This window comes from Triturus cristatus, chromosome 6, assembly GCF_964204655.1.
Source record: "Triturus cristatus chromosome 6, aTriCri1.1, whole genome shotgun sequence".
NCBI classification, from domain to species: Eukaryota; Metazoa; Chordata; class Amphibia; order Caudata; family Salamandridae; genus Triturus; species Triturus cristatus.
Window position 1 is genome coordinate 1,610,899,562 of NC_140589.1, and position 72,089 is coordinate 1,610,971,650.

Genomic DNA, 72,089 nt, shown 5'->3' on the forward strand with positions numbered 1-72,089 from the left:
TTTACACCGTGTTTGCACTGACTTAAGAGGTAGTCGACTTCAGCTGTTTTCTTTGTGTGGCCTGGAGTCAGAAATAGCCTCATGTTTACACAGCTGCTTGACACGAAAAGACGTCGAATTCACATGCCTTTCAAGCCAGCCTTGCAAGCCAGCACAAATCTGTTGTTCTGTAATGTGTATTTAGTTCAGCAACAACCAACTCACTCAGATAATGTGAATGCCTTTTAATACCTAATACAGAAGGATAAATGCTGTGACATTTTGTATCTTAATTTATTTATTGCAAAACACACAATTTCTTTTTTTGAAGCTTTTTTTTTTTACTCCTATTCAATGTGGATTCTAATTTTATCTTTAACATCGTGGCAATTTGCACACATGTATAGTGTCTTACTCTGTCAATTTAATGATAGCGTGCAGCTATTTAGTATATATTATATAATTCATTGCTGGATTATTTTAAAACATATTTTATTTTAATGAAATTTTGCATAACAGAATGATGACGAAAACATTGAGCTCATTCCAGACATTTTCAAAACGGTGTCATACACATAATACAGGGCACTTAAGGCTAGCCATTCTTGTACCAAGAGTGCAATCGCTCTTTACTCACACAAGTACCACTAATTACAAACCACAGACATTTAAACAAACATTTAACCCACAGATCAACACTTAGGACAGAAACAAAAGACAGCCCACAGACTGTACTTAAACCAAACCATTTGTAAATACTAGTTGTAAGTCATATTCACTAGATTTGGCTGGCAGAACACCAAGAAAAAATGCTCGGCATATCACCACTTATAAATGTTACTAAGTGCACAGACCAGGATCCTTTCTAAGTACATATTTAGTTCCTCGGGGTCCTAGTCACCAAGGAAGAAATACGTTTTTATACCTTAACCTAGTTAAGTATCCCCTCTAGGGGAGCCGGCTAATGCTATACAAGTTCCAGAATGGTACCTCCAAGAAAGCAACACATTCTACGATGTGTGCTAAGAACAGGCATGCCAAGAATATTGCAGCATATACAATATTATACACAAAGTAGCACTTAACTCAAAGTGTGCCGTTCAACTTTACAAAAGTTTCTCATTACCTGCCTACATAAATGGCATTTTATGCATTTCCAAATTCCAAATATTGGCCAATTTCCATACAAATCCAAAAAGCGTCGCAACAGACGACCTTACCAAGCATAGGTCTCCAGATTCTAACTGCCAAGTTCTGAGTGACCAAACGGTCTTTTTTAGAATACTCACGCCAAAAATGTTCTCAGTCAGGAGTGGTAAGCAGTTGGAGTAGTCAAATCAGGAAGACCAGAAATATACTGGGCTGCAGAGACATAATCTCAGTTTTAGGGTACCTTTTTACTAGAATCCTGTTCTGTCCTCCTCAGTAGATTCCTGTCTCCCATCAAGATCACTCCCTTGGATAGCCACTTCTCGGATGAGCCTCACAGAGGGCACCAATTGTAGAAATCAAAAGCTTCTCTGGGGCTTCACTGATACACCTGGTCCTTTTAAACCAGCAAAGAAGAGATTGGCACAGAAGCTGTAATATAAAAGACATCTTTTTATTTAACCTCAGAAGAGGGAAAAATGCGTCATACAGTATTCTCAAATCACTGTAGGAGACATTTCTAAGGAGTACAGAGAACAGTGGCCTTATATACCCAGACAGGGGCTGAAAAGAAGGCGGTACAAGTACACATTAGAAGAGTTATACACATAGATGGTCATACAGAAACTGCACAGTGGACAAGTAGGAGGAGTAATAAGTTGCTGACATCAGTTAGAACAGCCTGACAGTTCTATACTAGGAACAGGTGCAATCTACTAGCTAGGCACTTCTGAGTATGTGCAGTACTCTGGGAGAGGGAAACAGCAAGTGGCCAGCACATAGCTAACTAAAATGGCTGCCAAGTACAAAATGGCTTTCAGCTCATGCTAAGAGATTAATGCAATCTTTAACAGTGTGGAGTAGGTGTGTGTAGTGGAATTATGTGGTATGGTGTTCTGTGGAATTGTGTGGATAGCAAATATGTGCTATTGATTGTATTGTAATTATGTGGAGTGGGATTGTGTATCATGGAGTGTAAATATGTGGAATGGTATTTTGTGTTGTGTCGTGTTATGTAGTGGAGGTTAATTCTGTTGTTTGCTGTTGCATTTTGAGGTATGATGTTGAATTATATGATGTGGATAGAATGTATGTGATGTAATTGTGTTGTTGAGTACAATTATGTGGTTTGTAGTTGAATTATGTCTACACAAAAAAACAAGGTTTGTTTGGGTATGTTATCTCTTACGGAGTGATGATCAGAAAAAACCTGTGTTATGGTCTCCTCATGCAGGATTTATTATACCTGTAAGCACTCCGGATTGTTCCAACACAATACACTGGACTAGAACATTTATGTGACCACTTGAACTCTTGATCACTGTCACTGTTGAAGTAGAAGGTGTCTGAATGCAGGATTTTCTATTCTGGAAGTATACCGGGGAGTTCCAACACTACATACCGAAACAGAACCCCCGCATCGGCTATTTGAGCTGTAGAACTCTATTTTGAATTGTCATAAAAGCCCTGATGAAGTTCCCTGTGATGGAATGAAACGCGTTGGCTGAGCCTTTCCTATTTCTGATCTGATTTGTGAATTTGAAATAAAGAACTTTCTTGAAACTACTAGCTGACTATTGGACTTCATTACCTGGCGCACCCACATTACGTTGAAAACAACCTTTGATCTGGAGCACAGAGGCATAACGCAATGGCTGGTGACGGGGTTGATTGCGCAGGAACATTACATACTGGAACTAGCATGAGGTGCGGAACCAGGGGCCCACCGTTGTTATTCTTGACATTGGCCTCTTGCTGTTTTTTTAAGCATGCTGAGCTGGTAAACAGCTTGTGACAGCATACGCAGGTGTAAATATTGTACATGTTTTCTAATATATTAAAATACTGTGAGATGTGATCGGATGAGAAACCAAGTCTCATGCTGTGCCAACCAACAGAACAGCCGATTTTTGTGTTCCAGCTTTGATGAGGCATCATTTAAGCGCTATACAGAGGCATATGTCACAACACACATTCATTCTTACTTTTCGCATTTATTAAATAAACGTCCAAACTACTCATAAATATAGAAATTGAATACAAAAGAGCTACTTCAGCATTCATCCCCAAAAGCACAGAGCTCTTAGCTAGGCAGACCTCATGGAAGCACTTGAACACACAGTTTCATACCTGCCTACCCTGTATAATGAGCAGAAAGCGACTCATTTAGTTTGTTCTACACATATTTAGAGAGCATGAGGTGTGAAATAGAGGTAGTCTAGTACCTATAAGCTTCTTTACATGTGTCATCTTGCCCCTAAAAAAGAACTGACACACTCATTGAGGTCTCTAGAAAGATTCTGACACTCAGAAGAGTGGCATAAAATGAGTCAGCCGTTCATTTTGGCTCGGGACTGGCATTGTGAGCTCTGCCTCTCGAATGAAACTGATACAGAAATATGAGGTGTAGAACATGTTGCCAGATGTATTAACCTCTAACCGAGTCCATATAAGTCTCTGCAAAGGTACACTGCAAGAAGGCTGTAGATAGTGAGGTGTGTACTTTAAACTGCAAGCGTACTCTCTCAAGTTGAATGATTTATTGCTACCATAAAGCAAGTGGCCTGATTAGGGTCAACCGGGTCACTCACAACCACCTCTCAGCCTTCCATACTAAATGAAGAGTCGGTCAGACAGTAAAGAATACATACCAGCATCTGTTTATTCAGAGTACACTCAGAGCAGAGCCCTGTCTGCCCAGTCTCTAAGGAGTGCTTAAGAGGGACTTAAGTCCACAAGCATAGAGATAAATTTAGTACATTTCATAACTCGGCTAGAACAAACCCATAGTGGAATTTTCCAGGCAGGTGCTGTAAAGCAATGCAAATGAGAGAAAAAAACAATCTCAGTGCTCATATCTTACAAAGTTGCAGAGTCCAAGGCCACTGCAGGCGGGCCCGTCTTCAGACAAGTGGGAGAAGCCCTGTATCTAGTGGGAAAGGTATGCCCTAATAAGAACAGTGTATTCATTAGGGAAGCAAAACTCGGCCTCGGAGAAACATAACCTAATAGAGGCCTATTCTGGTAAAAAGCGAAGTATGAGTTTCGATTATAACACAAAATGGCGCCGACATAGAAAATGGCACCTTCAATGCTAACATACATAGAAGAATGAGCAAGCATGAATTTTTCTATTCTAACAGACCCTCCTTTTAGCATGAGCTAAACATTTTCTACTAAAACAGCAAAGAACCTACAAATCAATACAATCATAAGTGACATTTTTAAGAACACTCCATACTTTCAGCATCAGGAAGAGAGACTATAAGAAGGGAAGAAGTCTCAAAGATGTCCTCATCTATCTGCATGAGGTCATCAATTTCCTTCTGGACCATAATTGCAGCATTTGTGTCATGAATCGATATTTGTCTTTTAGGAGTAAGAAGGCTGGTACAAAAAGTACGACATACAGGCAGGTACTAAACAAGGACACAACAAAACACCAATATAGCCATAAGGTAAATCACTTTCTCAAGGATCCAGCCCAAGCCACCATGAAAAGACTAATTCCAATTTCCGCTTTCCATCTCCTTGACATTTTCTAGAATATCTAAAATATGCTTGGTAATGTTATTTTCCATATTTGTTATCCCGACCACGCACTGGTCGCCAACTACTGCGCACATACCACCATTCTTAGCCAAAATAAAATCCACAGCATATCTAGTATGCTCGGAATAAATCTGCATGCATTCTAACTGAGTGGTGACTGCAGGAAAGTAGGATCTGCTTATTATGGTTACCCCCACTTTTTGCTTGATGTTACACGGTTTTTGAGTAGTCTGAATGGGATCCTGCTAATCAGGACAAAAGGAAGTGACCCAATTAGGACCACCGGGTCACTCTCGACCTCCACTAGACCTCCACTGATGAAGAGTCAATGACACAGTAGAGAATACAAGCAAACTAGTTTATTCACAAAATACACCGCAGTGGAGTCCAATCTGACCAGCCTCCTATGATGGCTGACGAGAGACTGGCTCTAGTAAGCATAAAGTTACATTATGTATGTTGCGGAGCCCACAAAGACCCGCCTACAAAGGAAAAACACTGGTAGCTGTCGTAATACAAAGGAGGGTAGAGAACAGAAGTTTCCATTCCGCAGCCTGGCCCAATTATCTACTATCCAAGGTCGTCTGGCCTATCCTCTCCTCTAGACAGAAGGGAGAAGGCCTCTATGTAACAGAAAATGCATGCGTTAATGAGCAAGATTCAGCATTGGAGAAACAAAACTTACCGAGGTACATTTCTCATAAATGAGCAAGTAACAGTTTCGATTATAATACAAAATGGCGTCCATGAAAACTAAAATGGTTGCACAGTTGTCAACCTAACAAATGCAACATCTGCATTTACTAATTGCGTAGACACACAGTATGCATATAGAATGATTTAGCTATATATATAATGCTAACATAATATTGGGTAAAATACGAGTAGTATGGCAATTTTATGTTTCAATTCCAACAGGACCCCTGTCGATCTGCTTTCTCCCTAAAATGTTATGACATGTTTTTAGGAACACTCTAGATTGGATACTGGGGTAACCTTGTCAGTCCCTTGTATATGGTACACATGTACCCAGGGAATAGGTACCGCAGAGGCCTCTCATGGGCTGAAGCATGGATTATGCCACCCATGAGAGGCCAGGCAAAGTGGAACTACAGGCCTGCCATTGCAGCCTGTGTAAGATGGTTCATGCACTACTTACTTTAGATATAGGTTTACTATATCTATAGGTCACTGCACTTAAAACCTATAAGTCACCCCTCTAGCAGACCTTGACAATCCTGAAGGCAGGATACTGGGTTTTACATGAGCACAATAGGCATCCTGACCACCTCCCGGACAGGATTCAGTGTATTGGGGCTGGCTAGGTGTACTTTGAAAGTGCCTGAAAGTCTGGACGGTGGGCAAATTTGGTGTCGCTGTGCATAGTCCAGTTCAAACCAGTCCTGAGAGCTGTTGGCTCCTACTCTGGTGTGAAACTGGACAAAGGACATGGAAGTAACCTCCACACTGTTCTGACCCTCCCCTGGGAGGGTCCCCTGAATCTGTCCAACCCTCTCCCGTGGGTACAAAAGGGGCTTACCTAGCTGTAAGACCCTAGATTTGATGTGGACAAGATTCTGATGAAGAAACCACTGACCTTCGACCGTCTGAACACTCTGGACTTCGCTTGACTTTGACTGGAACCGACTTTGACTACCTCTCCGTCCAAAGCATTATCTGTGCCCATGCACCATACAGGCTCCGTGCAGTACCTATGGAGCATCAAGGACAACTGAAGTTATCTCCCTTGGGGTGAAGGAGTCACTCCCCTGCATTCACAGGCACCATAATGCAGCTGGCCAGTGTAGGGGAGTAGGATCTGCTTCACATGTTTACCCCCACTTTTTGCTGGTGTTTCACTGTTTTTCGACTTTAGTCTGGCTGGGACCCTGCTAATCAGGGCCCCAGCCTAGCTACTTCCTCTGTAAAATGATTCCATGTACTTTAGGTACAATACAGATTGGATCTGAGGTGCCCTTGTAAGCCCCTACTATATGGTAGTATGTACCCAGGGTATAGGTACCCCAGAAGCCTGCCAGGGGCCGAAGCATGTATTATGGCACCCCTGGAAAGCCATCCAAAATAGCACAACAGTTCTGCTACTGCAGCCTGGGTAAGGTGGTGCATGCACCCCTTACAGAGATATAGGTTCACTATATCTCACCATATACACACATATAAACCTATAAGTCACTCCTATGGCAGGCCTTAGCAATCCTGAAGGCAGAGTGCTTGGTTCTTATGTGAGAGGGTGCCCTTGCATGAGCAGAGCCCCTCTGCAGCGTTCAGAGACCCTTCTCTGATGCTGTTTGGAGTGCAGCCTGGCCATATACTCTTAAGTGCATTATAACCAACTGGTAAAGGCTAACTTTGGACTGGCTGCACGGAAACATGTCGTGTTTGGTGTCAAACACCTTGGAATCATACCCCCACACCAGTAACTGGTGTGGGAGTATGACCCCACCCGTCTAGAGGGAGAGACATGACAGCACTGGTATACCTGGCAGAAACTTAAGAGAGCCCTGGCATCACAAAATGGATGCTGCAGCCACAGACACGGGTCTGACCTCCTGCTGATGACCGAAGCTCCGGCAGGGGAGGCCTGGACAATAGGTTTCCTGTCACAGGGAGGTGTAACCACCTCCCAGACAGGCTTATGTTTATTGGGGCTGGATGGGAGCACTCTCTGAGTGCTTTGAAGTCCTGCACTTCCAGCCCCTGCTCTGGCACGAATCTGGACAAAGGAAATGGGTGTAGCCACCCCTCTTTCCAAACCATCCCATAGGTGGGTCCCCAGAGTATGTCCAACCCCCTACATTACTATAAGTATGGGACCCCTGTCCTTAGGACTTTAGATTACCCTGGATGAAACTCTGATGCTGAATCCTGGACCTTCGACGCTATGCTCAAGACCAGAGGACTGAAGAAATCTCCCTTGGGGTGAAGGAGTGACTCACCTGCTTGGCAGGCACCAACGAAGCAATTTGCTGGTCTGCATCCTCGAAGCTTCCGCTGGACTCTGAAGTATTTGCAGCCCAGGAAGAGGATTTCCAGACATCTCAGAGGCTGACCCGAGTCCCCAGCAAAGCTGAGACTCGCAGCCCTCATGAGTAGCGTGGAACCGGATCTCCTGGTCACAGTGCATTTCTGCAAGTGCATTGACTTCTCGATGTCTCTTGAAGTCGTGCTTGGGCTGACTTGTAGCCCCTATCTCGAGCACTGAATCCACCAAAGATTGTTGGCCTGGTCATTCCGAGTGACCCGTGTGCCACCATTTTGTGTTTCGTCTTGAGGTCCCTTTGCGATCCCTGGTCCGTTGACTGGTGGGTCCCTGACGGGGTAACTTTCATTTCCTTGAGCTTTCCTGGTTGCTCCCGGCATGCCCTGACTCTCATCCAAGTGGTGAGTCCCACAGACCTTGCTGGTCTGCACTGAAGCATCTTTCTTGTTTCTGCGTGGGTTGCTGTTGCCAAGGCTTGTTGTATCTAATCCGGGAACCAACGCTGCAGCACTTGACATCTTTTGTGGGACAACTCGAATCCAGCTCCTGGTCATCCTTGACATCTCCTGGACCTCGTGGCTGAAGAGTCAAGCTTCACTTCCTTCACCTGAAATCACCCGACATCGGTGGGCATCTGCTCATCGCCTTCCTGGTCACTGGCAAGTGACCCAGACTCTGTCCCCTCTGCTTTCAGGTTCTTCTCATCTTCAATCCAAGCTTGGATCTCTTCGGACACTTCGCATCTTCACGGCAGCAGCACTTCTTCGCTAGCTCCCATTGAAATCGACGACTCAACCCAACACCAGAAGACACCTATGCACCCGGCTTCCCTGGATGAGGTAACACGAGTACTCCGGTGCTCCCATGGGTGCTAGCCCTAGAACTTCCTAAGTCCAAAAGGGTTTGGTCCTGATTCATTTCTAAGTGTACCTAATCTTTAAAAAGCTAACCGTGACTTTCCCCATAGAAGCTAACGGGAGCTCGCGGCTGTGTTCACACACTGCACACGGCCCCCGTGGGCCCCCTATGTCACTACCTTGGATGGTTCCTTGGGTCCCAGCAATTCTACAGGCTCTAGGCCTTGTGTCTAGTTAAGTCATGGTTCTTATACCACTATTTTAGTATATGGTTTGGCTCGCCCCTAGGGCCTGACGTGTATTTGTGCTATTTTACTGTGATTAATGAAGTGTAACTTATGTGTTTTGACCTCTAGTCTCATAAAGAGACTAGGAGGGTGGGTTTAGTAATAAATACATATATTTTATATATATACCCGGTGTGGATATCTTTCATTTAGTGACTCGAGAGATTATAGACTGGTAAAACAAGCTGCTTTACATTCCTTCAAGACTTAGCCTGAAGGCTGCTCTCCATAGCTACCACTAGGATAGCTTTCAATAAAGGTTGTCTTTAACCTATAACCAATAAGGGGTTGTTTGGACTGATACAAGGTGCCCACTGGAACTAGTGGACAGCATATATCAGGCCAACTTCTCACAACCAGTCTGCTGATCCTGATCTCCTGCAGACCCTAAAGGCTTCAGCAACACAGGAGGTGGGTTCCTATGTTGCATTTGGTTGATCTGCCCTCTTGCCAAGTCTGAGGCCAGTTTCCCTTGTGGGGACCGCAAAACCTGAACCCCTGTGCACAGCATACTTTTGCAAGTGCATATGCTTGTTAGCATTCCCCGACTAAGTGCATTGGCCAATCAATAGCCCCAATCTCTGCGCACATTTGTACATAGGACTTTGGCCTCCTCGCACTCTGAGCCCTGCAAGCTGTGACTTTATGAAACTGCTAGAGGTCCCCTCACTTCTCCTGTGCCTTCAGCCTGTGGGTCCATTTGAGGACAACACTGCTTTTCTTGGGCTCCCCTGGTTGCTCCAGGCCTGTACTGAATCCCCTTGTTGTGGTGAGTCCCCTGGTCCTTTCTGGGCCAAACTGTAACCTTCCTTGACCTTTTTTGTGGGTTGCCGCTGCCAAGGATTGTTGGTTCTCCTACCAGACATGACCACTCAGCACTCGACATCCTTTGTGGGACAGCTCATATCTGGTTTCTGGTTGTCCTCAACGTCTCCTGGTCCCTGCAGCTGTAGAGTCAAGGTCTCTATCTTCACACCTGAAGCACCCGACATCGGTGGGCATCCGTCTACCGAGCCCCTGGTCACTCCTGAGTGACCTAGACTCTGTCCCCTCTGCTTTCAGGTATTCTTCAACCCAAATCCACCTTTGGATTCCGATGGTCACTTTTCTTCTTTCCGGCAGTGGCATTTCCTTGAAGTCCTCAATTGAGATCGTGGGCGTTTTCAGACACCACTTCAGCCCTATGCACCCGGCTTCCCTGGGGTGGATTACTCTGGTACTACGGTATCCACAGGTGGCATGGCTCGTGAACCTCCTATGATCCAAAGGGTTTCTTCGTAATCCACTGGGAAGGGTCCTTAAACTGTAATACTGCAACCGCGACTCTCCCATTAAATTGTACGCAGCATACAGTTGTGTACTCACAATACACCCGTCCTCCGTGGGGTCCCTCCTTACTCACCTTGGGTGGTTTCTTGGGGTCCCAGCGATTCTACAACCTTTAGATACTGTCTTGACTCGAGTCATGGTTCTTATACCACTATTTTAGTATGTATGGTTTGGTCTCCCCCTGGAGCCCACTGTGTATTAGTGCTACTTACGATTGTTTCTGTGCTACAGTATTGTGTGCTTTGTGTTTATCTGCGTGTAGCCGATACTGTGAGGTATTTAAGGTGCTTAATAATAATAAATACATTATTTTGATAACCACTGTGTGGTTCTCCTTTCATTTAACCAATGCAATAAGGTTGCATTCTGGTAAAACGAGCTGCTTAACATTCCTTCAAGACTAAGCCTGAAGGATGCTCTCCACAGCTACCACTTGGATAGCATTCAAAGGTTATCTTTGGCCTCTTAAATCACCATAAGGGTTGTTTAGACTGGTGCAAGGTGCCCACTTTAACTAGTGGACATCATATACCAGGACAAATTCTCACAGTGATGTCACACAGAGCTGCCACAGTCGTATTGGATAATACTTGCAACTTACACTCAAAATACTCTCAAGCCTTTTCACCTCTTGCCATGGCAGTTCCACCCAGTGTAAAAATAAAAGACATAATACATCCGAAGTTAATACCATTACTATAATTGTTTATCTCAATGTCTGTTACTCCCTCACAAAACTCCTTCGTCAGTGTTCTTTTCACCCATTTCACCTTAGATCTTGCGCGTTTATAGGGTACATCCAGAGGCAACACCATCCCCAGAGCCAAATCATTTGTTCCGTTATGAACATTGGAGTAGGTCCCTTTAGGCAAAAAGAAAAATCCTGGGTGTGCATAAATTGGCCATCATAACCTACTGCAGAATACTGAGTATTCATTTAAATTGTACTTGGATCATCTGCTCTTACCAAAGGGATTGTCTATCCATGCTTCAAAAATCCTGAACAATTGATGTACAATGAGGTGTCATTACTATTGATAATCGGACAACAAGGAAGATAACAACCTGCCTGTCGGGGACCGTCAATTGTTTGTTATTCCATCCCACTAATGTTATATTCTGTTGTTTCATATAGAAATTATCACAATAGGTGTTATCGCAGTCGGGATTACCCTCCTGTGGTAATTGCCAATGTGTTTCCCTGGGCTAGTCAGCTGGTTTCATGTGGAACATCCTACTCATATGACCCTAGAATGTAGAGAGTGCTTGGTCCCTGTTGCCAAGTGCTCAGCGTCAGCTGCCGCTGGGTGCCCTGTAGATAGGACTTTGCTGTACCTGAAGCTCAAATAAAAGATGTTCATATTGCTGCCTTCCTGCCTCCTGTACTTTTTCACACTGGCGACGAGCGAAGAAGATTGAACCCAGCGAGACCATCTTTAAAGAAGACTAGAAGAAGTCTCCTATGTGGCCTGTCTACAGCAAACGTCCTAACACAACTAAGTTTCTCTTGTGACTACAAGGCACTGTGCGCGCTGCTTTACGAGAAAGCTTCATACCCAGGCTGCCTCCCTGTCACCTGCCCAGCTTTGTGTTTTCTCCCGTGGCCTGCATACTCGTCTCTTACAGCCGGCCTTTTGACACTCTGAACGCTTTCTAGTGCACTACGCACCCTTTATGCAACATGCTTCTAATTTACTGATTGGCTGTTATTTGACTCCCTGTGACATTCTCTCGACCTACATTGACTCTCTCAGCTCTACTTCTCACTTCTTTTGAGCCCTTCTCCACCTGAACAATTTCGCTTCCTCACCAGTGTGCACTCTTTGCGGACGCTCTGTGTTTGTCCCATTTAAAACATTCAGGCCTTTTACTTTACAAAACGCAGAACCTCAAAACTTTCAGTCCTGTTACTTTCTCACATAATGGCGAGCCCTCTCTAAGCATTTTTTTAAAGCCCGTAATAACTGATCATGCCGATTGTCTCGCTCCCTCTTTGGAACGTCTTCATCTTTCTTCAGCACAAAGGCCTATGTCATTGTAGAGTTTAAGACGTGTTACATCCTACGTGTAACTACGCTGCACGGAGTTCTTGTTGCCAGGCAACCAGCTTTGTCCACAGAGCTCCTTGGTTTCCCCGACAACGCGCTGATGCACACAGCTATTCTACTTCCGATTTTCTCTGTTTCTTCACGCTGATGCGCACAGCCAAACACCTCATTTTTACAAAGACAGCAACTACATCTCTACGCTTATATGCACAGCACATCAAAGCTACATTTGCGTATCAGCTGTTGAATATTCTACTTCTTGCTTGTGTTGCCCTGCGCTGATACGCATAGCATATCAGTCATTTCTTGAAACTTTCATCACTTCTTTCATCGCGGATCCGCACAGCTTTATAACTTGCTTACTGTATTTTCAAGCATTTATTTCAATTTCACTGCCTGCTTAGTTTGTGTGCTCTTTACGCTGGCACACACACCTTGCCTTTTACGCACTGTCAAAAAGGAACCATGTCAAAATACTTTTGGTACTTATTTAGTTACGTTCAATACCATTTGTGATACACTTCACACCACCTTTACAACTGTGGTCTGCTCTTTACAACATTGTTTTTCTTTTCTTTTAAAGTTTTGTTACAACATGCAAAATGTAACTCCTCCGTTCTTCCTCTCTAACCGTGGTGATCCAGTTCTGCGTTGGTCAAAATGGAAAAAGGTTTTTCTTAATTATGCAAGGGTTTGTAGGATATCTCTGAGTGCTGAGAGAAAATCAGGGCTACTGTTGCATTGTCTGGGTTCTGTAGGGCAGGAAGTGTTTGAACACCTTCCTGATCTGAATGATGGGGAGTCAGATAGCCTCAATGAGTTTGAAATCTGCCTTAAGAAGCTGGATAAGCACTACCTCCCAAAGGTTAGCACCATCCTCAAAAGCTACCATTTTAGAAAGCGAGTGCAAAAATCTGATGAGTCTTTTGAAGCATACATAACCACTCTCCGTAAGTTGGGTGCCACCTGTAAATTTGATGGATCTCTGGAAGAGCGCACACGCGATCAGTTTATGCTGGGTTGCAGTGTTGAGAAAATTAAGGATGAACTTTGGCAAAAGGATGACCCAAAGCTTGATGAGGTTTTTGTGATAGCCAAGAGGATAGAACACTCCCTGGCTTGTGTGGAAGTCATTAAAAAGGAGAATGGTGTTCTAGAAGAAAAGTTTCACTCTGTTACCAAAAACCACTCGAAGCCTGTTTGGAAACAACGTGAACCTATCCATACCTCTTCTAACTCCAAATTCAAGGGAAACACCATGATGAGATGCTACTGATGTGAAATGATCGGTCATCTTGCCAATGACAAGTTGTGCCCTGCTCTTTCCTCTAAGTGTCACAACTGTGAAGAAGTTGTGCACCTAGCCAAGGTTTATAGAGCCAAAAAGAATAAGTCGGGCAGGTGCGTCAAGGATGTTTCCCTTGAGAGTGGAAGTTACTCTGACTACGATGAGCTACACTGCGGGGAGGTTATCATGCCCAATGATAAGAACAAGAGTAAGGGGCCTGTGGATGAGGTTTGGGTGAATGATTGCAACATTAGAATGCTCTTTGACTCTGGGGAAAAGATCTCTCTCATCCCCAAAGAGTTATTTGACATGATTGGGAGAGTGAAAGTTTACAAACCCGATATTAATCCTTTAGCTTATGGTAGCCAACCCATAAAAGTGTTTGGCTATTTCATCGGCAATATCAAATACAAAGGAAGACTAACTGCAGGGAAGATAAATGTTTTATGCAGAGGCAACAGCATAATTAGCTGGTTTCACCAGGCTGATTTGGGTGTGTTGTTAGTTCCTGGTGGTGATCCCTGCATTGTCTTCAGGGTCATCTCTCCAAAGTCTGTTCCTTCAAATGTTATCTCAAGTGAGAGTATCCGAGTGTTGTTTCTAGTGTGGGTGATTCAAGCTGTGCTTTACATACTGAATTTAAGGAAGTCTTCAGCGAGAGGTTATGTTGCCTCTCGGGTTACACTCACAAGATCACGCTGTAACCAGGTGCTCTTCCCATCACATCTGAAGTTCACAGTGTACCTTTGGCTGTGAAGGAGTCTCTGCGCTCCGAACTTGAGAAATTAAAGAATTAAGGTATCATTGTTGAGACTGAGGCTAGTGAGTGGTTAGCTCCAGTGGTTCTTGCACATAAGACCTCTGTCGAAGTACGCTTATGTGTGGATCTTCGCACCCTCAACAGTGTGGTGATCGCTGACAGGTACCCTCTCCCAAACATCGCGGAAATGTTAGCCCAGTTAAGGGACGCACACATCTTCTCCACTTTAGATCTCCGGGCTGCCTATCATCAGGTCAAAATAGATGATAAGTCCATGGATTTGACTGCCTTTATAGCCCCTTTTGGAACATACAAGTTCACACGTCTTCCCTTTGGCTTGATCTCGGCAGCCTCTGTTTTTCAGAGAGCCATGGAAGATGTGTTGAGCCGTGTGGAGGGAGTCAAGATATACCAAGACGACATCTTGATGCATGGCTCGTATCAACATGATTCAGTGCAAGAAGTCTGACATTGCGTGAAAGCAAATGCAGGTTTAATCTTCCTGAAATTGATTACCTGGGTCACCGCTTGACTGGTAATGGAGTTAGGCCCAGCGATCGCCAGGCGAAGACCAATGAAGAACTTCCCATCCCGCAGTCCAGAGATGATCTAGTCACCTTCTTGGGGATGGCCGAGTACTACAATAAATGTGTTCCCCTGCCGCACCTCCACGTTGAGGTCTCTCTTAAACAAAGGTGTGAATTTTTCTTGGTCTCCCCAGTGCCAGTTGGAATTCGAGGAAGTCAAGAAAGCTCTCTGTTCCGCTCCCTCTTTGCAGAGCTTTGACACTTCTTCAAGCTCTATTCTGGTTACTGATGCCAGTTCTAAAGGCTTTGGCGCCGTCCTTAAACAGGCAAGAGATGGCATGGAAGAAACCATCATGTTTCTCTCAAGAGCTCTTGTTGGTTCAGAACTTCAATATTTGGTAATTGAAAAGGAGGCACTGTGCATTTTCTGGGCCATCAAGAAGCTCACAAAATTTCTCAGCGGAATTTCCTTATTCGGTCATTCAGACCACAAACCCCTAAAAGATTTGTTCCATAAAAAGTCCTTAGACGCTGTCTCCTCTAGAACATGTAAGTGGGTCATAGCCCTGCAGGATTTAAACTTTCTCGTAAAGTACATTCCTGGGGTGGACAACAAAGTCACTGACTGTCTCTCTCGCTTAGTGCCCAAACAGAGTGACAAAGTCTTCCTTCACCCTGAAGATACTTGGGAAATTGATGATTTCAAAGTATGTGAAGTTGTCAAAAATATTGTTTCTGAGGCAGAGTGGAGAGACTCTATGAAAAGTGATGTTGACTTGCTTGAAGTGTGCAGTTTGGTGTCTGGAGGGTGGACGGGCATCAAAAGCTTGAGTGAAGGTGTCCAGAAATTCTAGAATGTACGGAATTAACTTTCAGTGAGTAGTGACTTACTTTGGAGGGGAACACGCCTTGTCCCTCCAACATCTCTCAGAGCGAAAATAGTTCACTTGTATTTGTATTTTTGTATTTTTGGGTATTTGTAGAGAGCGACATTCATCCAGAGGGACAGCACAGCGTTAGGACCGAAAGAAATGCAGTGCAGGTTATTCTAAGATTAATATTTGGTAGGGTCAGTATCTAGGGAACAGGAAGGTTTTCAACTTCTTTCTGAAGAACAGATAGTCATCGGTCAGGCGTAGGTCGAGTGGGAGATTTTTCCAAAGGACCGCCACTGATTTAAAGAATGATTGGTCACCCATCCTGACTTTGGTTGTGCGTTTGACTGTTGCCAAGGCCTGATGATGTGATCTCAGGTTGCGCGATGGGACATGGAATTCTATTTTGCCTCGCAAAATGTGTGGACCTTTCTTATGTAAGGTTCTGTGTGCGTAGCACATGAGCTTGAAACTGGCTCTTTGGCGTACTGGTAGCCAGTGTAGCCCATTCATGCAGAGAGATGCTGAGCTATATTTACTTTTATTACAGATCAATTTAGCAACTGTGTTTTGGACCACCTGGAGTTGAGTGAAAAGATAATTGGCCATGCCAACATAAACAGTATTGCCGTTATATAGCCTGCTCAGAAAAAGTGACTGTGTCACCGTTTTTCTGCAATTCAAAGTGTTCCAGGGAAAGAGTCTTCTAAAGAGTTTCAGTGTGGCAAAACCTTTTCCGTACAGTGTGCGTACTTGATCCTACATGGATAAGGCATCATCGAAGATGATGCCCAAATTCTTTGCAGCCCGCTTTGGTTCAGGGGCAGTGCCTAACGTCTGGGGCCACCAGCTACTGTCCCAAATTGCATGTGTACCACTGAAAAGCAAGATCTCAGATTTTCCGGCATTTAATTTTAGGCAGTGCCCGGACATCCATCCTGCAATTTCAGTGAGGCAGTTGATTAGGTTGCTCTTAGTATCAGCATTGGTCAGCCTGTCAGACAGGGGGATCATTAATTGTGTATCGTCGGCGTATGAGAAGATGTCAAAGCCCCATTTCCTGCTGATGTCCGCCAGGGAGGAGACATATACATTAAAAAGAGTGGGGCTCAGAGTAGCTCCCTGTGGAACTCCATATTTAATGCTTTTTGTGGTGGAGGAGCAAGATCTCATTTGGATTGTTTGGGGTCAATCTTTAAGGAAAGATGCGAACCATAATAGGGCTTTTGAGCAGAGCCCTTGTTCGTGGAGGATTCGTAGTAGGTTATTGTGAGATACGGTGTCGAACGCCGCAGTAAGGTCCAAAAGGATCAGTGCTACGGCTCTCCCTTGATCAGCTAGTGATCTGATATTGTCAGACACAGCAAGTAAGGTGGCCTGGGTGCTGTTGTTGGTCTTAAAGCCAGTTTGTGAGGGGTCTCGTAAGTTATTAGTTTCAATGAAAGGGATAAGTTGTCTATTGACCAATCTCTCCAGGACCTTGGACAAATATGGTAATTTAGAGATTGGCCAGTAGTTTGCTGGATCGTAGATTTCAAGGCCTGATTTCTTTAGTATGGGAAAGACCACTGTTTTCTTCCATATATCTGGGAAAGATTCTAGCTCTAAGAATGGATTGAGGACTTTAGTAATATGGGGGCATAGAACTGACACTAGTTGAGAAAAAATGAAATGTGGGCAGGGATCTAGTGGCAATCCTGCCTTGGCCTCAGTCATAGCCTTAGCTACTTTTTCTTCTGAGAAAGGCGTCAAAGTGTTGAGGTGGACATGTGCTGAGGGATGGGGTGCCAAATTTTCCCAGTCTATATTATCATCGTCATTGGGAATATTAAAGGATGCGTAGATTTTTGTCACCTTGTCTGTAAAGAAATTATTAAGTAGCTCACAATTCTCTGTCGTGGGTGCCATAGATTGAGATAGAGTAGTGGACTTGCATAGCTCTCTAATTACTTTGTAGAGTTCTTTGGATGAACTGCCATTATCTTCAATCCTTTTTGTGTAGTAATTTGTTTTAGAATTTTTTAGGGCACAGTGATAGATATTCAGTTCAGCTAGGTAGTTTTGTCTGTCTATGCTGTCGTTTGACAGTCTCCATTTATGCTCCTGGGTTCGGCACTTCCTTTTCATTAGTTTTAGTTCTAATGTGTACCACTTTTCAGATTGGGTTTTATTAAAAAATGTAATATTAAGTTTAGGGGCGCACTGATCAAGTAGGGTATGATGGAGTCTTGGGGGGGGGGGGAGCAGTGTACGATTCCCGGGTGATTTCGTTCCAGGCCCTTTTCCCTGACTGATATATTGTTTCAGCCTTAGATGGTTTATTTGGTAGGCTGAAAGAGAAAAAGATTAGGAAGTGGTCCTTCCAAGGTAGAGGTTTAATCTCATGAACATTCATAGTTTTTATATTGGAGAGCAATAGATCTAGAGTATGTCCAGCCGCATGGGTTGGTTCGGTAATCCACTGGGTTAATTGCATTATAGCCATATCATTTTCCAGGTGTTTGACCCCTGGGTTTGTGGGGTTTTCATAGTGAAGATGGAAATTCCCTAAAACTAAGAACTGATTCTGTTTTAAGTGAAGGGGGAGTAGTTGTGGTAATAGGTTGGCACTTAGGCCGGGATGGTAGCCAGGGGGATTGTAGATGACAGCCCCTCCAAATAATTTTTTGTCTCCGTTAGACACTGAGAATGCTAGGATCTCATGTGTGCCTGATTGAGTGACTATAATAGGAATACAGGTGAGGTGGTCTTTGTATAGGATAGCTGTCCCCCCTACTTTCTTGCCCGTTCTATCTTGTTTTAATATTTTATAGTTGAGAGGTAGGGCAGTGACAATGTATGGGGTGTTGTTGTCGTCTAGCCAGGTTTCGGTGACAAAAACCAGGTCTGGGCTTAAATCATCCAATGTCTCCCAGATCTCAATACTGTGTTTGGGGGGGCGTGGTCTGGTACCGATGAAGATGGCGGCTTAAGTGAGGAGCTCCGCCGGGGCTGCAGTAAAAGACCCTAAATATCCGTATATACTCCACTCTTGCCGAGGCTGCTGTTGTGGTAGTGCCTGCAGAACGCACACCGCTCGGAACAGTGAAATTCCCGGGGCCGTAGCCTTTGCGAGTCCCGAGTTCCACGGCAACACATCCTGAGGCGTTGCCCGGGTGAGGCCTGGTGGGAGTGGGTCGCGCTCGAGTGCGCGCCTCGCTCAATAGTGATCCAGCCACAGCGGGAGGACTGTGTCCCATCGATCCGTAGAAGTGACCCTGGAGCAGTCTGCGCTCCTCGCCCACAGCGATCGGATGCTGGAGTGAGGATGTGTGCCAGCAACGGCGGTCAGCAGCTCTGGCCAGGACTGGGACGCACCTGTGCCCGATCGTTGACTGTCACCGCCTTCTTCCGGCACAGCCGAGGAGCGGAACACAGGGCCCAATGCAGCGAGAGCTGTGCCGCAGCCGGAGCAGGGGTAGGGAGTGTGCCCCTCTCCCTTCTTCCCACTATTGACTGGACGCATGCCATAACTGTATAGGAGACCCGAGTCTGGGCGGCTGGCTGAGACACTCAGTAAACACCAGAGGAGCTGGAAGACCCTCGCAGTGACTATTTATCGGTTTGTTCCCCCCCGCCCAAGAACTATAAACGGGCTGGTCGATCTGGGCCCACGGGGAGGACAGGCTTGTGGAGTTTGCTGCCTCGCTCCCCAGTGCAGTGAATAGGTCTCCCTGGGTGTGCTGGTGGTGTGGCCAGGCCACCTCTGCCTCTGGACACTGACTTTGAGGCCCTTGCCCCTTTCACTGCAGGACAAGTCCTTGATTCACTGCAAGCCAGTGGTGCCTGGTTTCGGGGCAGCACCTACTGGGGCCTGCCCAGGAGCTTCGGGGTGTGCGTGGCGCACCCATCTGCCTGGCACTGGATGCTCATCGTTTTAGCCTCCTGAGGGGGGGTCCACTGAGATTGCATAACCAAACAACAGTGGCCAGATGCTGATGGGCCCGAGAGCAGTACGTGCCTGATATTGGCCCGGAGCTTTGAGAGTATAGGTTCCCCTCCAGCCACAATGCAGCTGGCACCTGGAGGCACCTCCCCAGTTGCTACTGGGCCCTGAGGAGCCTTAATTGATACAGGCAGCCTCAGTGACTGCAGTGTATGGGGGGTCCAGCATACTGTCGGTGCGGTGCCATAGTTACTACTGTGCAGATACCGGTGGTCCGACCTATGCACCGGGCCGGTGTGTCGCTCCTATACAAGGTTCACGCATTGGCGCGTGGCTGATCGTCTTCCAGTGCACGGCCTGTTGGCCCCACATTGAGATGAAGCCCAAGGGAGGTCCTCCTGTGCAGTCCAACAAACTGGACAAATACGCATTCCACAAGCAACCTGCACCTAAACGACTCTCTGCCTTCTTCACGGTGGAACAGTCGCACAGGGCCCCAATCCCACCACCAAAACCGGGGGCAGCCCCAAGGACGGTCATTGCTAAAATCCTCAACTACAGAGACCGGGACGCAATACTGCAGGCGGCACGCATACATGGGGATCTCCGATATGAAAATGCCACTATCCGGTTCTTCCCGGACTCTACCCTCAAGGTCCAACAAGAACGTCGCTCCTTTGATGGGGTGAAACGAGCGCTCAGAGACAGAGGTATTCAGTATATGATGTTTTTCCCAGCGAAACTCAAAGTAATGGTAGATGGAAAATCCTGGTTCTTCACTTCCCCTGTGGATTTGCAGACATGGCTGAAGGAGGGGCATGCGCGGAAGTCACGACAAGTTAACACGAGCGGCTGGAGGGATTCCCGTGTGAGTCCGCCGAGCTCCCACAATGGCAGAGCAGAATCCAACAAGAAAAGCCTGAGATCCAGGCGATCGAGATCCATGAGTCCAGCAGCCTCTGTGACTGGTGGGGACTGAACTCCTCACGTTTGACAATGGACCCTGGGTCTCTTTGTAGCACTCCGCGAGGTATGCCATTTGCTCTTTCATGGAGGGGTGGAGGCCGCCAGGTGCGCTGGGCACTGCGGGACCGATAATATGCAATAATGCCTCTTTCCTAGCGGGGACTGGAGTTGCGCCCTGAGGTACCACGAGTGGTGCCACCCCACAACCCCTGTAACAGTTAACTAGTTCATTGGGGTGACAGGTGCTCTGCTAGTTTGGGATGTGGGTAGTTCTGAGCCTACGGAGCAGGGTAGCAGGGAGGGAAGGGACAGTAATGGGAGTTCTTCTTTTGTTGTTTTCCTTGTTTCTTTCATTGGGAGAGAGGAAGGGGCGGCGGGGGTGGGGGGGTCGGTCTGCGATGTTATCTTGGTTATACGTTATTCCAGTTACGTTGAAGGAAAAAGCTGACATTTACACAGAGGGACTTGAACTTTACTTTTACCCCAATGAGTACGCAATGGGACAAAAGTGTTAAAATATTGAGCTGGAATGTCAATGGGCTTAGAGATCAAATTAAACGTAGGGTTGTATTGCAATGCATCTAGTGACACACCCCTGATGTTATTCTGCTTCAATAAACGCATCTCGTATGTAACTCCTGTAAGGCACTTAATAGGTAGGGATACCAGTTAATAGCGCACTCAGGGTTCACGACTAGCTCTCGGGGAGTAGGCGTAATGTTGAAGACTTCCTTCCCCTTAGCCGTGAGTTCAATTCAGACAGATGATAGAGGCAGATAGGTAGGAGCTACAGGTGCCTGGGAGGGTTACATGCTCACACTCCTGTCGGTCTACGAATCACCTGGTCTCCAACACACTACATTTACAGATGGGTGGCTGCCCGACTTTCTGGATGCACTGGGACTGGTTGATGGGTGGCGGTCGCATCACCCAGAGACACACTTTTCACTCCGGAGCCCATCTTAGTCTTTCACGTATCGATTATGTCCTGATCCCGGCTTTGCAAGCTGCTCACATCCACATCCACAAAGTCAAACACTTAGCAAGGGGAATCTTGGATCATTCCCTGGTTTGGGTCCACATAGTCCTAGGGCAGACTCAAGGGGGGAGGGTCGCCCCCATCAACCCATGGTATCCCCGAGACCCGGAAATCCGGAAAACATTATTAATAGCCATAGATGCCTACTTCCGAGAAAATGAGGGTTCAGTAGATTCTTCCCAGACCCTGTGGGAGGAGTTCAAATCCGTAATTCGGGGACAAGCACTGTCGCTAATTGCTGGCATGAAGAAGGACAGTCAGAAGGAGCTTGTAGAAGTGGAGGTAGAAATAGGGAGGCTGGAAGGCGAATTAGAGACCAGGGACACACAAGAGAAACTCCACACACTACGCCTCACACAAGAAGAGTACAAAGCTCTAGCAACAGACAAGGCCAAAGTCCTTGGAAGGGAAAAGTTAGGTAGAATATATGAGCCTAGGTGACAAGGCAGGGAAACTAATCGCCTGGCTCGACAAGAAGGAATGGGTGAGTCGTTTGGTACCGACACTAGTGGGTGCAGACAGCATTACTATCACTGACCCTCAAGAAATCGCAAATCACTTTGCCGCCCACTACAAGGCCTACACCATCCACAGAAGAGAACTCCCATGAATTACTATGTGACGTTGCGCTCCCAGTCTTGTCGGAAGATGACCGGCGCTTCTTAGACAGTGCGTTAACTAATGATGAAATAACGCAAGCCATCAGATCACTGCGCTCTGGTAAGGCTTTAGGCCCAAATGGTCTGCCTATTGAGCTCTACAAACTGACACTTGACAAAATAGCCCTGTATCTAAAGAGAGCAAAGAGTAGGGGACTCTGCCACAAGATCAGAGAATAGCCACATTGGTCACTATTCATAAAGAGGGTAAACCCAAAACAGACTGTGCCTCGTATAGACCGATCTCATTACTAAACGTAGAACCTAAAATCCTGGCCACACTCCTAGTGAACCAGCTGGCCAAATAATTGGAAGCTAGTCCATCCTGACCAATCGGGTTTTATGCCACACCGCAATACGGCACTGAACTTGCGCAGGCTGCATGGAGTGCTTGGGAGAGTGGATACCATCCAAGGGGACGCCGTGGTTGTATCATTGGATGCAGCCATGGCATTTGACACCATTGAATGGCCCTACCTCTTAGCTTTTCTTGCTAAGCTGGGATTCGACCCGGAATTCATCCAGTGGGTACGAATTCTATACTCGGAGCCCAAAGCTCAGGTCATAGTCAACAACAGGAAATCAGGTAAATTCTCTTTAAGTCGGGGTACCCGTCAGGGATGCCTCCTCTCCTCCCTCCTGTTTGCCCTCGTCCTTGAACCACTCGCGGCATGGGTTCTTCAGGATCCAGAAATACAAGGTCTGCGCTTGTCTCCCTGTTGGGAAGACCGTATCTTCCTGTATGCTGATGACATGCTTCTGTTCCTGGCCTCCCCAAGGAAGTCATTGGTGTGTGTCCTAGATATAATGAAGATCTTTGGTAGGTATTCTGGATTTTCTATCAACTGGACTAAATCCCTCCTGTATGTCCTCAAATGCTACTGACCCTCCCCTCCGATTGGCTGCCCAATCCAAATCAACACGGTGGGCTTTAAGTACCTGGGTATCTATATTACCTTAGATTCCAAACTCCGCTATACTTAACATCTTCTCCCACCGCTGCAGAGGCTTAAACGTGACATAGCTAACTGGAAAGCTCTCCCACTCTCATTGCTGGGCAAGGCGGCCCTCTTCATGATGATGTCGCTGCCCTGTTTCCTCTATGTCCTTGCAGAACACCTTGGACCCTGTCCCGGCACAGTATTTCAGAGAGGTCGAAGGCCTGCGGAGAGATTTGTTGTGGGATGGGAAACCCTGCATAGCATTGACCAAGCTCACACTAAATTGGTATGACGGGGGGATTAGCCTCCCTGACATAAAACGATATTACTGGGAGGCCCACCTTGCAGCCATTAATCAGGGCACCTACGGTCAACCTGATGATCCCGTGTATGCCATGGATAGATGGATCCTGCTGGGAGGGAATCTACAATAGGGCACTCTATTCCAAACCCAAACAGTCCCCCTTGACTTGACCAACTGATCACTCGGTCCAAGTCTGGCACGCTGCCAATAAAACCCTGGGCTGGGAACGAAAGCTGACTCTAGCAACTCCATTGTGGGACTCCGAACAATTAGGTGACCTATGGAAATCAAAGGGATTCGATAAATGGAACCCCATTGGGATTTCACAGATCAGAGATATGTGGGACAAGGGTGAAATGAAATCCTTTGCTTCCTTGCAGCAACAGCATGAAATGGCCACCTCAGAGCACTTTTGTTACACACAAATCCGACACGCACTGAAATCCCACTTCCCAGACGGCTCCTGCCCTCCAGAACCCTCTTCACTGGAAGGTAGACTATTGGATGGGTACCTGCCTGAGAAAACTAGGCCTGGGCTAAATTTCCGCTCCGCTCGCGGAAATTGCGATAATTTGACATTTTCGCGTTCTGCGGAGAGCGCGAAAATGTCAACATTTCCGCATTCCGCAGCTTAGCGATAATTTGTTTCTTGCTCGCGCTGTAAAATAATACATTTTCTCTCGCGCGCGATCGCCTTACCTGAATCCCCGCGTTCGCCAACAAGTTTTCCCGATCCGGTCGCGTTCTCCACGAGATGTTGGATTGTTGGTAGCCATTTGCGCTGTCTCGCGACAGTTCGCGCCCGCAGTAATGTCATTGGTCGCGCGATCACGTCTTTCTTCTCGCGATCATGCACCGCGAGAAGAGTGAAAACAAGATGGCCGCGCCCGCAAGCAACCGCATGGGTAAGTTGGCGAGCCGCGACCATGCAGAAAATACCACGAACGGGCGGGAAAAAAACTTCCGCATCTTCGTGATATTTCCGCGTGTTTGTGGAGATTTTTAACATTTTCGCGATAATTTGCGAAAGTCACTTTCGCAAATTCCGCCCACCCCTAGAAAAAACCCTATTACTGACTTATAAAAAACTGATCAGCAATATGGCAGACCCCCTTGGGCTGCTACGTGAGAAATGGGTGAGGGATGGTATCGAGTTGGATGATGAAGACTGGCAAGAAACGGTGTCCTCGCCAAGAGTAATAGCAATTTTGGCCAGGCTCCGACTCGTTCAACTCAAAATTCTTCATTGGGTATACCTCACGGGGCCTAGTTTGGTACGCATGGTTAGGGCTAACAGTGTAGATTGTAGGAGACAATGTGGCCAGGAAGAAACATTTTTGCACATCCTATGGGAGTGCGAGTACATACAGGCGTACTGGCACAACATCCACGATGTACTAAGTGAAGTGCTCACTATTATCATTCATCACGATGCACGCAGTTGCCTTCTAAACATATGGGAACCCACAGACTTAAACAACCACCACACACAATGGACCACACCAGGACTTATGCTGGCGAAGAGAAAAATTGCACAACTGTGGGAGGCGGCGCTCCCGCCAACAGTGGAGGCCTGGAAGGAAGACCTTGACTGGTGACAGTTTATACTGCCCGGGGATGCCCCAGGAAGTGGTCCAAAATATGAGACCCCTGGAACTCCTATCGTGGCCATATCTGCAACCCCCCACTTAACATTGACACAGACGATCCCTCCACCCCATAGTCTGCAATCATGATGCTCTGGCATCACAAGGTGTGAAATGCTTTTTCCTCTAATTGTACTGTACTTGATTCCACTGTGCTGTATCTCAGATGTCGATGTATGTTAATAAAAAATAATTTAATTTGAAAAAAAAATACTGTGTTTGGGGAGTGATCTAGAGTTGAAATAGATGCAATTCAGTCCCAGGATATTGAGATTGGAATTTATATCTTTCTTTAAGTGTTGGCTTGAGTATCTTGGCTTCCCCATTTGCAGTGAAGACATGTGAATGGGCCTTCCATCTCAGCAGGAGATGCTCTTACGCATCCCGTGATTTGTATTAGCTTATCTGCCAGGTCTAGAAGCTTATCTCTTGAGTACCTGAGGGGTGGGTTTTTGTTCGATATAAACGGGCCAGGGTTTCTGGCCCCTGGGCCCGTTCGGATGCGGGCGGGCTTGCCTTAGGCACGCCTTTGGTGGGCCAGCGGCGCAGCCGCACAGCAGCGTCATTTTTATAGTGTGGCATGGCTAATCTTGTAGCCCCTCCCTCAGCACTGCTGCCGGTGACTTCCAGTTTTGCGCTGGAGCTACGTGGCCGTTTCCATGTCCTCCGCCCTTCCAATGCTGGTAGGTACACTTTGCCCTTATCTATAATACAATTTAGCTTTTTCAGCCCTCAATTTAAATTCAAATTCAACAGTAAGATGCAGTTTGAGTAACAGTGCAATTCAAGTGTGCTAATCAGTGCAGTTAATAACTGATAAAATCAATTCACAATGATGCAGTTTAAAAAGTTTCTTAAAAACTGTTTACACTTTATCTAAAAGTCTCCCGCAACTTAGCTTGTCAGGTCTAGCAGCTTAGGTAAAAGCAAATTATTCAGTCCTTGGCCCACCAGGGACACCAAGGCATCGCTAAAACAAAGGAGAGGGTGAGGCTGCACTTCTGGTGGCCCGGCATTGATATTCTTGTGGAGCGCATGGTGAGAGACTGCACGGACTGCACTGTCTGCGTTAAGGTTTGTAAAACTAGCGTTCAACCAATGATAATAGGAGAGGCTCCCACACGGTGTTGGCAACATATAGCCTTGGACCTCTTGTGGCCTGTCTCCTCTAAGGCGGGCCAATCCTATGTTCTTGTCTTAAATGACATGTACTGCAGATGGCCTGAGGTCAAAGTAACACAGAGCATAGAAACCAGAGATGTTATAAAATTCTTAGAGAACATTTTCTGCAGGGAAGATCTCCCTGAATCCCTCCTGATCGACAATGAGGTTCAGCTTCTGTCAAGAGAAATGGTAGAGTTCTTGTCCAGCAAAGGAATTGAACACAAGCGGTGTTCTCTCTACCACCTCAAATGCAACGGAATGGTGGAGAGGTTCAACCGCGTTCTGAAGGAATCAATTCAACTGGCCAAAGAACAAAGCTGTGACTGGAGGTCTGTGATACTTGAGAGAGTTATGGCTTATTTCTCGACTCGTCATTGCACTACAGAGAAAGTTCCTTTTGAGGTGTTTAGGGGCACACCTCCAACACTTACATGTTCCAGACTTAGATGAGAGGGAGAGGTGCTGACAATGAGATTCGTGAAGATGCTCAATGGCAGGTGCTACAGGATCTCAAGTCAGCCAAATGAAAGGCTAACTTCGATGTTAGACATGCGGTTTCTCACACCTTGGTTAGTGTGGGTGACTGTGTGAGGGTGCGCTTTCCCCAGAAGTCTGGCGGTGCAAAATTATCCCCTCCTCGTAAGGTGACAAAGCTGTTTCGTAATTCTGTGAAACTCGATGATGGGCGTATTTGGAATTTAGGGAGGATCGCTCCTGTACGTCCCTTTGTTCCCTCCAGTCGAAACGCCCAATTTGTTCCTTTCAATGTTGTTCCTCCTCTGCATAGGAGCACTCGTACTTCTAAGCCCCCAGACAAACTACACAACTATATTTTGAATTGAATATTCTTCCTTGTTCTCACAATCTGCAATTTAGTGTTGGGGGAAGGTGTGTGGTAATTGCCTATGTGTTGCCTTGTGCTAGCGAGCTGCTTTCATGTGGAACACCCTACTCATATGACCCTAGAATGTAGAGAGTGCTTGGTCCCTGTTGCCAAGTGCTCAGAGTCAGTTGCTGCTGGGTGCCCTGTGAGTAGGATGCTTTGGTACCTAAAGCTCAAATAAAAGATGTTCATCTTGCCGCCTTCCTGCCTCCTGTACTTCTTAACACCACCACTAATGGTTTTTGATGGTACAAGCATGGTCCTGAATAACCAGATCCAAACACTCCTTTTATCTCTACAAAATCAGGGGGTTCGGTATATGTATAATTCACTAAAGACAAGGGATATGCAGTCCATAAACTAGTCACAGAGTCAGTGGGGTAGCTTGCTGTGCCATTACCGAAAAATCTTTTATGGGTCTCCAAAAATATATTCCTCGAAGCTACTCTCTTATACCTTTTTGAAGAAAGACCTTTACCTTCACTGTGTGAAGGTGCACTGTAAGCACTTTCCAAGACCCACAATACCCCACAGAGGATTGCCATCAACAAAGCTGCAGAAATCACATAAATCACTTTTCTTTTATGGGTCCACACCACATTACGTTGAGCCATAAGAACCATCAGCTGCTCTTCCTCAGCAACCAACCTACCAAAAGGATGCATTATGAGTAATAAATGGGGGCAAGAATGTAAAAGAAAATATGTATGTTCCCAGTGTCTGTCCGAGCCTCACTGGTACAGGCTCCTATTGTCCATCAATATATTGGCACTCTTGAGCACCGGCAGTGGAGCTTGCTTTGTCCTAAGCTCATATCCCATGTCAGTCACCTTCAGGGTATCCCATTACCTTCCCTATCTAATGTTCAAACAACGAAATTAAAACAAGCACATTTTTCATCAAGCTCAATGAATCTCCGTTGGTATTACAGCTTTAGTACAACCTATCTTCCGCAGTCCATCCGTTAACTTTTTTCTCCTTGGATGCACTTTCCCTCAGCTGAGGGTGCAAATTGTACCTGGCAGCCCAAGGCACTGTTGGATCAACAAACAATGGCACTTTAATGGCTCGTATTTCCAGAGGAAAAGCAGCCTTTAGCACATTTTCATTCTCCTGATCCATTTGAGTTAAAATTAGCTGGGCATCACTAAACGGGACATACTGAGACACTTGTTCAGTCTCAGAGTGCCCAATGCCATCATTCACCCAATGATCATGGGCAAAGGCAAAGGGACCCTGCTATAATGAGTTGCATGTATTCAGTTCTTACGGCCAGCGACCTTCACTGCCGTGCACATTGCTAGCAGGACCTGCTCTGGCCCCCTCCATCGTAGCTCCAAACTGTTCTTCCTCTGAAAATTTCTCACCAATATAAAATTGCCAGGCTGCATGTTGAGTCTGTGCCCCTCTGGTGCAGCTGGCAGGGTATCCTGGACCTGATGGTGTAAAGAACGTAAACTTTCAGTTAGGTGGTCAAGATAATCAATTAACAATGGGTACTCAATATCAGAAAACCGTCGAGGGTGAGGGATGCCCCAGACATTTGCTGGGCATCCAAACATGACCTCATACAGTGACAATTCTGTCCTGGAATGAGCTATCGCTCCTGTTGACATAAGAGCTAATGGTAAAGGATCTGGCCACTTTAACCCTGTTGTCTCCTGAATTTTTGCCAATATGAGTTTGAGAGTACCATTGTACTTCTCAAACAAAACTGGTAACTTTGAATGGTTGGCAGCATGAAACTTCGGCTTTATGTGCAAACCATCACAAATCAATTGGATCACTTTTACATTAAAATGACTTTCGTTATCACTCCAGATCAAACGGGGCAAGCCGAAACGATGACAGAACTCCTTCAGGATTCCATTTCAAAGCCAATAAGTTCGAGAAGGACAAAAAATCATTCAACATTAAATCAGTGTACCCGTATTTGAAAGAGGATTTTTGTACCAAACCTGATTCCAGAAAATTCCTGCCAGAATACCAAGGATGCTCCAAAAGAAGGTTTCTAACATTCTCTGATACATCATCTTCAGAATCCGCAGGAGAATCAGACTTAGGTCAACAAAAGCCACGCGAAAGATACAAACCCCAAACATGGGAAATGAGAACACGACAACAGTACTACAAAACATAAAGAAATCATCCATCATCAATCTATCCAACATGATTTTATCTAAAGAACAGACAGCAGGTTTGGAACTAGGACTTTCCTTTGTCCCTGGCGTGAAAACAGACTTCACCAAAGTAAAAATGGAGGCCATGGAATTATTCTGGAAAATACATTTAAAAGCTTTCTTCAAAGATAAGGAAGACGCTACGAGACTTGAGGCATCAGGACTACGTAATAAATCTACGTTTTGTCCACCAGCTCATAGTATCCCAAAGAACATCTTAGCTTTTGAACAAGCAGTGTTATCATCGCTAAATGTTCTGGAAAAGAAAAGGGTGTACATCAAAAATAATATCTCACAGGATCACAAAAAGGCCATAATTGCCTTGAAAGACCATAAATCAGTAGTCATAAGGCCAACAGATAAAGGTATTGCCATGGTCATTTGGTTCAAAGAGGCCTATTTACAAGAAGGTAGAAGTCACGTACAAAATACGGTATGGTACCAGTGCATCCCACAGGATCCAACAAAAGAGATTGCACAAGAAATACTGATGATAGTCACAGAAGGCAGTGAACAAGGCATCTTGGAACCTAAGGAATCCGAGTATCTCATCAAAAAATTCCCACGGACTCCCATACTATATTTTTTGCCAAAGGTGCACAAAGATGCTACCAACCCTCCCCGGTAGACCGATCGTGTCCGGGTGTGACTCTATTCTAGAGCCACTGTCCAAGTATATGGATATCTTCTTGAAACCATTTTTGTTGGATGTTCACTTCTACCTACGTGACACTATGGACTTCGTCAACAAAGTAGAAGGGTTTGCCTTTGATCCAAACATACATATCCTAGTAACTGTGGATGTTTAATCCCTTTACACTCAAATTCCTCAGCAGGATGCTTGGAGGCAATGGAATTTTATCTGGAACTACGGCCAATACCACACCAAGCACCAACGGAGTTCATTCTCAGTTTGGCCTCAGTTTCTCTTCGGAAAAACTTTTTCAAATTCGATGAGGATTTCTTCCTACTAATCAAAGGGGCAGCTATGGGTTATCCCTTTGTCCCAGAAATGCCTGTACTGTATATGGCCCAGTATGAACATAGATTCATCTACAACAACCCGGAAATTGACCAAATAATACAGTGGTACCGATATATCGACGATGTGTGGTGCATATGGAAAGGTTCGGAAGCATCAATGAATTTCATGTATGGTTGAACAACCGCAGTCCTGACATCAAACTAAGTTTGGCATATAGCAAAAGGAACCTCCCCTTCTTGGATGTGGAGGTGAAATCATCATTGAATGGGCTGATGATGACATTACATATGAAACCAACAGGAAAAAATAATGCCCTGCATTTCAGAAGTTATCACCCCAGAAATTTGAAGAACAATTTGCCCTATGAGCAATTATTAAGCATTAGACATAACTGTACCAGACGTGAGGACTTTGAACGTCATACCAACACATTGAGGGAGAAATTTAAGGAGGGAAGTTACCCCCAAAAGCTCCTCAAACAATCACTGAAGAGAGCCTGGTTCACGCCTAGGGAACACTTGTCCAAAAAAAGCAAACCAACAACTGAACGCATTGTTTGCGTTACGGCATTTGGACCCCATACCCATCCTTTAAAGAAGATTGTCCGGAGCAACTGGCATCTAATTGAAGGATCCATACCAAATATTGGTCCTCCACTTGTTGCGCTGAAAAAGAATCGCAACATTGGCGAGCAAGTCATATGCACAACTGTATTGCCCAAAGAAAGAACAGATATTCTTCGCACTATGATAAATCAAAAACCCATTCAAGGGCACCATAGATGTGATATCTGCTAGGTTTGCAATTCCACCATAGAAGGAACTACCTACACGGACGGTCAAAGACATTGGCGACATAATGAATTCACAAATTGCAAGACCAAAAATGTGGTGTATGCCATCATATGTCCCTGTAAGAAAACGTATATAGGTAGAACAAGCCAAGAAGTGAGACAAAGGATTGTTCAACACCGCTCCAGACTGAAGAACAAAGTCTTGACTGCGCCTATGGTTAATCATTTTGTTACATTAAAACATTCTGAAAATGATTTTAATTGGACTGTTTTATGTGCCATCAAACCAAATCTGAGGGGTGGTGATCCCGAAGCGCTGTTATCTCAAAAAGAAGCATTCCTCATTATGAAATTTGATACAGCCATGTGGGGACTCAATGAGATGTCCGAAATCATGAAATTATAAAAAGCATTTCAGGAATAAGACACAACAATCCGTCTAAACTGCATCTACCAGAATGCAACAGCTTTCAGAATCCACTCCGGTTCTTGCAAATAAGCCTTTTGGAATCACGCAAACAAGCAGGAAGTCACAGTTGATTCAGAGCAGAAACCCAGGAACACCGTCGTGTTTGAATTCTTCCAGGAGAAGGCAAGTGGCATTTAATAAAATACAGCTTTCTGTGAGACCAGCGAGCGGGAAAAGTTTGTCAGAGTCAGGCAGAGAGGTTCGCCTAATTAACATGCTGCGTGCCCCTCTCAGACAGCGAATTCCAAAACTGACAGCATGGTAACATAAGCCATTCCTTTTTCCTCAGACTAAAGAACAAATGAGAAAAGGAAGCACTGAACGTCCTGAAACTTGCTTGTTTTAAACACGTCTCCAGTGATTCTGAGTCAACTAAGGTATGCTGTGTCCCCTAAATGTTCGAGTATCATTACAACCGTGTTCTCTACAAGTATCAAATTATTTATATACGCACACTATGTTGTAATTCGTAGTAACATCGATAAAGAAACATCTGCCCCTGAGAATAACAACCCAGAGAATTCGGCAAAGAAGCAGGTACTTTATAACTGAAAATTAAACATTTTTGAGAGTTTAAAAGTGGTAGAACAGGGCCTTTAGAACTAAAACACATATTCATTATTATTTCCTAGTTCTCAAGACCAAGTCCTAGTCCTGAGGAGAACCCCCCCCCAGCAAGATGGGGTTCGAAATGGGTTGACTCCAGCTAATGGGTCAAGAGACACAGGGTGTGCCACGTGGGAATAATTTACACCTCTTTCCCCGCCAAGGCAACACCCTCAAACGTTTTGGAAATCCCATAGCTTTTGACACTGGCAGGACAGCAGACTGAATCCCATGTTAAAGAACCATTGTGTCGGCCTAGTGTAATTTGAAATAAGGACTGGGTCGTTTTGTATTGTATGTCATTATTTACGGTCATTGTATCTTTTTACTGTATTTCACTGTGTTGTGTTACAATGTGTTGTTATTTAATTCTATTGTAAGTATCACCAGAGAATATCTTTAAATAAATGCTGTCCAAGATATGTCATGAAAATAATGGCATAATCTTGTTTTTGAAAAAAACAAAAGTGAAATAAATCACACAGACTTTGGAATGGTTGTCTAAGGTCATGTTGTTTCATTAATATGTGATGAACAATCTATCGAGACCATGGTTATGGCAGGGGTGCTAAAAGTCACAGTTGTCATAGACGGCAAAGGCAACGAAGGAGGAGGAGTAGCCACAGCCACAGACATCGAGACAACAGCAGTAGATACAGGGACAGTGGAAACAGCAGTAACAGGCGTCTGTGAAGGCACAGGGACAGTGGGATATATCCTTTGCGTGGCATATGGGGGCGGGGGTTGGGTGTCTAACAATTCTTCCACAAAAGTATCAGTTTCCTCCTGAGCCATATACGATTTATCAACATGCAATCGAAATCTCCTATCTCCACATTGTTCTCCCTTCTCCTGTTTTCTCTATCATATACTACAGCTTTCTGAGTCAGTGTCTGCATCTTTCTTTTTCGTACATCTTTTTTTCATTTTCAATCATCTCTTCCTAGCTGCCTTATGCCATGTTCTGAGAGAATCAAATCTAGATTGTCTACTTCGTCTTTTGAGCAACTGCTCCTGTAAATACCCAATCTTCAATTCATCAGACATGCCCATCAATGGCCACTGCAATTTGGCATTGTCCCTTGTATATTTGTGTCATAATGTACTAAATATAATAGGGCCAAGACCATGCTTCACATACATATCAAAATTTGGATTACCTTCTGGAGGGGCCGGCTGAGTTTTATCCAATTAAGCCTCTGCAGAACAACAGCGACAACATGAAGAGAACAATTTACTAATCCTAGGCATTCTCAAAAGAAAACAAGTTCACTATTAATGCCTGGCATAGCATTTGCAAATGCTTTTTATCCAAAAGCCGGTCCTCAGACTTTACCAAATTCAAACCAAAATGGTACCATATCCACAAAGAACCAAAGAAAACTCACCGGATACATGCAAGTCAAACAAACTAATTTAATTCTCCACTGCCGACTCTTCAGACCAAACAGTCAGATCCAAGGATTTCGCCGTTCAGGACTCCAGTTGGGATGACCAATGGGTGAGGCACCATCCGGCGGGACAGAAGGGACAGCTGCGAGTATCAGAGACTCTTTGTGCAGGGATCCTTGGTCCGTCAGTCCGACCCGACGATGGCCTAGACCTCCCCCACCCCCATCCATGGAATGGGATGGGTCACTCACCCGAAGTGGCCCAATAAGGGTCACCCAAGTCACTCACGACCACCTCTCAGCCTTCCATACCAAACGAAGACTCGGTCAGACAGTAGAGCATACAAACCAATATCTGTTTATTCAGCGTACACTCAGGGCGGAGCCCGGTCTGCTGCAGAGGGACTAAAGTCTACAAGCAAGTCAAGTCAAAAGTACTTTACTTGGTAGCCTAGAGCCATAAAAGCAAACAGTTTAAAAAAAAAAAAAGCACATTTCATCAGAGTACAATTTATGCATAAAACATAGGTCACATAAATGTATTAAAAATATCTTTACAGGGCGATAAAAGACGGCCGGCATTGCTGTTTCAGTGGTCATTTAAAACCTACAGAAAATACATCACATAAAGTGCAACAGTGCTAGGCATTGAGCCAAGAGCTATACGTCATAGAAATATATTTAGTACATTTTGTAACTGGGCTAGAACACGCCCTTAGAGGAATTTTCCTGGCAGGTGCTGTAAAGCAATGCAAATGAGAGAAAAAAACAATCTCAGTGCTCATATCTTACAAAGTTGCAGAGTCCAAGGCCACTGCAGGTGGGCCCATCTTCAGGAAAGTTGGGGAAGGCCTGTATCTAGTGGGAAAGGTATGCTCTAATAAGAACAGTGTATTCGTTAGGGAAGCAAAACTCAGCCTTGGAGAAAAATAACCTAACAGAGACCCCAACTTAAAAACTATACAGTCTATCAGTCCCCAGGGCAAATATTGTCAGAGCTACTTCACCTTTCAGTCCCAGCAGCACAGATTTGATTGCTACATAGACCTCATAGAATTACTTGAAGACACAGCTCAATACCCGGCTGCCCTGTATAATGAGCAGAAAGTGACACATGCAACTTCTTCTACACACATTTAGAGAGCATGTGGTGTGAAACAGAGGTAGTTTAGTATCTATAGTCTTCTTGACATATGTAATATTGCCCCTAAAAAGGCCTTGCCACACTCATTGAAGTCTCTAGAAAGATGCTGACGCAGAAGAGCGGCATTACAGGAGTCAGCCTTTCATTTTGGCGTAGGACTGGCATTGAGAGCTGTCTCTTTAATTAACATTTTTAAAAAGTGGGATTTAAAACATGTTGCCAGATGTATTACCCTCTATCCAAGTCCATATAAGTCTCTGCCAAGGTACACTGCAAGAAAGCCGTAGATAATGAGGTGTGTGATTTAAACTGAAAGCGTACTCTGTCAGGTTTGAATGTCTGACTGCTAATATGTCTCGGGTACGTCTCTACTTGTACGTGTAGTCTGACGTGTGCAGTGCTGCTGATGCGCCTAACTTAAAAACTATACAATCTATCATTCCCCACACAAAGTTTGTCAGAGTCACATCAGCATTCAGCCCCAAAAGTACTGATCTATTAGATACACAGGCATCACAGAAGCACTTGAACACAGATATTTATACCTGGCTGCCCTGTATAATGAGGAGAAAGTGATCCGTGCAGCTTCTACTACATATATTTAGAGAGCATGCAGTGTGAAACAGAAGTAGCCTACTACCTATAGGCTTATTTACATGCGTAATCTTGTCCCCTGAAAGGCACTGACACACTCATTGATGTCTTTAGAAAGATGCTGAGACTCACAAGAGTGGCAATGCATGACAGGAGTCGACGTTTCATTTTGGGTTACGCCTGGCACTGCGAGCTCTGCCTCTCTAATGAAACTGGTAGAGAAAAGCACCCTTTAAAACAAGTTCAAGATGTGTTAATCTTTATCCTAGTCCATATAACACTCTGCAAAGGTACACTGCACATAGTCATTAAATAGTGATGTGTGTGGTTTAAATTGAAAGCATACTCTGTCAAGTTTGAATGTCTGACTACTACCATGCCTCACAAATGCTTAACTTAAAAATTATAAAGTCTATAATACTCCTGCACAAATTCTGTCAGAGCTACTTCAGCATTCAGTCCCAGAAGCACAGATGACTTAGCTAGGCAGGCATCATGGAACCACTTGAACACACAGCTTTATACATGGCTGCCCTATATAATGAACAGCATGTGATGCATGCAGCTTCTACTACACAGGATTAGAGAGCATGCAGTGCGAAACAGAGGTAATCTAGTATCTATAGCCTTTTTGACATGTATATTCTTGCCCCTAAAAAGGCACTGACAAACTCATTGAGGTCCCTAGAAAGATGCTTACACTTACAAGAGTGGCATGACAGGAGCCGGTCTTTGATTTTGGGTTAGGTCAGGCATTGCAAGCTCTGCCTCTCTAATGAAACTAGTAGACCAAATCACACTTTAAAACATGTACAAGATGTTTTAACCTTTATCCTATTTGGTTACCAGTATGTAGTTATATGTAAAACCAAGTTTCCATAGTTCAAGCATTTTTAGTTTTGCTAATAGCTTTGGCACTGCTTGACGAATCTTCAGGAAGTTTTCAAAACTAGTGTACTGGTCACTTCAGCTGCTGTTGTGAAAGTTTCAGGTTGATCCGTAAAATAGAGGGGGTGAAAAAAGGGGGGGGCCTAAAAATGTGTTTTCCCCATCCACTTTCTCATAGGGATTTTAAAGATGACTACATCTCGAATGGCTGGATGGAATTACAGCAAATGTAGCAGAAATCTAGCTCTTGGTCCAGAAAGATCCCTTTTTGTGGTTTGGTGTAAATCCCTTCAGCAGTTTTGGAGTTAAAATGTATTCATATATAGGGAAGCAACTACTCTGCAAATCCAACAGATCTCATAGTGAGATCTGATTGACTGCTAGCACTTCCACCAGGAAGTGTTGGCAGTCATCTTGGGACTGAGGAAAAAAAGGTGCAAAAACATAACGAGGCAGGCTAGGAATACCCTGATCCTCTAGGCCTGGTGCTGGGGTCCCAAAATATTTTGTTTCAATTTTGCGGCAAAATTAAAAAAAAAAGGTGCACATCTCCCGCACTTGTTTTCTACATGCCCTCAGGTGGGCCAGGACCTGGGGCGTTGTTTTCGTATTATAATGCAGGAGGTGGTGCGCATCGCTCCTCTCCCTAGGCCAATTTTGGCCCTGGGCCTGCCCACCCCTTGAACCCGGCTACATTAATAAGGATGAAGGGGCGGTGGCCCTCCTCCGAGGCTGTTTTCAGCCCCAAGGACCATGACCTCCCTTGGGCCAAGCCGATTTAAAAAATAGGGACAGAACAGTTCCGCTCCCCAGGCTGTGTCTAGACCTGGGCGCCACCACCTCACCAGGGAATAGCCATGCATTTTAATAGGAGGGGGCTGCTTGCCCCCACCTGGAGCCATTAATAGCCCAGGGGACCGCCATCCCCCTGGGCCAGCTCCTGCTATTTCCTGAAGTGGCCACCCTCGGGACACAGCAGTTTTCCTGTCTGCACTCGTGTGGGCAGTGAAACCACTGTTTGGCCTCGCTTGCTGGGAGCAATTTAAAAGTTCCCTGCCAAGCAAGAGCAAATACTAAGTCAACTCCTGGCGAGGGAGCATGTAAAATAAAATTCATTTGCCAATAACTTTGGCATCATTTGACACAGGGACACAAATACAATAATGGTCCCCGGGGTACAAATGCAATAATTAAGGGGGTCCGTTGCAGACCCTGGCCCCGGGGACCACCACCTCTCCAAGGCAAATTTGAAGAAAGGATGGAGCCTTGTGGCTACTCTCCAGGAGCCCTAGATGTCCCTGGAATCTGCCTCCTCCCAGGGCAAGGTCCAGCAATGTACCGGGATAACCCCCGGGCCATTGCATTTTACTATGTCTAAGTGGGAGCACCACTCCCGCCAAACCATAGCAAACACTGCTTCTCTTCATGGAAGTGACAGCATGTAAAATGCTCTCCCTTACATGAAGCGGAGCAGAATTGTTTTTGGCCAGCTTCCTCTCACCAAAATCAATGCTGGCTCCCGGCGGACTCTGGGAGCTGGCAGGGATTGCGAGGGCCTTTAGGCTCCCCCCACAGTCGCCAATGAAAATAATTGGGTGCATGGGTGGGAACAGGTCACCCAGTATTGTGGCCAAGTCCCAGAGGATGGGGTCGTCGGGGCGAAAATCATCCTGGGATTTCACGGCTTCTCTCTCATGTTTTAAAACTAAAATTGAAGGGCAGACCCAAGGGGATGGAGTCCTCAGGGCCACACAGGCATCATCCCCCACTAATAATAATAATAATGATAATGTTTTTTCCCACATGTTCGAAGTCAAGACCTCATCATGGTGCTAAACGCCCCATGTAATGTCATACATCTACCCAAAATAAATAAATAAAAAATATATATAAAATATTCATTTACTCAATAATGCATTCACTTATACAAACAGTCACACATGTACTCAAAGAAAAATTCATATACTTATGTACCCACTCACAGAGCCAATGAGACACTGGTACACCCACTTGCAGATCTAATCAGACAGTGACACGTCCACTCACTAGCCCACACAGACACTGACAAACCCACTCACACACTGATGCACACACTCCCAGATCATTATAGACACTGACACATCCTTTCACAGACCCACTGAGTTACGGATGTAACCAGTCAGAGACCCACTCAGATACTAATGTACCCCCTTAGACACTGACACACCCACTGACAAACCCACTCAGATATTGATGCACTGACTCACATACCCACTCCAACACTGATACACCCACACATAGACCAAGTCAGATAGTGATGTATCCACTCACAGATCAACTCAGACACTGATGAACGCACTAACATACCCACTCAGACAGTAAAATGGCCACTTGCCGACCTACAAAAACACTGATGTACCCACTTAGAGATTTAATCAGACAGTCGCGCACCTAGTCAGTCAGTGAGACACTGATTCACCCATTGAGAAACCGCTTTAGTCAATGGTTCAATCACTCACAGAGCTACTTGTACACTGATGTAACCACTCACGCTCCCACTCAGGCACTGATGCATCCATTCAGACCCATTCAGTCACTGACACAGCTAGTTACTAACTCAGTCAGACACTGATGCATCTATTTACTATTTAGCTTAGACACAGATATACCTAGTCACATACCCACCCAGAGTCTGATGCATTCTGTCACAGACCCACTCAGACATTTGTGAAGCCTATCATGGAGCTACTTAGAGTGAAGTATATACTTACATTCACATTTAGACAGTTAGAAAATTAGTTAGAAAAACATTTAAATATGTATAGAGTTAAAGTTACAGGTAAAAACCTAAAATGTGTTGGTGCGCATTGAGTTCGTGCTTTTGCTTTGCGGAACCACCATGGGTTCACGAATCCAGAAAATATTTTTGAGGAATATCAATTTTATAAAACTACCCTTTTCAGTTTTGGGTTATAGGGTGGCTCTGAGAAAAGCCTATGTGTTCAATAAGACTTTGTTGCAGCTACATGTAAGTGTGGGTGCACAGTTGCAGATTGCTGAGAAACACCATGTTCGCTTCATCTGTGAAGTGAACTCCATCACTTCTATAGTTTGAATTCATGTCTAAACACAGGTTGTTGTTGTAGATAGAACCCATGTTATGGCCTCTGATGTAAGCAGAAACTGGTTTATTGACATGCTTCCTGACTTTGTCAATCTGTGAACAGAACTGATTTGACCACTTCCATTTCTGTCTTTGGTGTATATTACAAGCAGTGTGAAAGAAAATCGACATCAGTTGTGCAAAGGTATCCTTCATTAGGGTTTCCAGCCCTAACCCAGTCAGTGTGCCTGGATGATTGCCGCCACAGTGCGCAATCATGTGGTTAGGGGTTAAGAAATTCAAAATGCTTTTAACCAAAGGCAGCAATTGGTATCACTTTAATCCTCTCTGACCAAACCATTTAATATCCACATTATGCAAATCCCCGTCTTTGTCAATACCACTGTCTCTAGCAAACATTTTGCCCCAGAAAACATAGTTGTGGCCCACAATCCATACTGTAAGCATTTTGAAGGAAGAAGTAGTTGGAATCAGAAGAAGTCTGTAGCTGAATGTGAAAGTTGGTATAATGAAAGGCATTGAAAATGGAGGACAGAATCTGGTTTAAGAAAAGTAGATAAGGTATTGGGTTTTGATAGACATTTCATACCTAAAACTAGGTTGTTTCTTACTTTGTAAAATAAGTATTGTCCTGATTGGCTGTGGAGAAACCATTGAAAGGTTCAATACTTGGATAATCTTTCATTTTCGAGTACTCAACCACACCTGCTGCTGTTGAATAGGAAGCTGGCATGCTGCAGTTAAAAGAAAGTTGAACTCTTGACTTACTGGTACCGTTTAAGGTTTCATAAATCATTGCTATGGAAACTGAGGTGAAGCAGTGTGGGGAAAGGGTTTCAAGTGCAGTGTGCCTTTAAAATATAAAATGCAGTACTTTATATTTCTTATCGATTTGAAAAGTGAATTTTCCCTACTCAGTAGTACGTTTCAAAGTGATATGTTGTTGAAAAATGATAATAGTATTATTGAAAATTTCTTTTTGAACTCCCGTAAGGATTTGCGACTCCCCCGCAAAGTTACATGGGTGGGGGGGTTGCACTGGGTGCCGCAGTTAAGTTGTGACTCCAGCAAGTTACACGCCAGATTGGGCTTCTTTAGAACAGACTAATAAAGGGTTAATATAACTATCCAATTGAGTCTTTTTAGATTTAGAAAAAATGCAGGGAATAGTTTGATATGTTATTTATATTTATTTCTGTGGAAAAAGAGAGGGGACATTTGCTATTACTGGATCTTCTTTCTTGAGAGTGTTACATCATATTTACTGCATGAAAAAGACAATTACCTAAGAGTATCTGATAATTTTAGAATCTACAGCGGGATTTCACATGTAAGTTACAAGTATAGAAGGTGAGTGTGAAGTTTTTAAGTGACTTTACTTATATTTTTAGCTATGGTATGAGATGTTTATACAACTTGTGAACAATTTATTCAGAATAATAAGTATTGTTTTAACGGTGTGTCTGAGACACTCATTGATCTATGTGAAAACATAGTGACAGTAACAACGGTAGCATGCTCAAAAGTTGGTATTTTATTTTGAATCAGGTCTGGCATTGGAACCTCTGTCTGTGTGTGTGTGTGTGTGTGTGTGTGTGTGTAATGAAAATATTCGAGAAATCTAAGGTTTAAAATATGTTCCTAAGTTTATTACGCAGTATGCTAGTACATATAACTCTCCTCAAAGGTACACTGCAAGTAGGCCATAAAGAGTAATGTATGTGCATACAACTAAAAATGTATTTTGTTAAGCTTGAATGTCTGACCTCTACCATTTCTCACCCATATCTGTACTTCTACATGTAGTCTGACACCTGTGGCGCAGCTGATGAGCCTAACCTTAAAACTACATGATCTATAATCACCATGGCTAACATTTATTGAGCTATTTGAGCATTCAGTCCCAGAAGCACAAATCTGTTTTCTAAACAGATCTCATAGAAGCATTTAAATGCACAACTTCATACTATATTTACTGAGAATATAGTCATAAACAGAGGTAGCCTAACACCTACAGTTTATTTTGCATGTGTCATCTCAACTCTAAAAGGCACTGACACACTCATTGAGGTCTCTGAAAACATGCTGACACTAATAAGATTGGTATGACAAGAGTCGGCTGTCGATTTTGAATTAGGTCTAGGACTGGAAAGTGTGTGTCTAATGAAACTGGAAGAGAAATGTGAGGTTATAAACATGTTCCTGTGTGTATTAAACAGTATTTTAATACATATAGTTCTCCTCAAAGGTACAGTGCAAGTAGACTATAAATTGTAATGTATGTACCTAAAACTGAAAATGTATTTTGTCAAGGTTGAATGTCTGACCTCTTTCATGTCTCGCCCATGTCTGTGCTTCTGCACAGAATCTGACACATGTGGTGCAGCTGATGGCCCTAACTTAAAAACTATACAGTCTATTACACCACTGGGCAACTATTGAGAGAGCTAGTTCACCATTTAGTCCCAGAAGCACTTCAACACACATCTTTACATGCCACTGTTCTCTATAGTAAGCAGACAGTCATGCATGCAGCTTGTTCTACACACATTTACAAAGCCTACATTCTAATACAGAGGTAGAGTAATACCTACAGGCTGCTTTATATGTGTCATTTCACCCCAAATAGGTGCTGACACATCCATTGAGGTCTCTAGAAAGATGCTGACACTAATAAGAGTGCCATGGTAGCAGTCAGCCTTTCTTTTTCCGTTAGGCATAGCACTAGAAGGTCTGTGTCTCTAATCAATCTGCTGGAGGAATGTGAGGTTTTAAAATGTTCCGAAGTGCATTAACCACTATCTTAGTGCATGTCACTCTCCTCAAAGATACACTGCAAGTAGGTCATTGATATAGTGATGTATTTGCACGAAACTGAAAATGTCTTCCAGCAAGTTTGAATGTTTGACCTCTACCATGTCTCACCCATGTCTGTACTTTAACACGTAGTCTGACACGTGTGTTGAAAGTGATAACTTAAAAACAATACGCTCTATCATATACCTGGGCAAATATTTACAGACCCACTTCATCTTTCAGTCTCAATACCACACTTCTCTTTTCTAAGGAGGCATCGCAGAATCACTAAATCGCACAGCTTAATATCCTGCTACCCTGTATGATAACCAGAAAGTGATCCCTGCAGCTTCTGCTATACACATTTACAGAGCATACGGTCTCAAATAAAGGTAGTCTAGTGCCTACAGGCTACTTTAAATGTGTCCTCTCACCTGTAAAAGGCACTGACACACTCATTGAGGTCTCTAGAAAGATGCTGACACTAATAAGAGTGGTATGACAGTAGTCGGCCTTTCATTTTGGGTTAAGCCTGGCACTGTCAGCTCTGTCTCTCTAATCAAGCTTGTAAAGAAATATGAAGTTAAAAACATGTTCATAAGTATATTAACACCTATCCAAATACATATAACTCTTTGCAAAGATACACTGCAAGTAGGCCGTGGATAGTAATGTCTGTAGTTGAACAGGGAAACGTATTCTGGCAACTTTCAATGTCTGGCCTCCTACATATTTCAGCATTGTCTACACTTGTACACGTAGTTTAAGATGTATGGTGCAGCAGATGAACCTAACTTAAAAACAATACGGTCTATCATACCCCTCAGCAAATATTGACTAAGCTACTGTAGTGTAGTTCCTATATCCCTGATGGGCTCTGCGCATTCGAATAACATACACTATAGATTTAACTTGGGACTAAGGTCGGTATGTCTCTATCGAGTATATTAAACTTAATTACTTGTGTGTGCCAGCTAACTCAGAGGTGACTAGAAACTTCTCAAATATACAAGAAGGGATTAGTCTCTGACAACCGCATAAACATGACAACTTTGTTTCCCTTTAGAATCGGAACAGTCTCAGAATCGTGGTAACAATAGATAAGTTTCACTCAGTCAATCGTGCATGCTTCGTTTCTACAGAGTTGCACAGAAATAGAGAGACGAGCGTTTCAATAAAAGGGTTTATTGAGCAGTCTTATTTCTCATGCAAGAGATATGAATTGCTACAATCGTAAGACACACTGCGATGTACAATATGTACGAGGTTAGCAGTAAGATAAAATAATACTGCAATAGCGTGGTTTGTAGCTATGACCTATATTAATCAAAATACATACATAAATAACATAATGCTAAAATGTGATACTCATCTGATGCTTCTAAATTGTTCTACCCCAGTATACTTAACCTAAGTGCAGTACGAGGTTTGAAGTAGGTGCTGTTTCTAAAGTATAGCTAGCTATATTTTAGTTTAGCCAATAGTTGCCAAAAGTTTCTCTAAGTTCTAGTCCGCTCCATACCTGAGAATGAGAGAGGTTGGAATCTCTTTTCTTGACTCGATAGTCTAACTCCCGCAAGGGAAGTCAGAGAGCACTGGAGCTGGATTCTCTGCGAGGAGGATGGCAGCGTCAGGTCAGTGCATCAGGCTGGAACTCGATCTCCTTCCGAACTTGCCGTGGCAAACCACGTAGTCTGGGTTGGATCGAATCCTCTGGGAACCGCAATTTTCCAAGGCAAGTGCTGGTATATTTATACCTTGAAAGTGTCTAGGAATGCCACTATTGACATAAAAGTTGGGCAGAGGAATGTCATGAATGAACCCCTAAGGAATAGATGTTCATGCATACTTAATGAGTTCTGGGAGAAATCAATATTCAAGCTGAGGGAATTTCCTAAAGGCTTAAGGGTCTGGTTTTCCAAGAAGTCGTTGTGACGTGGATGGATGGATGTAGGAGATCATGCCTGTATTTGGTTAGCATGGACAATGTCCAAATAAGTGTCGGATTTCTAAGTCCAAATAAGGGCAATGTAAATTAGAAGCACTTGAACACACAGTTTCATACAGTGTTTGGTTGCATCCTAATTTTGCGGTTAGGATCACTGACTGGAGGTCGGTCATTTCCTGGACCGAGACCGTGTGGGGCGGAAGCATTTCCGCCCTACACTATAATCTGCCCCAAAGTTGCGCTGAATTTGCAAGAGATAATTTACTTGAATTCCTACGAGAAGCAAATTCAAATATAAAGAACATAAGTGAAGAAAGCTGGAGAACTCTGTTCTTTGGATCCCGCAAATGTCTACAGATGTTTTAAACATAGGCAATAAAAGCACTCCACCTCTTGGAGAGGTAACTGATTTATTTTGGTGAAAAGAGTACCAAGCCAGAGGTTCTCCTCATATACACATGCTATTATGGATAAAGGATGCAAAAAAAATTGGAACAGATACGAATGAGGCTATTTTGTCTTTCATCAAACAGTATGATACATGTGCCATCCCAAGAGAAGGAGAAGATAAGAGCTTGAGACAACTAGTTTTATGGTTTCAAAGTCATAAATGTGGGAAATACTGCAGACGGAAACACAAATGTAAAGGAAAATTTCATACAAAATGTCATTTTGGATTTCCACATCCCCACATCATAGTTGTTTTTCTGGCACAATCACAGCAACTGCACACATGAGCTGAGGGTGTAGATGGAAAACAATCTGTATGCATTAGGTTATGTCTATTTGTACATGGCAATATGTCTTTGTGATAGTCAGACAGTGTAAAGTTGATGCAATGGATAGTGTGTCTGGATTGGGTAAATGTGTTCACTCCTAAGGATTGAGTTGGTTGTATGGAATCAGGGCGAGTGAACACTTGCTATCTTTGACATAATTTGACTGTACATCACAATTGAGCCAGCCAATGTTTAACTGAGTGCAAAAATAAAAAAACAGTGATGGACAGAATGCAGAACAATGTCATACATTCACCCCAGTACAGAGATCTGGGCCTAAATCCATCGTTTTTTTGCTCACCATGCCGCTCCAGCTTGAACCCAGCCATATGCAAATCAGTCTTGACCCTGTGCCTCATGGGACAGTCCAGCCCGAACTGCCAAGCCAGGTCCTCCCTGGACTGGAAACAAGCATCCTAGGACCGGTTTCGGGGTTTCACCCCTCTTCAGCCAGGATAGCTTGATTCCAGTGGCATGGAGAGCACGGGACCCACGTCTGGGCATACCCTTCCCACTCGGGGTGACAAATGCAAAAAAAACCAGTGATGGACAGAATGCAGAACAATGTCATACATTCACCCCAGTACAGAGATCTGGGCCTAAATCCATCGTTTTTTTGCTCACCATGCCGTTCCAGCTTGATTCAAGCAAGCCTGGCTGAAGACAGCTGAAATGTCAGAAGCAGGTCCTAGGAAGCTTGTTTCCGGTCCAGGGAAGGCATGGCTTGGCAGTTCGGGCTGGACTGTTCCCATGAGGCACAGGGTCAGACTGATTTGCATATGGCCATGTCTGAACTGGGGTGGCAGAGTGGGCTAAAGAACAGTGATGGATTAAACCCAGATCTGTTGACTGGGTGTGAGTGTTTGATTGGTTCTGATGCTCCGTCCATCACCACCGCCTTTTGTACCGCTTTGTTCGCCATAAGTTGGCAGGGTATGCTCAGACGTGAGTCCCTTGCTCACTTTGCCACTGGATTCAAGCAAGCCTGGCTGAAGACAGCTGAAATGCCAGAAACCGGTCCTAGGAAGCTTGTTTCCGGTCCAGGGAAGGCATGGCTTGGCAGTTCGGGCTGGACTGTTCCCATGAGGCACAGGGTCAGACTGATTTGCATATGGCCATGTCTGAACTGGGGTGGCAGAGTTGGCTAAAGAACAGTGATGGATTAAACCCAGATCTGTTGACTGGGTGTGAGTGTTTGATTGGTTCTGATGCTCTGTCCATCACCACCCCCTTTTGTACCGCAATGTTTAACTGAGTGGCAGAGCTTACTGTGTATGCATTGAGGAGAGATATTCATGTGCATCAGTGCCTAGTCAGGGTCTGTCTGCTGACATGCATCAGGGAGTGATATCTTGAGTAGGGGTGGGCGACAATTTCCGTTCCGCTCGTGGAAATTGAGACAATTCGACATTTTCGCGTTCCGCGCGGAATGCGAAAATGTCGAAATTTCCGCGATCCGCGAGGGAACGGAAATTGTCGCCTTGAGTCCTTTACTGTCACAAAAATTAAACCTCAATGGGAAGCACTTACAGATATAAATAAAGCAGGGGCCCGAGTTGAAGCTCAAATTCAGTAACGCATTACTCAGCACAAAACATTCGGGAGGTAGGTTGAGGCTGGGCAGGTGTGCTTTTCTCCCCATATCTACCATCAAAAATTAGCTGTCATCTTTGATGGAGCTCTGTGCAGCCATGACTTTCTCGAGCACAATCCCCTTGTAGTTCCTGACACCAGGGGGTTCTGTCTCCTCGTCTGCTGCTCTGATCGGTCTCTGGCCCTTTATAAACAAGAAGCATGTGAACTTCATGGAAGCCCCGCCCCACACACCAGCGGTGGGCAATGTCTTCCCGACCTTTCCCCCACTATGATGTACAGCTGACTCGAGGGACCCCAGGGCCGTCGGCGCCATGGCAACGTTACAGACGCACATCTGGTGGTCTTTGCATCCTTCATTTTCTCAAGCGCAATCCTCATGTAGAATTCGTGAGCGTGGTTAAGCATATGTGCCTTCTCCCCATTTCCACCCTGAAATGATAGCTGTAATCCTTGACGGTGGTCTTTGCATCCTTCATTTTCTCGAGCACAATCCTCGTGTAGTTCCTGTGCCAAGGCGGTTCCTTCTCCTTGTCTGCCTCAGAGACACTGCTCTGACCCTTTATAAACAAGAGGCATGTGAACTGGCCTAGAAGCCCCGCCCGTTAGGCCCCGCTCCAAACACACTAGCTTGCTTTATGCAACTTCTTCCCGCCCATTTCCTGCTATGATGGACACCTCACTCAAGGGACCCTAGCGCCTTTCGGCGCGGTGGCAAAGTTACAGACACGCATTGCCACTGGAGGCAACTCTTCTGGCCCTTTACGCAGCTGTAGTGTAGGAAAAGCACTATACATTTACCCAACGAGGTAGCACTTACTGATTAGCCAGTAGAAAGTACTCGAGTTGAGTAGAGGTATTGCACAAAACGGTGGCATCTTCTTAGGTAAATATGCAGGGCAGGATTCATTCTGGCATGATGCTCCTGTCACAAAAATTAAACCCCAACCGGAAGCACTAATCTCCGCGATCACGCGAAATATCGCGTGATCGCGGAGATTTTGTGCCGTTTCGCGATATTTTGCAAAAGGCACTTTCGCTAATTCCACCCACCCCTAATCTTGAGCCACTGATGTATCAGCGGTCAGTACAACATGGGGATGAAAGACACCAGATAATGGCTAGCACAGAATATTTCCTATCCATGCAGAGCCCACTCTCATCTTCACGGATGGGCTAATTCCAAGGACTTCAGTGCTTTAAGTGTTGCCATGACATTGACTGTTAGACCTGGAATCCTTGGTGTGGGTTTCCCCTGTATTTTTGCCACTGCCTCCTGTGTTTCTGCTGTGTGCTGGACTTTGTTTTTGCTGGTCTAGATGCTTTGGACACTTTGCCACTACTGATCAGTGCCAAAGTGCAAGTTCTCCATTTGTAAATTATGAATATGGGTTGGTGTTTCCATGATTGGCTTGTTTGACTTACTTCTAAGTCCCTAGTACAGTGCACTGTGTGCGCCCAGGGCCTGTAAGTCAAATGATGCTAGTGGGCCTGCAGCACTGATTGTGCCACCCACACAAGCAACCTTCCAAAAGATTCTTAGACCTGCCACTGCAGTGTCTGCGCAAAGTCTCTACTGTCATGTCGACCTGGCAAGAGCATCCACTTGCCAGGCCCTAACCTTCCCTTTTATTACATGTGATACACCCCTAAGGTGGGCCCAATGTACCCCTGGGGGCAGGGTGCAGTGTATGTGAAAGGTAGGACATGCCCTGATGCGTATAACATGTCCTGATAGTAAACAACAGTGAATTTCATTGTTCACATTTGAAAGGCTATCTGTCCCATAATTTGGAAAGGGAGTTTATTTATAACATCTTCCAAGTATAACTTGCAACAAGATGGAAAGATATTTTGTATTCCTGAACTCCGAATATAACGATGCATCTTATAATAAGAATGATTGCTACATTCTGTGTATGAAAATCCCACTTTTGGAAAGTGGGTATTTTCTTGCTTAGCCATCCTGTGTGCCTCTGCTGGTTTGTGAATTGGCTATCTGGCTTTGAACTGACAGAGGCTGGGGATGTGCATTCACTGTAGACATCCACTTGGGGGTTGAGGTGTGTCCTGCCTTTCCTGGATGAGTCAGGGTTGGGCTGAATAAACCTGGGCTGCATTTAGAGTAGAGGGAGGAGATTTCCTTTTACCTGAATGGGCCTGGTCTGCCTTACACAATGCTGTCTCCACCTCCTGCCACGAAGCTGGCCCAGAGAGGACAGAACTGGTTTTGATTGAGCACAGAGCCTCTCTGCCAAAAAGAGAACACATGAAAATGCTGTATAAATATTGGGGCACAGATCCCAGAACTTTAGAATACTTCTGGACTCAAGAGGAACCTCTGCCAAGGAGAAGCACTGGGAAAACGGAAAGAGAAGTACTGCCCCTTTGATGTGTGCTGTTTGGGGTTGGCCTGCAATGGCTGTTTCTGCCAAGGAGAGGAAAAATACTTTGCTGTGTATCATGCATGAAGATTATCTCCAAGGGTTTGAAGTAGAGCTTGTCTCCTGTTCTGAAGTCTCAGGAACAAAAATACTTCACCACCAGCTTCACTGATTGTCCTCGGTGGGAGTTCTGACTGGCCAAAGAAGTGCCTGTTACAGTGTTGGGCCTCTGGAGGTTGTTGCTGCTGTTGGGAGCTGGAAAAGAGACACAACTATGAGAAGCGCTATGCATCCGCACCTGTTTCCGATGCATCACCACCGTGCAGGAAGAATTTCCATGCATCAGCATTGTGCTGCTGAATAAACCGACACAGCGCCTCCCTGCGGGTAGAGAAATTGCCGCGCGCCGAATCGTGTGCACTGATCTACGAAGTCTAAGATCACTACACCATTTCTGACGCAGGCCCTGCTGTGCAGGTGCAAGAACCAATGCATCGTGGGACCGCGGCTGGAGAGACCAATGTACCGCTTTTGCCGCCACCTCTGCATCAAGAACTGATGCATTCCTGATCCCCACACACCGCACCGGGGTTCCAAGTCTACAAGGACACCGGGGCTGCAGTAAGAAACTGTCACATAACCTCCTACACAGTAAGAAACAAACGCATCACCTCCCCTTCAGTAAAGAACCAACGCATCACCTCCCCTGGGGTCAGGAACTGAGGCATCTCTTTCCCTGCGCGTACGAAATCGACACATCGCCTTATCTGCGGCTGTTTTTGCTTATGATTTTGACTCATCCAAAGTACTTTGTGTTGAAAGTGGTGTATCTATAGTTTGATATGGACAAAACTGTTTTTATCTTCTAAAGAAGTACATTTTGATTACTGTATTGTGGATTTCTGTTGTTTTGGTCTTGTTTGGTTTAGATAAAGATTACCATTTTTTTCTAAACTGGTGTGGTGTCCATTTGTAATGTTTTGACTGTATTACTGTATGTGTGGACAACTACTTTAGACACTGCCTCTGAGATAAGCCTGTCTGCTCGTGCCAAGCTACCAAGGGGGTGAGCAGGGGTTATTTTAGAAGTCAATCCCCCTTACCTTGACTAGGAAGAAGGGTCCTTACATGGACAAAGGTGCAAACCCTTGCCAACTAGAGACCCCCATTTCTAACATTGACATATATTCTGTGGATGAGGTCTGCTCACCTGCAACGCCCTTGACTGAGATTGCCCTAGCCAGGCTTATGTGCATTGTTCTTTGTTTACACAATTACATAGTGATTTTTACATATTTATCTACACTACCTGTGACAAGTAGCAAGTCCTCTGATGTGAATGTGTCAACTGCATCATCTGGTAGTGGACACCAGTGAGCCTGATAATAGGGGCTGTAAGCTGGGTGTAGTGTCCACTTCCATGTCAATTGTGACTTCTGATTGTGATGCCACTTATCCCAAATAGGAGTTCTACAGTGCTAAAAATATTAGTTTATGCATGACATTTTTTCCTATTTGCATGTCTCAGTTTGTATGGGCAGTGGTGTAAGCATAAGGCCTTTCATTTAAATGTCAGAGAGACACTACACCATTCTATGAGGACCTAAATAAGCGGAAGCATGTAGGCCTTGCTACACACAATATGATGTGAGATGTATATGTTGGCAAATGTAATAGGAGCTGGAATTGTCTAAAATATAATGTAGCTTGACTTTACACAGGTCATGTGTCAATACATCATGTTCTCATGCCAAAGGTTGTGCTGAGGCAGCCAATCCATTTTCAAGTAATGTAGCATACTGAGGTGTTAAGAGTTGAATATAGATTTGCTTTCAGATGGCAATTCCTTTGTATTGAACCTATGTCTCATTCGGTTACAGCATCAACCGAGGGCAGCGAAGGAGAGGGGCCCAACACTGTTGTGGAAGCAGCTTTCCAGAGTGGTCCCTGAGGGTTGACCGACGCAGAGGGGACCAGTGCCTCAGAAGGTGATGGGAATGCCCTGGAGGAGATAGGAGATGATACACCTACCTCCACAATGTCACACTCCAGTGGCAACTCCATGGTGGTGGCAGCCCAACAAGGGAAAACATCAACATCTCCATCTGCAAAACCAGGTTCTGTCTCCACTCTCCCTGCTGCTCCCCAACCTGCTATCCGGGCCCACTACCTTAAGAGTCTCATTCCCCCCGGACACCACATCCCCTAAACCTGTCTCCCCTGCTGCCCTCAGTGTGGAGGCCATGGACGTCCTGCAGCAGATCTCTGTGGGTCAGACGCCAGTCCTGAATGCCCTCCAGGATCATGGCAAGAAGTTGTCCCAAGTTGTTGCGTTGCTACAGGGCATTCATTTGGACATGGTGGGCCTGCAGTGATCTGTCCAGTCTGCGGCCTCAACACCTAAGGCAGCCATGCAAATCTACCAGCCTCCCATCCTGGCTCCTGTCCCTTCCCCATCCACCTTCCCAATGCCACCACCTGACTAGAGAACACGCAAATCTGATCACACAGGCACCCAGAAATCCACATGCAGTCACTTCCACACTACTCCAAAAAACAGAATACACCCACCACAACACCAACTCCCAGCACCCAAAAAACAACACCTACAACACCATCCCAGGACACTCAGAAACATATGCACAAAAAACATGCATCCACATTTCTGATCACAGTTTCCTCTCCCTCCAAAACCCCACCCATCGCCACACCTCCTCCCACATCTCAGAAAACACTTACCCTGTGTGCCCTGGACCTCTGGCCTGCCCCCTCACAGAGTTAAGAGGGCTGGGTTCCCACCACTCCCTTCCAGCTACCCCCTGGGAAGGGTGGCACCATCAGCCCTGCAGAGAAAGTCCCTTCCCAACAGGGGAGGAAGGGTAAGAGAGCTACCTGCCGAACCCCACCCCAAAAACCAAAGAGACCCTCCTCATTCAGAAAAGAAGGGGGCTAACATTGCCCCTCAATGTCCATCCCCCATGGTCCCTTTTGGGTTTATAAAATTCCTAAAGGGTTATGGCCTAGCCCTCCCATACAGAGGCCAGCACTCTCACTGCCCAAGCAGCCCTCCCCCTCCCTGGTCCAGCCCTTCCACAACCCAAGCCAGCCCTCTAACCTCCCAGGTCCAACCCTCTCACTACCCAAGCCAGCCCTCCCTGCCCCAAAAAATAAACCAGCCTCCCCCTGCCCACCGATATCCCACCGGAGTGGTGCCTGGAGTTCCCATTTGATGCCCTTATCCCAGGGAGGTTTCCCTGGCCGTGAACTGTGTGGCAAACTTTACGGCACACCAGAGGTGTCTCCTATTTGGACTAGCCTTTGGCCTTATTGCTTGGCACTTTTTCCCAATGTTATATCATTGAGAAAAGCTATATTTTCATGTAAACCTTTGTTGTGGCATTGCTAATGATGCAGACAGGGTGGTTCATATGTGCATTATAAGCTGTTTATGAAGCACACCTGGGTAGGTGTGCTGTTGTCTTTGAAATGTATGGCTTCACAAGCACATGAGTGCATTTCCATGGGTAAACTTCGCCACCAATGCATCATTATTGGCAGGAGAACTGCAGTTGCAGCAACATATGTTAGGGACTTGCCCTTTAACATTTTCCACATGTACATGCCGGTTGGTGAGGTAATAAGTTGTCCCAATCTCAAAGCATGCAACAGATTGTATGCACATGGGGACATTGCTGTAGGTGCTATGTGCAGTGTGTCCTTGTCATCCTGGAATATAGCAACTTGTAGGCCACATCAGCTGGAAGTTGCTCAAATGTGTGAGACAGTGGTTTGTAGATATCCCATTTTTTAGTATTTCCTTTGTACATGTGGATTCACTGTCTTGCCTTACTCCACACAAAATATTCTTCATAGCTACAATATCTCATACATTCATGTCCCATGCCACTGTATCCACTCTACTATATGATATCCACTCGATACCACTCCACTCTACGTCAGTCCAGTGTATGGCACTCCACCGTATGCTATTACACTCTGCCTGACACCACTGTATGACACTACAGTCTACACAACTCCATTATATGCCACTCCACACTACTCCACTATATCCTATTGCACTCTACGCCACTCCACTGTACAACACTCCTCTCTTTGTTACACCACTCCACTCTATTACACTGTATTCACATCAATTCAATGCCTCTTCAGTGTATGCCACGCCACTGTATGCCACTATATGCTAATCTCCTTCATGCTGTCCAACTCTATGCCATTCCACTGTATGCCACTACATGGTATGAAACACCACTATACACCACTCCAGTGTGTGCCACTCTACTGCGGCACACTCCATTCTACGCTATTCCAATTTACATCTCACCAGTGTTTGCCACTCCACTGTATGCTATTCTACACTACTCCATTCCAGTGTAAGCCAATCCAGTCTACAACACTTCACTTGGCAACACTGTCCTCTACGCTTACCCCTTGTACATGTTTTTCATGGAGTTGAAGAGCAGTAAGTAACATCAGCAGTGTAGAGGTGTTAGATGAGCAACTCCCATCCATCTTGATGTGCGTTGGAGATGAGTATATGATGTATGTAAAGATACATTTGAGGTTGTGGCATGAGATACAGGCTCTGTGATTTGTGAGGATGTGCAGTAAGTAAGGACTGGTGTATGTAGACTGTACAACAAGGACGTGTGAGCTGGCCACAGATGTTGGATTGGTTAGTGCTGGCCTGTCCATAGTTATTGGTCTAGAAATAGGGTGACCAACCCAGATGTAAGCGGGGGTTTGGTGTTTTAGATATTGCATACAGGCTCACAGAAGATATACTTGGGATATAAATGAGAGTCACGACCTTTCACACTGTCTTGATGATCTTGGGGAGTGGTGTTGTGTGTTGTGGTTGCCCACATTCTTAGATGTTTACTGTATGCCATCTGTGGCTATGATGGCCTTTACACACAAAAAAAATATTGAAGAAGGATCCAGGGGACAGTTTAAAGACCTGCACAGGATTGTTTCCCCAATTACATAGTAAATACAACACAAAGAAATCCTTGGGTCTGGAGTGTGAGAAAGATGCACAGAGATACTGAGAGACACACAGAAATATCTATGGGGTGATCCCGTTAAGGACGTAATCCCTCACCCACCATAGGTGGCATGCTTCATCATCTAGGATTCACCTCTTAGTGGGAAGGCCTGGTCTCACCAAGGGCTACAACCCCCTCTCTGAGAGGAAGGAGCTCAGGGATGTTTTAGATCTACTCTGTAAAAGATATACTAAATCCACCAGATGAGAGCACTATGAACTGGGGGAGGGCGCAGCGCAAATGAAAATACTATGTGGGACGTGATGTTAAAACTAACAAGTGAGAACAAATTCCATACTTAATAACTATGTTTCCACTGCCCGGATTCAAAACAGTACCCCTGCAGTATGGATATAAGCAGTATGGATATAAACAGCATGTGTCAGACAAAACAAAAGATCAACATGTTTAAGCTGTCATGACTCACTAGGTGTCAGGGCTTTCATCAGGACCTAATTAGATGCTGCTGAGAACAAACAAGTGAACGGTAAAAACATAATTTAGAAAACATGATACTGAAATACAAAACCCATTGTACTGCTGTTTTCAGTTCAAAAAATTGTGAGCGTACCTAATGGGAACAGATACAAAAAAGAAACATCAATACCTCTGAACAAGTATTAGCAAAGATTAATACACTTGTGGGAACCTCAGTCTCACCACAAATCAAATATGCAATTAGCCTATGAGGTTAAAAGAATTTAGTTTGCTTACCCGTTTCGTGTGTATAGGGTCAATGGTGGTTGCTGTGGGTTGTGAGTTGCATGTGGTCAATAGGCGTGGGGTATGTTGTTGTCAGTGGTTATGTTTTTTGCTGATGTGAGAGTGCAATGAGGGACCTTTTTGGAGTGACCCCTGGATAGTGGAGAGCGATACGTGTGCTGCCATGATTTGTGATGACATTCTTGAAGGTAATGTTGGATATGGGGGTCCCTGGTTGTAGTGGTGTCAGCACATTGCTTTGAGCCCATGCACTGCTGTCATTGGCAGAACCATGGCCTGTATTAACGCTCTAACACAATTTAATGAACCATCTAAAGAAATAAGCCTTTCAATATGTCTTAGGATCAGTACAGTTCTTCTTCGACATACTATTGTAAAGCTAGGCCAATTTCATATTTCTAACCCCTTCACAAGCATTAACTTGCTGTACTAGTATTTGACATTGATTTCTAAAGTCACCTGCAGGTACGTCACAATGCAAACTGTTTGTACATAAAACCAAAAGCTAGTAGAAATTATTTTTTTAGATGTAGATACATACTTTCATGTGTGAAGGTAACTTATACATCCAGTGTACTTTATGAACTTCAATGTCAAAAAAGGAGTTTTGATAGTGTAGAGGTCCTAATACATCCTCTCACACAGTGTTTAAACGAACTATACTTTCACTGATATCCGCCTACACTCTGTACCTATATCTGTACTTTTAGATGTAGTGTGTGTACTGTGGTGCAGCTGATGACCCTAACTTAAAACTATACATTCTACCATACCCCAGGGGAAATATTGAGAGAGCTGCTTGTCTCAGAAGCACACATCTCTTTTCTAACCAGGTCTTGTGATAGCACTTGAAAGCATAGCTTTATACCCCGCTGTTCTGTACAATAACCAGAAAGTGATCCATTCAGCTTCTTCTACACACATTTACAAAGAATACGCTCTGCAACAGCAGTAGTCTATTACCTACAGGCTACTTTATATATCTCATTTTACCCCTAAAAAGCTCTCAGATAAACATTGAGGTCTCTGGAAAGATGCTGACATTAATAAGACTGGCATGACAGAGATCAGTCTATTATTTTGGATAGGAGATGGCACTGAAAGCTCTGTTTTTGTAATGAAACTTGTGGAGAAATGTGAGGTTCAAAACATGTTTCCAAGTATATTAACCACTACCCCAGTACATATAAGTCTCTGAAAAGGTACACTGCAAGTAGGCCATAGAGAGTGATGTGCGTGTTTAAAACTGAAAACGTATTCTGACAAGTTTGAATGTCTGACCTCTTCCATGTCTCAGCTATGTCTGTAATTCTATACGTTGTCTGAGACATGTGGTGCAGTTGATAACCCTAACTAAAAAATTATTCAGTCTATCATATCCCTGGACAAATATTGACAGAGCTAATGCACAATTCAGTCCCACAAGCACAGGTCTCTCTTCTAAACAAACATCATAGAAGCAGTTGAACACACATTTTCATACCCTGCTCTTCTGTATAATAACTAGAAAGTGATCCATGCAGCTTCTTCTACACACATTTACAGAGCATAGGGACTAGAATATAGGTAGTCTAATAACTACAGGCCACTTTACATGTGCCATCTAACCCTGCTGACATTCATAAGAGTGGTAGGACAGGAGTAGGCCTTTCAGTTTGGGTTACGCCTGGCACTGAAAACTCCTTTCTTTTTAATGGAAATGGTAGTGAAATCTGAGGTTTAAAACGTGCTCCTAACTATATTAACCTCTATCGCTGAACATATAAGCCTCCACAAAGGTACACAGCTGTGTGTACTTGAAACTGAAAACGTATTCTGGCAAGTTTGAATGTCTGAGCTTGACACGGTCTCAGCCATGTCCTTACTTCTACATGTAGTCCATCATATGTGCTGCAGTAGATGGCCCTAGATTAAAAACTATATAGTCTATCATTCCCCAAGGCAAATATTGACAGAGCTACTTCAGTATTCTATCTCAGAAGCATACATCTGTTTTCTAAACAGGTCTCGTAATAGCACTTAAACACACAGCTTCATACCTTGCTGTCCTGTATCATAAACAGAAAGTCATCTATGCTGCTTCTTCTACACACATTTACAGAGCATACAGTCTGAAATAGAGCTAGTCTACTAGCTACAGGCTACTTTACATTTAATTTTCAAAATGTAAATCTATTCTGTAAAGTTTGAATGTCTGAACTCTATCATATCTCATCCATGTCTGTACTTCTACATGTAGTCTGACAGATTTAGTCACCGACTTATAAATCTAGTCAACTCTAATACGTCTATTTGCAGACTCACTCAGACATTTACAGTCACACTTACAACCCACAGAAACACATATGCTCCCAATTACACACTTTTACACACTTACACAATGTCTTGCAGAGTTACTAACAAACTAACACACCCACTTACACAGTATATTAATGAAATTAATAATCCAATCAGTTTCACTTCCCCAGTTCCACAACCTCTGAGAGTCATGCACATACTCGTACACCTACTGCAACACTCGCGCACTGACTCACAATCACAGTAATACATTCATGCACAAATGTACACCCTAATACACAAACTAATTCATCCAAACACCGCACCATTCAAACAATCACGCAATCCTCAATTAACAAACAATGACCCTTTAAAACCAGTTATACATTTAATTACATTGTCACGAATGAATTATAACAAACATGCATATTCTTATAAACAGACTCACACGTTTACTCACAATCATACATTTATTAAAAAAACGGACTCACACTTATGCACGCAATTATACCTATAAACACACCAACACATGCACTCACAATCTCAGCGACACTCTTAAATATCCAGGACCTCATTTATAGTTATATAAAGTTTTGACACAGGGCCGTACCGCAAACAATCTTGTTGCGCTGGTCTTCATAAAAAAGGGCCGAAATGCACTGTATCCATGAGATACAGCACATTTCTATCTTTCCCCCCTGTGCTGGAACATAATAGACTGCCAAGGACCAATACAGGTACACATGCACCATGGTGGAAGGGTTCCTGTGTTGTGAACTTGATTACTTTTCTGCTGGCAGGCACACCTTCCTGCACAAAATGAATCAATTCAGATGATTTCCTCTTTCTATGTTTGCTGCACAATACTGCACACATAGAAAAAGGAAAAAGCAAGGAGCAATAAAAACATTTTTCCTTGTTACACATCCCTAACATTACCCCCTGGGGTGGCTTCAGATTCTGACACATTCCCAGATTTACGTTTTTCGTAAATTTGGGAATGCTTCAGATTCCATGGGTGCTCTGTGTTCTGAGTCAAAGGGACACATATTTACAAGGACATAAAAGGCCATGAAAAGTGGCTTTACGTAGCCTTGCAAATATACTGCAGCACTTTTTCACTACCAAGCGTCAAAAAAGTGTCACTCTGGTGGTGCAAAAGTGCCACAAGGAGCCTTATAAATGAGGCCCCCAGTGACAGACTCACACTTACAGACATTTAACAAATAATTAATCTTTTTTTTTAACCAGAATAGGTGGTTCTAAAAAGTACCATTTGTCTTTTTTAAACAGATTCTTCATGCATTCTTACTATTTTTTTTTATTTTTGTGTTTTTTTAATTTTATTTTTGAAAATACTGAGAAATTGTTCAACTAAGCACAAAAAAATAATCTGTGCTTTATAAAAAAACAGAAAAAAACATAAATTTGCACTTGTGTGCATTAATTGTTTGAATAAGTGTGGAAACCACTAGTTGCCAACATTTAAGGATGTATGGCATTTAAGGCAATAAATACCTATTTTACCAAATTCTGAAATAGTTTCTAGAATAGTTCAAGGACAAAATATCGACTAGAAAAACACCAACCTACAAAAATACTGAGAAAAATATATTAACAAAAATATCAACTACCTATACTTCAAAAGGTAAGTACAAAAATATTGGAAAAAAATATTGTTTACAATAATATAGGGCCTCATTATAATGTCAGTCAAAAAGGTTCGGAATTGCATTCAGAATTTCCTAACCTGTGTTGGAACCCATGTTTCCGACTGACTCTGAAACATTTCCGACTGACTTATTACGATAGAAGGAAACCGTTGGGTCATTCCGACTTGGTTCTGACTGGCATCCGGGAACTCTGAGTCAGTCAGAGCCGACTCATACAGCTCAATGGGCAGTGTTTCCAACCAAACGATTATGGTCTCGGATTCCAACAGCCTTTCCGAATCGGTATGTCTGACATGAAAAGGCTGTCGGAAACTGACTTTGGGTGCCCCTTGCAAGCCCCCTTTCATCCTGAGGCCTCCAGTTGAGGGCCGTGGGGGTACCCAATGGGATCCCCCTATAAAACCATGCACAGTATGGTAGGCACCATGGGGTGCCCACCACAGGGTTCAAGGTTTTCTGCAACCATCCATTTTTTCAATGGGAGACTGTGTTGGCGATTGGAACACAGTCTACCATTGAATTCAAAAGACTTTCCGAACGGTGTTGAGAAGCATCATAATCGGTCAGTCAGAACCTCTGACATGTGAATCCGACAAGGAGTCAGGAGGTTAAGTTTAAGTCCGACATCTTATTCATGCCTATAGTTGTATTAAATATCGATTTCTAAATGTATACAGATTAAAATATAAAAAATAAAATATATTAAATGCTAACATTAATTTAATAAAAATAACATATATTTAATATGTATTTCAACAAATATAACAAACTTACTTTCAAAAAGTTAAACACACATACATATACACATATATATTAACATATATCTATTTAAAAATAGTGGTCCATTGTCTCCACAGAGGGTGTTCGTCAGGGGTGCATTTTAGCTCTTTTTCTGTTCTTGATTTATACTAATGGTTTAGAGGCATTTTTTATTAGAAAAGAATATTGATTTCCCCAGTATTGGGGGGAAATCAGTCCAGCTATTTTCATATGCGGATGATACCGTGCTCATGACCTTGACAACAAACAGCCTGCAAAATTCTCTCAATGCCTTCACGGATTTTATGTCGGCTCTTTAGCTAAAGGTTAATTCTTGGAAAATCTTATGTCATGGTGTGTGGCCCTAGAAGTACAAAAAACTAATTTTATTGTAAGGGACAAGAGTATTGGGAAGTTGGAACATTTTACTTAATGAAGGAACGTGTTTAACATTGAGATGAAGTGGGAACTACTTGCCACTGCAAGAGCTCAGCAGACAAGCAGGGTAGTGGAGGGGCTTTTCTGCTTTGGCCGCAAGCTAGGCCATAAGTCGGGGACTGAGCTAGTCATCCTATAGAAAGCAAAATGCTTATCTGGTGTGTCTTACGGGGCAGGGGTTTGGGTCCACCATAAGTCGCCCTCTAGTGACAGAAAATAAGTTTATAAAAGGCTACTGATGACCTCAAATAGTGCCCCTGTGCCCCTACACTTTTTTTTTTTTTTTTTTTTGCAGAGTTTTAAATAGCGTGAACTTAATCTGAATCGGGTATCAGAGCGCTTTACATAGCACCAGTTACGTTACATGAGGACACACATTCATTGTTTGTTAGGCACGGGGAGATTAAGTGATTTGCACAGAATCACAGGATGTTCAGCATCATTACCGAGACTCGAACCCAGGTCCGAGGTTAAGCGCCCTAGCCGTTAGGCCAACTCCTCTCCCCTCCTCTCCTTTGTCTTCGAGAATTAGGGATGGAATATGTAGAAGATCGTATTGACATCGCCCTTTGCTCTTATGGGCCAAAATCTGGTCGTCGGTGGACCTATTGTTCTCTAGGTAGGTGATCAAAGATTGTACCAACTTGGACAGAGCACTATCGATCCCCTGGCTTCGATTTGTGAGGGAAGGTTATTTGAGATAGGCCTGGGAGAGTACTTTGACAATTTGACGAATATTCATACAAATGCCAAAGCCATCATAAAAGAGGCACATAATTTCTGGGCAACTGCTCGCCACATGCAATCGGAGGTGACGGGTCCCATTTGCACATTCACTGCCAATCAGCAATCTTATTTAACTCTTACAATTGATGTACAGACATGAATTTTTTCTAACCAGATTGCATCTAGGCACTTTGCACTTTCTAGTGGCATTTCCAAGACAATCTGGGTGGGCCGACAAACTCATTCCTTGTCCTTGTTACAATATGGCAACCCAGAGCATGCTACACTTTATTTTGCTCGCTCTACAAAGAAGCAAGGGGAAAACTTTTAGCACCACTTTTATGGGATATCCGGCCCTGTACATACGTTGATGGGGTCCAATATGTGCAATCATCGGTTACTCCTGTTATCTGTATTGTGGTCTCAAATTCTATTAAAGTTGCAATGGCCATTAGAAAGCGATATGAACAATAGCAAACAAATAGGATTAAAAAAGTCTTTGACTGAGTAATTTTAATTATTCTGAAATTTTATGGTGGGTGATATTTTTAAATTATTTGATTATATTAATACAGATATGTAAATTTTAAACCTGTACTGTCTGTCAAGCTTTTATGGTCTTGGTACTGAATACAGTTATTTTGACTTGACTTGATTATTATAATGCATAAAAATGTAAATAATATAATAATATAACCTATATATTGCGCCGGAACTTTGGGTCTGTTTCCCGATGTTTCTTTGTAGGGATTCAAAGATCAAGATATAGCCTTTATCAATCTGATTGGCGCCGTAAAAAATACGAGTTTAAATAGTCATCACCACCTGGGCATGAACATAAGACATCTGGACAAAAATCAAACATAACACGCAAATGCGCGTTGAAAAAAAAAACACAGGAAAATAACTCTGTGTTAATATTAGTGTCCTCACCATGGAGCTCTGATTGCACTCAGTGTGTATGTCCAACATAAAGGCCAGCATCTGGATAATCACTGCTTCACTCGACAGGACTACAAGGCCCACAATCCTCTTGAACGGCCATGAAAGTACCTGAGTTCGTACACAACACCTGTGTTTCAGTTTAAATTAAAAATTCACCTTGTGTTTATTGTAACCGTGGTGGAAATAGTCATTCCATCTTTGCAAACTTGTTCTAATGGAAAATGTATTAAATGTCAACATAAATCAGCAGCACCAATTGCAACTTGTGTGAAGGACACACGTAACGTGGTCCGACGAGATCGGTGGATACAAATTAGTTATTCCACAACACACCTCACCGCTTTTACTTCGGCATCCATGATACCCAGTCATCAAAGGGCACCAGTATTCTGGGCAAGGCATTTCTAGCTGAGGAAATACAGAACCAAGTGCTGGAAGTCGGAAAATCGCCCCGCTCCTCACTCCAGAATCCCCGCAGCTGTCATCCTTGTTCCTTCTCCCGGCATACTCTCTGGGAGCTCCACTGCATAGCACTCCCATGCTCCTCCAATAGCAGTTACGGTCAATGGTGGAGCCACATTAACGTCTTGTGGTAAGTGTACAACGCCGACCGTCGATGCTGCAACTAGATCCAAACGAACATCCTACTCCAACCAAGAAGAGGCACGTACTCAAGGTGAGCAGGGATAAGTCTTTTATATATTTTTTCATTTCCCCCTAGACCCCGCAGTAGGAGAGATACATGTTTCGGCTGCACAGCAGCCTTTATCAATCTAATTGGCGCCGTAAAAAATACTAGTTTAAATAGTCATCACCACCTGGGCATCAACATAGAAAATAGACTTGAGCTGTTGCACCAACCTGTAAAATTATAGCAATAATGCTATGTTTGATCAAAGTACATTTTAAAGTCCCACTGATGTAATTGATAAAGCTTGCCAGCTCATCATAACATTAAATGCAATGTGCAATGAGAAAACTATATAACTATCGGCATAGTGCACATTAAGCATAAAATCTCCAAGGGTCAAAACATATTCAGCACAGAAACAATGTATGGCATGTCCTGGATGGAAACATGTCATAATGACAAGCCAAGGTATTGTATATGAAACATTATGAGCCAATGCTCTCTACAACATTATTCCCTACAGATTCCAGAAAATGAATCTATCATAAAATAGAAATGCAATATATGAATTAAAAAGTGTTGCATGTACTTTTAACACATAAAGAAAGAGTCATCATTTCCTAAAAGACATCGGGACAAAAATCAAACCTAACTCGCAAATGCATGTTGAATAAGAAAAAATAACACAGGAAAATAACTCGGTGTTAATATTAGTGTCCTCACCACAGAGCTCTGATTGCACACAATGTGTGTTTGTCCAACATAAATGCCAGCATCCGGGTAACCACTGCTTCACTCGACAGGACTACAAGGCCCACAATCCTCTTGAATGGCCATGCGAATACCTGAGTTCGTGCACAACACCTGTGTTTAAATTAAAAATGAACCTATACTCACGCCCCCGCAATACACTGCTGATGACATCACATATATCACTCATGACATGGTCAGTGACATCACTGATGAGATTTCAAATGACATCACTGATACCATCACTGATGATATCATCCCATGACTGTGTGTTTCTGTAAAGTTTAAATATGTTTTATATTACCTACTGGCGGTCTCCAGGAGGTAGTTATAGTTACAACCTAGTTTCGATAGGAAAAGCAATTTTTGATTTGCTAATAACTTTGGCGTCATTTACGAATCTTCGCGAAATCTCCCAAAAAAAAGTCTATCCAGGTCAGCTCCTATCCTGAAAGTTTGGGGGTGATTCGTCAAGCAGGGGCTGAGAAAAAAGGGGGGTCTCAAAAGGCGTATTCTCCATGTTAATTTCCATAGGCAATTTTGCGATGAGCTACAACCCGAACTGCTGAACGGAATTACCCCAAATTTGGTAGAAAGGTAGAGCTTGGTTCAGAAAGCGACCTTTTTTTAAATGGTGTAAATCCGTTCCGTAGTTATTGAGTAATTCAAAGAATAAGAGTCAAAAAATCTATTTCCCATTGGAAACTTTGTGCAAGGCTAGAGCCAAAACTACTGAACGGAATTACTCCAAATTTGGCAAAAGGGTAGTGCTTGGATCAGAAAGCGACCTTTTTTTCAAATGGTGTAAATCCAGTCAGTAGTTGCTGAGAAATTAGAAAATTAAAAGTTTTGATATCTGGGCGGATGCTAAGTCCCGTGCACGAGCTTCACTGTGATTGTCTGTCAACACTCCAAATCAGGAAGTGTTGGCAGCCATCTTGTGACTCAAGAAGCAAGTCACCAGAAAACAGAGCAACAAAGGTATAAAACGAGAGAAGGGGGCGGGGTAGAATCACCCTGACCCCCTAGGCCTGCTTAGGGGGTCCCAGTAGGACCCTCAGGACAAAAGAAAGCATTTAAAAAATATATATATATCTGCGCAATTCGTGCTGGGGTCGTGGGTTCCCGCATTTTATTTTAATGAGACCCCGGGGTGGGCTATTTCCCGGGGGCATTTCTTAAAAAATAATAGCGGGGGCTCGATGGGGCATGCTGGGGTCCCCGCAGACCCAGGGCCTTACTCATGTTGGGAGGGGGGTTGCACGGCCCCCTTCCTGGATCCCTCCATGTGCTTATAACTTTGGCATCATTTGACAAATCTTTACGAAATTTTCCAGAAAGTTTCTCTTTTTTGATCAGCTCATATCTTGAAAGTTTAGGGGTGTATTGAAGATGTATAAAGTTGGTTGTTGATTGAAAGCAAATTTATTGCGAGATATTTGCACCCATGACCGGAGCCATCCAGCTGTGAAGACACTTTACAGGGTGATTGGTCAAAGGGGGGCTGAGAAAAAAGGGGGTCCGAAAGTGTTTTCTCAATGCATTTTCCATAGGAAACTTTAGACAAGGTTACAGGCAAAACTGCTGAACGGATTTACGCCAAATTTGGTAGGGAGAAAGGTCTTGGTCCAGAAAGCGCGCTTTTGTTGAAATGGTGTAGATCCGTTCAGTAGCTTTTGAGATATTAAAGGAAAAAAAGAGATATATATCTGAATGGTGCCTAACTCCCGAGCACGAGCTTGCCTCTGATTGGCTGCTAACACTTCAAACCAGGAAGTGTTAGCAGCCATCTTGTGCATCACATCGAGTGAAAATATAAAAGAAAGGTCCCGGGGGCAATTTAATATACCAGAGCTCTGTCTCTTCGAGATACCCCTTTCACGCTGTGCCTCCCTACATCAGCAGGTAACGCACCCTCTTCCCCCATCAACAGCATACCTCCAACAACATTCTTGGGCCCACAAGTCTCCCTCTGCAAACCACTTGTTGGCTCACAGCTCTTCGGGTGCGAGTTCTCGGGCCCGCAGTTGTATCTGTGAAGCCAGGACTGGAAATATACCGCAGGTCTCTCTCTGCGAGATATGCTCTTCACGCTTCCTCCCTCTATCCATTTCTACCATTTAACCACGGTGACTTGTCCTAGCTCTCGTTTCGGGTTCACGCTGCTGCGCTGGGACGCCTCGTTGCTGTGGCAGCCATGGGCATTATAAATCAAAAATAATAATAATAATCCCTTTGGAAGCCGATGGCCCGCACCATTCCCTATACTAGTCGGCCCGCAGGTGTTCTTCTGCGAGCTGGCCCGCAGCTCTCCCCTGCGAACTGACGGGCCGCAGTTCTCCCTCTATGAGCCAGACAGTCGGCTTGCAGTTCTTCATCTACGAGCCAGTCCGCCGGCTTGTAAGTTTCCGAGAACAGATGCAATGGAGGTAATGATCATGCAGGTCGGACACCCAACACTGCTCCGACAACCCCACAGCAGGAGCTCCTTTTCCGCCATCCCTCCTCACCCCCACCCCCCACAAACAAATGTGACAGTCACGTTAGGGAATCTGGAATGTAAAAAACTGGGTAGTGTTCTAAAATTATTAATAAGATGCTTTTGAGGTTGGACAAATAAGAATCTTAGTCATGTATGGATTTCATATAAATATTTTATTAAAACAAAACAACAACAAATAAAACTATGTACAGCCATGTTGTGTCATCGCTGGACCATTTGTGAACCACAGCCTGCAAGACAAAAAGAAAGCCAAGATGGTGTGTTAGGCGTCCAGCAAAGGAGAAAGAGAAAGAGAGAAAGAGTGAGAGAGAGAAAGAAAGAGAGAAACAGTGAGATACAAGAAAGAGAGAAACAGTGTGAGAGAGGAAGAGAGAGAGAGGAAGAGAGACAGAGTGAGAGGAAGAGTGAGGAATAGTGAGAGGAAGACAGATAAAGAGTGAGAGAGAAAGAGAAAGAGATAAAAGGAAAGGAGAGAGAGAGAAACAGTGTGAGAGAGAGGAAGAGAGAGAAATAAAGAATGAGACAGAGAAAGAGAGAATGTGTGAGAGAGAGAGAAAGGAAGAGATGGAGAGGGAGTGTTGACACTGGAGAAAATCTTTGCAGCTCACCTTTGTGCCACCGGTGTGTCTCCAACCACGTGCCGGGACATAGTGCACCCTCAAGTTTAGTCATCTGAAAGATAGTATAGAATTAGTAATTGCAGAGTACATACAACTGCACACGCCTAATTCTCTGTTTCGGCAATGCGCACTCAGGCTGCTGCAGCCCATCCACTCCCACTGCTCGGAGGTGTCTGTGCACTCTTGTGTGCCCAGGCTGCTGCACACCATCTACTCCCACCGCCCAGAGGTAACTGCCCGCTGCTGTGGAAAGAAGCCTCTCTGCTCACCTTCCGCCACTGGTGTGTGTGTAAGAGGGTGCACCATGTGTCGAAGCAACTTTCTCAGGTGTTGTAAGGATGGCCACGCATCATCGCAGGCTCTACACGCATTCAGCTGTGGTGGTGGTGTTGGGGGGGGGGGGACATCGATTCGTGAACCACAGCCTGTTAGATAAAAAGCAAGATATGATAACCGTTATGCGTTCATCAAAGGAGAGAGAAATAGTGAGAGGAAGACGGAGAGAAAAGAAAGAGAGTGAGTGAGAGGAAGACAGAGAGAAAGAGAGAAGCAGTCGGAGTGAGAAGAAGAGAGAAAAAGAGTGAGAGACAAAGAGAAACAGTGAGAGAGGAAGAGAGGGAGAGTGAAAGAGAAGAAGAGAGAAAAAGAGTGAGAAAGGAAGAGAGTGAGGAAGAGAGAGAAATAGTGAGAGAGAGGAAGACAGAAAGAGAGAGATAAGGAAGAGAGAAACAGTATAATAGAGGATGAGATAGAGAGAAACAGTGTGAGAGAGAGGAAGAGAGAAAGAAAGAATGAGAGAGAGGAAGAGACAGAGACAGAGAGAAAGAGTGTGAGTGACAGAAAGGAAGAGATGGAGAGTGAGAGTGAGTATTGACACTGTGGAGAAAATCCTCACAGCTCACCTTTGTGCCACCGGTCTCCAACCACGTGCCAGGATATAAGGCAGCCCTCAAGCTTAGTCATCTGAAAAATAGTATGGAATCAGTAATGGAAGAGTACATACAATTGCACATGCCTAAATCGCTGTCCCGCCTTTGCGTATCCAGGCTAGTGAACCCCATCCACTTCTACTTCTGAGAGGTGTCTACCCGTTGGTGTACACCCAGGCTGCTGCACCCCATCCACTCCCACTGCCCAGAGGTGTATGACAGCTGCTGCGCACCCAGGCTGCTGCACCCCATGCACTCCCGCTGCCCAGAGGTGACTGCCCGCCGCTGCGCAAACAAGCCTCTCTGCTCACCTTCCGCCACCGGCGTGTGTCAGAGGGTCCACCACATGCCGAAGAAACCTCCTTCACCATTGTGTACATGCGGCACTGCTGAGCTCACAATTTAGATTGAGTGTTGATTGCAGGATGGCCATGCATCATCGCAGGCCTGCTAGACAAAAAGCAAGATAAGATTGTGCGTCATGCGTCCATCAAATGAGAGAGAGAGATAGAGAGAGAAAGAAAGAGAAAGAAAGAGAAAGAGGAAGACAGAGAGAAAAAGAAAGAGTGCGAGGAAGACAGAGAGATAGACGAAGAGAGAGAGACGAAGAGAGAAAAAGTGAGAGAGAAAGTGTGAGAAAGGAAGAGAGAGAAAGAGAAACAGTGTGAGAGAAAGAGGGAGAGAAAGAATGTGAAGGAGAGAAAGGAAGAGATGAAGAGGGACATGTATGACTGTGCACGCCTAAATCGCTGTGCCGCCGCTGCGCACCCAGGCAGCTGCATGCCATCCACTCCCGCCGCCCAGACGTATTTGCCCACCTCTGCGCACCCAGGCCTCACTGCTCACCTTTTCGCGGACAGAGCACCCTTCAGATCATTCAGTCGTGCTACGCAAGCCTACAAGTCTTACATTTGGTGCTGCGTCTTGATTTTTCCATGGCAAAGGACATACTCGTGCACCTATTATCATCGCAGGTTGCACACCCGCTCAGTCCTTGCGGTGCCACTAACTCAGTGACCAGTGAGGCCACACACGTGGCAGTAGGCCCCCCTGTTCGATGGCTCAGGCCTACATGAGGTGTCCAGACCATCGGGACGGACCATCAAAGTGAATGTGGTGAGAGCAACTCTAAAATGGCGCAGAGCACGTGCACCCAGCCTGTGCTGGATGGGTGTGGTGTGGGTGTATACCAGCTGTGAGGGAGTGGCTGTAGCATACTGACAACTAGACCTGTGACCAGCAGATCACTACAATGAAAATCTGGGCCATGTAGCGTTGTTATCCTTCCCTGTAAGCGTAAGCAGAGTGGGCTGGCCTGGTGTATGCCAGTCCTGCGTGAGGCTGTGAAGAATGACTCCGTAGCTATGGGCTTGGCTTCATCATGAGCTGTATGAGGAATCCACTATATATTTATGTATTTATATATTCCCTACTGGCGGTCGCCAGTAGGTAGTTATAGTTAGGACCTATTTTCCCAAGGAAATCCGCAACATTCTATTCCCAATAAGTCTGGCGCCGGTTGACGATCCTTTGCAAAATTTTCCAAACTTTTGGCCAGCTCCGGTCCGCTCCTATCCTGAAAGTTTTCTGGTGATTCGTCAAGCGGGAGCCGAGAAAAAAGGGGATACCCAAAACACGTTTTCCCCATGCAATTTCCCATAGGACCTGTTGACGCAGCTACAGCCCGAACTGCTTAACGGAATTACACCAAATTTGGCAAAGAGGTAGTCCTCAGTTCAGACTCGTGCCTTTTGCATAAATGGTGTAAATCTGTTCAGTAGTTCCTGAGAAAATTAGACTAAAAAAGATAGATATATCTATGGCCTCGGAGGACCCGCGCACCTTAAGTGCACCCTCCCCGAACCGAGCGCGCAACCTCCCGATCACGTGCTGATTGCTAATTGGCAGTCAAGTGTCTGTCTACATTCGAAACCAAGAAACTGTTGGCAGACATTTTGTGCCTTGGTAGAAACGAGGCTGAAGAAGTAAGGGGAATAAGTGTTTAAAACATATAAAGGGGGCAGGGTAGAAATACTCTGACCCTCTAGTGGTCCCCTGGGGCCCCCTTTAAAAAAAAAAAAAAAAAAAAAAAACGCGAAATGCATCGGAGGCGCGGATCCATCCGGGGAAAAAAAAAAAGAGCAAGCGCGAGCTTCCGCGCTTGGTTAATAATTAGCCCCCGGGTGGGCCAAATCCCGGGGCAAAATGTTGGTAAATTAATAGGGGGAGGGGGGCTGCATGGCCCACCCTCCTGGAGCCCTCGATGGCCCTGGGGACCGGCACCCCCCAGGGCCTGCTCCTACAGTGTCCTGGGGGGTGCCCACTCCCAGAACACTGTTGTTTGCTATGAGAGGGCGGGAGTCTCCCGCCCTCCCATAGCAAACTTCGTTAGGATTTTGAAAGCGAGAGCAGGGAAACCTGCTCTCTCTTTCAAAATCCAAATGATTTTGCTTTTCCACATGGGGAGCTGCATGTCAGCAGCTCCCCATGTGGAAAAGCAATGCCGGCTCCCGAAGGACGCGGAGAGCCGGCTGTGACCGTGGGGCTCCCTCCACGGTCTCCAATGTTTATTTATAAGCCCCAGGGGATGGGGTCCCCGGGGATAATAAAAATTAGTGATAGGGGCTATTTTTTTTTTACGGTAAAATTAGGAGTCGCGCATCCTAACGCGTTGGGTGCATGGTTTCTCTCGCGTTGGGTGCGCGGATCCAAGGAAAAGAAACTGAAATTTTGGGGAGATAAACATCAAGCTTAAGTGTTTTGTTCTTGAGTGGCTCTAAAAAGAGCCGTTGTGTTCATTGAGAGTTTTTGGTACTTATAAGTAAGTACCTATACAGAGTCTAAAGTTGTTGAGGAAGACTCTGTTTCCTTCATCAGTAAAGTGTACTCCATCTCTCCTATACATCTCTTGCATATGAAAGCACAGATTGTTATTGTAAATGGACCCCATTCTATAGTCTCGGAGAAAAGCAGAAACAGATTTATTCACATGTTTCCAAGCTTTCTCAATTTGTGGACAAAAATGATTGGACCAGTTCCATTTCTGTCTTTGACATATGTTAGAATACACAAAGGCAGTTTTGGGAAAAAGTGAAATCAGTTCTGCAAAGGTGTCCTTCATAAGCATTTCCAGACCTACCCCAATCAAAGTGCCTAGGTCATTGCCACCACAGTGCACTATTATGAGGTCAGGGTGTTGGATATTCATAAAGGATTTTACCAATGGCATCAATTGGTGCCACTTTAACCCTCTCTGTCCGATCCATTTAACCCCTTGTGTGCGCACAACGGCTCCCGGCCATCGTGCATTACGGTGGGCGTGTGCGCACGACGGCCGGGAGCCATCGCGAATGCCATTTATTTCTCCCGCACAGCGGGAGAAATAAACCCGCACGCAAGGGGTTAATGTCTACATTTGGCAAACCTAGGTCTTTGTGAATGCCTTTGTTTTCTGCATACCTTTGGCTCCAGAAAATATAGCTGTGTCCCACAATCCACACTCTAAGCATCTTGAAGGGAGGTCTGGATGCACTCAGATGGTCTCTGTAAATGAAATGGCAGTTTGAAAAGTAAGATTTTTCTAAAATGGTGGATAAGATGCAGTTTTGAAAAAAGACAAGAAATCATTGGTTGTTTGACAACCTTCTACACTGAAAGGTAGGGTGCACGTTTATGTTTTTTAAACGCATGATTCTTATTGGTTAACAAAAAGTGAGTGAAAGGAACATTGTATATGATAAGCTGATATGTTGAAAAGTCAAGCAACATTATGTGCTGAACTTGTGACCTGTGTGCTCAGTTCAGTGTTCCATGACCTGTTTCTATGGTAACAGGCAGAAGGCAGATTGGGGGTAGGGTTCAAAATTGTCATTTGGAAAGGGTTGAAATGTTTAACCAATAGAAATATGTGTTTGCTTTTGAATTTATGTGGGAAGGAATGTGATTTGATGTTTACATGTATATGTGTGGAAAATGAGAGGGAATCTTTGCCATTCTTTGGTTTTGCTGACAGGTGCACAGTGCAGAGATTCTGTATAAGAAAATCTGGTGTGTGACTGATATACTTCTTAATCTACAAAACAACTTGAAAGGTGAGTTATTTAATTGTGAGGGGATGTATGTGCTGTATTTTGATTTTAATTAGACTAATGTATTTCTCCTGGTAAAGTGCAGGGAGTACTTTTTTTGTCTACAATCTTATTGACTGCGTGTGCATGTAGAAATCATTCTGTGATAAGCATTTCTGTTTTTCATGTGTTTGCAGAAAGATAACTGGGCTGTTTTTATATTTTGGTACAATTAGAAATCAGTCATTGTTTATAAATTTGCAAAATGAGTCCTGTTTCTACACTAAAATGTAGTATTCGTAGATTAAGAAATGTGTTTTGGTATAGTGCAAGGGATAGTGTTGTTTGTCTAGGATCACACAGTGAGTCTGTGTGCATTTAGGAGTCATTTTGAGAGAAACATTTTGGTACTAATCTGTAGTAGTAGATTTTCTGCAATGTGTGCAGTCACCTTAGATATTGTAGACTAATGTTTTTTGTACAAGGGATAGTTGTTTGTCTACAATCACACTGTGAGTCTGTGTGTATTTGGGTAAGCATTGTGAGAGAAGCATTTGGTAAAATTATGTATATGCTGAAAGTCAATTGTTTTAAAACCTGTCATGTCAAGTTTTAGTAGCATTAAAAGCCAGTCTTTGCTTGTGCATTGATAAAATGAGTCAGGCTTTGACACTAAAGTGCAGTACCTAAATATGTAGATTGTGTGCAGTCCCCTTACCCCTTCCATAGTAGTGAATGAGTTTTGGTAAACTCCTAGTGATAGTGTTGCTTGTCTAGAATCACACTGTGAGTGTGTGTGGATTTGGGAACCACTGTGAGAGAAGCATTTGGTAACATCATGTATTTGCTGACAGATAACTGTTTTAAAACTTCTCATTTTGTCAAGTTTTAGTAGCATTAAAAGCCAGTCTTTGCTTGTGCATTGATAAAATGAGTCAGGTTTCACACTAAAGTGCAGTACTTAAATATGTAGATTGTGTGCAGTCCCCTTACCCCTTCCATAGTAGTGAATGAGTTTTGGTAAACTCCTAGGATAGTGTTGCTTGTCTAAAATCACACTGTGAGTCTGTGTTCCTTTCGGGTAAGGATTGTGAGAGAAGCATTTGGTAACATCATGTATTTGCTGACAGATAACTGTTTTAAAACTTCT

At 44.3% G+C, this 72,089-nt stretch overlaps 1 long non-coding RNA gene across 1 annotated transcript; it reads left to right on the forward strand.

Moving 5' to 3' along the window:
* Positions 1-31,600: 31,600 nt before the first annotated feature.
* LOC146821710 (uncharacterized) lies at positions 31,601-32,604 on the forward strand. The gene is made up of 4 exons (XR_014962758.1): positions 31,601-31,729; positions 31,896-31,983; positions 32,080-32,143; positions 32,239-32,604. It is a non-coding gene; the product is annotated as an uncharacterized LOC146821710 (long non-coding RNA).
* Positions 32,605-72,089: the final 39,485 nt, after the last annotated feature.